Here is a 72,089-nt window from a genome sequence, read left to right as displayed (position 1 = left end):
CCAGGAGGTTGAAGGGCAGGCAGGGACTCTGGTGGCAAAGCTGGTGGAAAAAGCCTCTGTCTGGGCACTAGGACACTGTTTCTACCAGAAAATTCTTCCCACGGAAGCATATGGCTAGAACTGAAGTGAATGGCTTTACTTTTTAATATAAACTTATTTATTTTATGTATTTATTTGGCTGTGTTGGGTCTTCGTTGATGCATGCGGGCTTTCTTTAGTTGCGGCGAGCAGGGGCTACTCTTCTTTGCGGTTCGTGGGCTTCTCATTAGGGGGCTTCTCTTGTTGCAGAGCACAGGCTCTAGGCGAGTGGGCTCAGTAGTTGTGGCTCACGGGCTCTAGAGCACAGGCTCAGTAGTTGTGGCGCACAGGCTTAGTTGCTCTGCAGCATGTGGGATCTTCCCAGACCAGGGCTAAAACCCGTGTCTCCCGCATTGGCAGGCGGATTCTTAACCACTGCGCCACCAGGGAAGCCCTGAAGTGAATCGCTTTTTATTCCAATGACTTTCCTCTATTTCTTAGCCACAGGATTTTTTATATGGAATTTTATATGTGACCCCAATGTGCGTTGGAGCAGATGGAAGTACAGGTGTTCTAGTTGCATAGGACGAGGTGCACGGAAGGGGGTCCCAGAGCCTCCTGCAGGACCCTGTGGGCTCTTAATGGACCCCCAGTTTCCATGCACAGTTCTCAAACTATCACGTTATCATAATCCCACCCCAACTGCTAGAATTATTCTTTAGTGCTTACCTAACATGTGGCATTTTAAGTATGTGGAAGTTCAAATGACCAGCCTTCCGTTTATCTCCTATTTTTAAAAGAAACATCTGCTTTTGATCTATGTGATCATCACACATTTTAGGCAAAAACACCATCAGAAGTGGAGACTCACTGCCAGTCAACCTATTCCTTTCTATATTTAGATCAGGTTCTAACTGTGTGACCTTGAGGAACTTACTTCCCTTTTCTGAATCTTAATTGTTTATCTGCAAAATAATAACAATACTGACCTCATTGGGTTACTGAGAGAACTGAGTAACTTAAAGTCCTTATATCATTGGGTGCATGATGAAATCTCAATAAAATTAGATGCTATTATTATTAGCGGAAGCTGTTGTATTATTGAGATGCTCTTATTGTTGAACTGAGATCTGCACGGCGGAGTGTTCCCCAGTCTTAGCTGTGTCCTTGGGAGCCACCGGAATGAACCAATGGGATCCTTCAACTTCACAGAGACAGCAGCAGCCTTCGGCTAAGACTTCCTTCACCCTCTGACCACCAGACTAAAGACCCGCCCGATCTCCTTGCTTCTTCTGTCTCTCCCTCTAGCTCCATGTGCCTTTCCCCCTGCGCTGGTGCCGGGTCCTGGCCTCCCCCGGACGCCCCTCTGTCCCTGCCTGCACCAGCTTCCTCCGGCCCCTCTCCACCCACCAGCTCCAGTTGTCTCAACAGGCACAAAACCCTCCCCACCGCACATTCACTCCTGTCGGCCGTCCTGCCTTATTCTTGTCCTCACCACACCTCCTCAAGAAATGTGACCTCCCACGGTTTCTGTGTGTCCCCTGTCCCATTAACTCTTCATAGCTAGTCCTCTGGAAATTCTCTCACGAGAACGATGGCCCCCTTATAGCTAAACTGAATGGAAGATTTTCAGTTCTTATTTTGCTGAATCTTTTAGAAGTGTGACAATACTGATTACTCTCTTGTTTATTAAAAATATCTGTGCCCCAGTTTCCTTGACCCCAAACGCCCGGGTTTTCACCTTGGCCAGTGTATTTATTAGTCTGCGCTGGCCGCTGTAACAAAATACCACAGATCCGGCAGCTTCAAGAACAAAAATGTATTCTCTCGCGGTCCTGACGGCTGGAAGTCCGAGATCAAGGTGAACACAGGGTGGGTTTCTCCTGAGCCTCTCTCCTCAGCTTATATGTCCTGTGTCCTCACGTGGTCATTGTGGTGTGTGTGCATCCCTGGTGTTTTTCCATGTGTCCAAATTTCCTTTTCTTACAGAATACCCAATATTATTCATTTAGGGCCCCCCTGACAGCTGCATTTTAACTAATCGCTTCTTGAAAGGTCCTGTCTCTAGATACAGTCACATTCTGAAGTTCTAGGGCTTAAGGCTTTGACATAGGAAGTTGGGGACACAATTCAGTCCATAACATTGAGTTTTCTTTATGAGCTTCTGCCCCCTTCCTGCTGACTCCCAGGGTCTCCCACAGGACTGGAGCCCTGGGTGGCCCCATCCCCTCCTGGCTGCCATGGCTGGACATCCAAGCACACACTGGATGCAGGGTGTGGCTGCCACACAGGCCTCTTCAGCTCAACACCATCAACACTCAGGGAACATCTTCCCTCTGAAGTTTGTCTATTCTTTGTTCTGAATTCCACATCTCAATGAATTCATTTAGGTATTAACCTACCACCCATCTATCCTTCCAAAAATATTTATTGAGCACTATGTTTGAGCTGTCTTTACACTCACAGGGCTTACACTAGAATGAGAATGTTAGCTATGTCCCAAACCAATGGAGGCTGTGAGCAGTAATGGTGAGGAAAATGCAGAGACGGGAATAAGTTTGGGAGATCCAAAGCGAAGTAAAACTACACAACTTGGTGATAGATTGAGTCTGAGAAGTAAGCAAAAGTAAGGTGTCAAAGTGGTCCTCTGGTTTCTGGCTCGCACCATGGGTTGGAGAGTGATCCCTGCGGTGAGCAAAGAGGTTCTGGGCAGGAGTTGGCCATGCCCTGGGGAAGACTAGAGACGTCGAGGGAGATGAAATCTGGGCTTGGGGACCAGCTGGGTTTGAGAGAGCAGTTAGTGAGGAAAAGCAGTGCAGGAGTGATTTTAGTAGTGGTGCAGACACGGTCCAGGAAGAGAGCACAGGGTGAGGCCAGGCAAGGGTGCAGATCTGAGTCCCAGAACCTCGGACATCTACAGGTTCCTCGGGGAGGCTGGGCACCCCAGCGGATCGTGAAGGCACAGCCGTGTCACGTGCGCGGAGCAGGTCTGGTCCTGGAAGACCAGCCAAGGTGATCAACTTTGCTGAGGATGGAGCGCTCCCTGGGGGCCATCACCTTTCTTGGCACAGCAGCGACTGAGTCGTGATGGAAGCAGAAGCCAGACTGGAACACCCTTCAGAAGAAGCAGATGCAGCAAGTAACTCTTTCAAGAAAACTGCCTTGGAAGGGGGGCAGGGACAGCGAGGGAGCTGGAGGTGGATGTGGGGTCAGGGGAGGATGGCTCGGCCATTTTATTTACCTGCTTTTAAGAAGGTGTTTTTGGATGGAAGAGGTGAGAGAGCTGCCCAGCTCCTCCCCACTCCCCACTAAAGAGTTAGCTCCCTGTTTCTTCTCCTGCTGGGGTTGTTGGTGGCTAACAGCTCATACCTGAGTCCTTCTCAGGTTCTGCTTTTGATGAGGGGGGTTGTCTTGTCCAAACTCAGCCCCTTTCATGGGAGCATCCTCATCAATACTGTCCTCAGTAGGGCTATGAAGACCTAGTTCCCATCCCTCAATGAGGGAAACTCGGAAGGGCCATCCCAGCTCCAGAGCTTCCCAAGGAGTGGGCTGGGGGTGCTCCATCGCAGCTGCACAGCAGCCCGACTTTTCCCCACAGGTGTTGATTCCGAGATCGCTCCTACAAAATCCTTTTCCCAGGAAACCCACTTGTGATGCTCCATGGGGCCACCTCCTCCATCAGGTGCACTCTGCTCCTCTGTTTCCTTGGGGTCCCAGCACAGCCTCAAGGAAGCCAACACAGAGGAGAACTGTGTTTGGTGTCCCCGCAGCTCAGTCCCTCAGCCCTTGTGTGTCCCCTGTCATAGCAATCACCCCTCAGTACATACGCAGAGCTCCATTTACAGCCACCGCGCTGCACTGACTCATTAAAACACAGAGTGTTGCTGAAGTGTGTGCCATTCCAGGGCATACACGCATTTTCCCCACACTCTCAATGACATCATAAATTGAGTGTGTCCTGCAGCCACACTCTGTCCCCATCCTGCCATTTATTTTGTGTCAGGACAAGCAGTTTTAATCCATGACAGCTGAAAAAAAAAGCTATGCAAATAATTTTTTTGAATGTGCCAACATGAAATGAAGAAAAGATTAACCTACATGATAAAATTCAAGCTCTACAACGTAAGATGCCTTCACATAAACGATCTAAGAGTGAAGAGCAATCAGTATGCAACTAGGCATTGGCACAATCGCTTTAACCATGTGAAGGGCATCATATAAACGATCTAAGAGTGAAGAGCAATCAGTGCGCAACTAGGCATTGGTACAATTGCTTTAATCATGTGAAGGGCATCATAAACATCACTCAGCCTGGTCGTATTGACCAGCAATTATAGAATTAATGCTAGCTGAATACAGCTACAGACTCAGAAATTCTTATATCAGTGGAAATCTGAAGGAAAGGAAAAGTTACCGCCAATATTAGGGTGGATTAGTACAACGGCTATTTCCAGGAAGGGTACTTCCTTGATGAACAGAGTCTATGTGTATTATTATTGTCTTTTGACATTGTCTGTCTATCAACTACAAAGTGAATTTTGGAAGTGCAGGATCATTCCTACCTTTTTCATGTTGTATCCTCCAATACCTACTGTACAGTAGGTTCCCAAAAAAACATTGGATGGATGGATGGTGGGTGGATGGATGGATGGAAGGATGGTGAATGGGTGGATGGATGGATGGATGGTGAATGGATGGATGGGTGGATGGGTGGAGTGGTGGAAGGGTGGAAAGATGTATAGGTAGATGGATAGAAGAATATGTGTACACATATGTGACCCTTAAATTTTGAAGGGTGACTAGTGAGATAAGTTGTCAATATCAGGCACATGCATTCAAATTAATTATGACCATTCTAGGGATTTTTGTTGACAACAAACTTCTATGAAGATAGGCAATATATGATCACTGTTATATGCAAATACCTTAACTAAGGCAAAGTCTCACCTAGAATAGTCCCCCATCCAAAACTAACCCAGTTGCCAGAAATTTTAATTTATTTCTTCATTCATCCATTCAACAAAACATTTTTATATGCTTACAATGAGTTTGATATTAGAATAAATAAGGTATGATCTCTGTGCACATAAAACTTTGACCACTGCTAAGAGATTATCTTATGGATTTGTTCGACAATTTGATTGCTTCCTTTTGTCACATCTTTAATTTGTTTATATTTTAGGGGTAGTGTCACTCACCTTCAGATAATGATAGTGTGGTCTGTTGGCATTAGTTTTCCTCCACATCTAATATTGTAATGCTTATTATTACTAATACTCTTATATTTATCTGCCCTTTACACAGAGCTTATTTTGTGCTAAACATTTTGGTAGATGCATTAATAGATGGACACATCCTCATAACTAGGGGAGGATATCATCACCATGTATTAGTTGTGAATGCTGAGACTTGAATGGATTAAAGATTCATTGAAAGACTCAGATATACAGGTGGAGAATTTGAATCCACATCAGTCTGATGCCAGATCTGGGGATTTATAGGTTTTATTTTATTTACCATTGTCCAGGTGAATCAGACATAAACTTGTTGGGAAGTTGGTGAGGGATTATTTGTCTAAATACAACGATAGAAATTGTAGGGGCTATAGAAGAAGATAGATATGGTCCCTGACTCCAAGAAGTTTACAAGGTGGAAGAGGAAGAAACAAGGTCTGGACATGCAGTCAATATGAGAACATTTCTGTGAATTGACCATTTCCTGAAAGTCATTACTTTAAGACGTTCTTAAATCCAGCTTCCAGAGCATGGGTTGTAAGTGATGTATAGAAGCTACTACAGTGATTTTGCTCAACAGTATTCTGCTCAACAGTCCTGTCATTAATAGCAAAACAATTTCTAGACAAAGAAATGCAATAGGCATTATATTCAGGACAAAACCTAGGGAAGGTAAAACACCTGTGAATGGAAGGGATTTCTCCTGGAGAGGTAAACTGCTCTAAATAGATGTAGAAATGAACCTGGGCATGGTCAGAGGCCAGAAGTGAAGTTCTACCCTTTCTTAACACCCAATCTCTCCAAGTTTGAGTCTAACACAGGTTCTTCCCAGAGGTCTGCCCAATTTCTCCCAAGTTTCGTTCACTCTTTGGGACACACTTGCCTTTGTCCAACGGTACAATAGTCCTTGGTTTCCCAGATCCTGATTAGAATGGCCTCCATGACACAAAGAGCAGCTGCGTCTACCAGACAGAATTTCCCTTCTGCTGCCGCTATCACCCACAGGATTTAGGACTTCCCTGAGGACCCTGGCCTCTCACGTGTCACAGGGCTGGAGAGGACACAGGGTCTATGATCAAGAGTAGGTGTTCATGTGGTTCAGGCCGCTGCTAGCAGTTTGGGAAAACTGCATAACCTCACACTAGAGGAAGATGGTGGTGTCCACTGCAGAGCTTCTTGTGACCATGACATGGAATCATATGGACGAAGTTGCTTTACGAATTCTAGAATTTTTTTTTAAAGGTATATAGCTGTTGTCTGTGCTTTGCAGCACTGTCTACACTATGTCTTCAGTGGGTCACTGTCTTCAGTGGGTCATACTTACTCCAGGTAGAGGATTGGGTAGATATAAATAAATGCAGTTTGTCCCAGAGCTGCACAGCCTAACAGTCTAATGTCTTGTTCCAATCAGTCCAAACTAAACCGTCATGGCCTGGACAGCCTCACTCCAGGGTGAGCACAGGCACGCCTGTCTCTCAGGAGCTGCTGCTTCTCAGCCCCAGCCTGTGTTGGAGGCTCCCACTGGGTCTGCAGCCCAAATCCCTTGATTAGATCTTTTTCTTGGGTCTTCCCTAGTCGAAGTCCTCCCCAAATCAGCCTCTCTCCTCAGCTCTGAGACTCAAGCCCATTTAATCAAGGACTGCCCTCACCCCGCGGCCTGACTCCCTGGCCTCCCTTCTGTGAAGCATCTTCCCTCAACAGGTCATCAACAGGGCAAGGCTTGTGCTGGTTTGTACTCCTTGCCTGGAGCACTGTCTCTCTCACCTCAAGACATTGTCTTCATTATTCTGCTTCTGCCCAACAGCTCTTGGTCCTTAAAATGAGCATTATCCAGACACATTAACCGATCACATTTAAAATAAGTTTCATCCAGGGGACTTCCCTGGCGGTCCAGTGGTTAAGACTCCGCGCTTCCAATGCGGGGGACACGGGTTTGATCCTTGGTCGGGGAACTAAGATCCCACATGCTTCACGGCACAGACAAAACAAATGAAAATAAAATAGAATAACTTTCATCTGAGCCAAATGGGGACACAAATACAACATCCACACAACAGAAGATTATTTATCGCCATCCCAGAAGACGATGTGGTTTTGTAGCATGATAAGGTAAACCTTTGCTTCTGGCCTCTGACCACGCACAGTTTGTTTCCCACGTCTGCTTTAAAGCAGCTTATTCTCCATGGGCCCTCACTCTATTCCCTGCATTTCTGTCCTGAATAGAGCGCCTACAGCCAGGTGTTTGTTTAAAAATCATCATTGCTATTAATGACAGGATCTTGTTCGCTACAAAAAAGGCTGCCCCGGGGTGGGTGTGTGTGGGGGGGGGTGGGGGGTGGGGTTGGCCAGGAAGGCAGCAGGGCCCTGGAGGGCGCAGTGTCACGGGTGGGGCTCCGCTCAGGGAAGAGCCTGCAGAGCAAGGCAGGTGCAGCCTCCGCCCCTGTGCGGGGGCCCCGGACCAGCCTCTCCTGCCTCCGGTCTCTGTTTCCTCATCTGCAAGATGAAGGTGTTGCGCTGAATTATTTCTAGTGACCCTTAACCCCGACGTCACTGCCAGCCCCCTGAAGAGCATCCTTGCTGGGCTGTCTTCCCCGACCCAGAAATCCTGGCTGCGGTCTTCCTGCGGTGCTGATGGAGGACAAACACATCAAGTGGAGAATAGCACTTTATGTTGATCCATGATTCTTTCATCCTCGTGTCCCTTGATCTTAATAGTTATTATCCCCATTCTCTGGATGAGGAAACTGAGGCACAGGGAAATTGCATGGTTTTCCCCAGGTTCCCATGTGGAGCCGCATCATAACCCAGGCCCACTGGCCACAGCTCACTCTGACAACCATTTTCCAAAGGACATTTACACACTTAGAGGCGTATTCATCCTCTCCCTGAACTTGGAGGGGACAAGGGGGTCCAGGAGGAGAGTGCTGAGTGAAAGCCCCAGTTCTGTGATGGCAGAGGCCCAAGGCCCAGAGAGCAGATGTGGGTTAGGTCTGTGTGGGAAAGGGAGTGAGTGGCCCAGGAGGGTCAGCGGGGCAGCCCGGGCCGAGGCCACTCCTGTCTTGGCTGACTCGGGGCAGTCGCTCCTCTCCCTGTCCCCCACAGCCACCTGCAGCCTCATGTGGCTGGGAGCTGTCGGCATCCCGAGGGGAGAAGAAGCTGATTGTCAAATCGAAGGCATTCGATTGTTCTGGGACTTTAATTAAAATCTTTCACCTCGCCTCGCTCATTGCTCCAGAGGCTCCTCAAGTGACGGGCCTTCACCAAGGCTTCCAAGTGTTGGCATTCCCCCGTGATCAACACCTGGATAGAGCGGAGAGAGGCTCACAGTTCCACCAAGGCCAGCACCTCAGGGCTGATGCCAGCCCCCAAAGAGTGTCCCGTGTAGTCTTCTGCCTCCTTGTGGGAGGGGACATGGCTTCCCATTGTGACCGCTGTCCGGAGCCCCTTCTGAGCAGCGCGGGACACAGAGCCAAGCAACGGTTAGGAGCAGGGTGGCCGCCGGCAGCAAAGCCTTGACCACAGAGGTGTGCGTGTTTCTTTGATCATTTAGGTTTTTGTGTTTACTTTGCGCGATGAGAAACCCACAGCTTGGTGGTGGCAGCTTGGTCCCAAGGCTCTTAGATGATCCACTAAGATGGCCACGGGGATGGCCGTGGGGCTCTCTGTGCCACGGGGATGGCCGTGGGGCTCTGGCCAAGAAGGAGGGAGGGCAGGGTGGAGAAGGTCGACCTGGGCCAGATTCAGGACAGGTCCCTGCTTCTCATCAGCAGCCTCTCCTGGGAGAGAGGCCAGGGTGTCTGTTTCCAGCTGCTCACACGGAGCCCCCTCCTAATAACACAGACTCCTTTAACGGGGAGGCAGGGCAGATCTCACGAAGAGGCAAAGACTGCCTGACTGGTTCTGTGACGACCTAGCAGGTAAATTATGTGCTAATCACTTATCCACTAATTGTGCACCTTAATTTTTCTATGTGGAAAGGACAATGTAAGCCTCACTTCAGCCTGTAGACGTTAAAATGGAGCCACGCGCATCATTTTGACTTTCAAAGACCCACACTCAACGCAGGGCAGGCACATACTCAGCGGTTACTAATTTTCTGAGTTGAGTTAACGCCATTTTCAGCTGCAGGCCTTTGTTGAATGCCCAGTGGGTGCGAGGCTGGACACCAGAGGCTCCCTGGAGGAGACCCTCCAGAGCCAAGGGCACAGACAAGGTCAGTCAGAGCAAGTTGCTCAACTCTGAGCATGGCTTTGCTTCTGCAATCTCATCGGGGCCCCCCACCCAATGTGAGCCATTTCTAGAACAGGATCCAAGGAGAGACTTCACACTGCAGGTGTGTGGTGTCCCCATTTACCTCTCTGAGGATGATTCACATTTTAAATGGACACTTGAATCAAGGATGTTTAAACCGCAAGAATGAGCTCATGGGGTAGTCAGTGCCAACAGAGGCTTTGTTCTTATCCAAGACACCTCAGAGAAAACTCACGATTTGAAATCAATCAAGAAACCAGAAATCAAGACCATCTTTGCTCCTTGCTGGTCTGGAAGAGAGTGTGGGAGCCTGTGAGACTATCCTGCATGTCCCCAGGTGAGACTGGACGTGTCCTGTCCCAGAGAGAGAATTACCGCACAGAGCCTCTGGTGCGAGTCCCAGCTTAGCTGCTGCCCTGTAATTGGCTCTTGGGGAAATCACTGGAACTGTCCAGCTTCATAAAGTTCATATGGAAAATAGCAATAATAGCCCCTCTCTTTGCTGTAAAGCTGTTGTGAGAGTTTAAGATGGTGACGCATGTAATAGCCCTTGGCCAGCACTGCGTCCCCAGGCAACTGCAGGCTGAGGGCACCCTGCGGACCACTGGCCATGCTTATTGGGCTGCGGACTCTTCCTAATCTTGTGCACAAATGTGCGCCTTGAACCTGCCTCTCCAACCTGGAGCTCAGAGGAGGGACAGCACACAGGTCAGGAGACTCCAGACCTTCCAATTTTCATGCTTCTGAAGATGTGGCGTTTGGCTGGGAACTATTTTCTTTCTATCATCTTCCTTCAGGATGCTGGAACAGAAATATTTCAAAGAGGAAATAAAATGCAGCAGAACGTTTCCTTTGGTGATGAAATGCAGTGCCCGTGGGATTTTCTGGGGCTCACACCCAGTCATTCATTATGGCAGCTTTTATCAAGCTGACTTGGTATAGAATCTCCCTGAACATTATTTGAAAAATACTTAGAAATTCTGTGTCTGGGTTGGAAGGCCAGGGTCCAGCAGTGTTCTCATGCCTAGGACATCACAGAGCGGCATGGCTTTGGGGCTGTGGACAGGAATGACTCAGGAGTCCCCCCACCAGCACCACCCAAGAGCTGTCATTAAGCTCCGTGGAGATGTGGATTCTTTCGGATGAGACAGAACTGCTGATTCTGGATGGTTTGCTTAGGAAACCAGCTGTGTCCAAGGCCTGCCTTCTGCAGAGGTCAAACTCCCTGTGACAGTCCCTGTGGTATTTGGAGCAGAAGTGGCCCATGCTGTGGCCGTCAGGAGGATCCTCTTCCGGGGAGGTTGAGGGCAGCTCAGCGGTCAGGCCGACATGAGACTTTCGCTGGAGGCCAGGGGGCCCCACAAGGTCCAGAGTCTGCCCATGGAAGGGCCTCTTTCCTGGAAGAAACACGTGAGTCCAGTCTGTCAGTAACCAGTGCCTAGCTGGCAACTGACCAGCAGGGTGGTCACTTGGGGACACAGAGGCTCCCCTCGACCACAGGGCATTGTCCTTACCAGCCTCCCCAGATGCTGGAGCCTGCAGAATGGCTGCCTGCAGCTGTGCAGAGAAGAAGAGCCCGGAGAGAAGTTAACCTCCCCATCACTGGACATTTGTTAGAAATGTAGAGTCCCAGACCCCAGCCCAGAAGTATCGCATGAGGACCTGCCTTCAGACCACATCCCAGGAGATCACACCAAAGCCTGGGCTGTGCTGGCCTGGACGTGCTGCTTGCCCTTTCTCTGCAAAGGCCTGGGTGGATTAGGGATTTGATTTGCCTTTTGCTTTCTCTAGTTCTCTGTCCAGGTTTTAAACAAATTAGTGCCATTTTCCTATTTTAAACCAGTGTCACCTCAATGGAAAGTTCACCCCGCACTGCCCTGGATTCTGAGGGTGTGTGGGAGGAGGTGGGGAAGTATCTCTATTTCCCCTTCTGCTCGGATATTACATGCACCTCGGAGGTCTGAAATACCTCGACCACCCCTGTGAAAATGGCAGGGACTGAGCTACAGCACCTGGCGCTAGACTGGCATTTCATTCTGCAGACGCTCAGCCCGAGAGCTGGGGGGCTTCCAGACGGAAGGGGCGGCTGCTCCTCATGCCGAGGAGAAGGGTGGGTCTGGGCTGCTGCCCCCTGGCAGCAGGGTGCTCTTGCCTGATCCCTGGACCAGGAGCTGGGCACTCAGAGCACCGAGAACAGCAGACTTGTGCAGAAAGAGGGCTGTGCCCAGGCAGGTGGCCATAACCTTTCTACTTAGAAGAAGGTGAGAGGCTGGTATTGAGCCAACTTCAGAGGCTTCTCTCTTCCAAACCCCACACACAGGGACAGACACCATTTCAAAGCTGCAACCCTGAGGGCATCCCCACCTCCCCAGTACAACCTGCTCTTTCCCCAAAAAGCCAACCCCATCTTCCTCCCAAGACTGGCTTCTGAGGGCCGAGCCCTTGACAGAGCCAGCATGTCACCTTGGAGACTCTCCATCCCGGGTGTGAATCCCAGTTTGGAAACTGACCTGTTGTGTGTGCTCATAGGAGTAGTTCAACTTCTCCGAGCTATCATCTTCCCTCTCCTATTTCATTTGTCAAAAAAACCCCATAAGCTATCACCTGTAAGGCAGTGCGGAGGGCTCACTGAGACGGCACCAGGATCTATAGCAGAGGCCTTTCACGTATGTGTCTGAGAGAGTCTTGTGTTCACCGCCTCCCTTCTCATCCCTTCTCCAGAATATTAGTCATCTCGGTGCAAAACAAATGTCAGAGACAGACAGCTTAAACAAGAGCCAACTGTGGTCTCAGGTTCTGGGAACTGGGTGTCTGCAGGGTTGGTTTCTTGGAGGCCTTTCTCCTTGGCTTGCAGACGGCTGCCTTCTTGCTGTGTCCTCACCTGGCCTTTTCTCTGCATGTGCATCCCTGGTATCTGTGTGTCCAAATTTCCTTTTCTTATAAGGACTCCAGTCAAATTGGATTAGTGCCCACCTTAATGACCTTATTATAACTAATCACTGCTGTCAAAATTCTATCTCCAAATACAGTCTCATACATCCTCAGGTACTGGGAGTTAGGACTTCAACACATGAATTTTGGGGGATGCACAATGCAGCCCATGACATCCAACTCTCCAGGCTCTCCCTTGTCCTGGTCCCTCTTGAATTCCTGCTCGTTTGCAGATAATCTTTGGACATCATATTAACCTCCCCTACAAAAATTGCCTATAAATCTTGTCTGGATTTCCTCTTTAGAAACCTTTTACCAAACTGCAGCCAGAATAACATTCTCCATTATTTTTTCACCGTAATAAATCAAAGTTAAAGCACCTGTACACCCATCTGCCCATTCATTGGCTCATTCTCTGGCAGTCTTGCTCTGAGAACCATCCAAGAGCCCAGCCTTGCACCAGCCATTAGGGAGACCTCAAGGTGAACAGGACAAATCACGGAACCTCTTCAACGTGTAAGAGAATGCGTCTTCCCATGGAAAAAGAAAAGCTTTGATTAGTGAGCTCTCATGCCCCTTCCAGCTTGAAAGCTCTATAACACTTTCATTATCCTCATCAAAAAGCATCAGAAGAGCATCCTCATCAAAAGGACCCCTAACACCGGGATCTGTGCTCTGCCCGGTAAAGAATGCTGCATGTCTCCTTTCTGCCTGCAGGGAGCTTAAAACTGGAGACGGGTGGTTAGTCCCCACAGGCAGGTAACTTTAAGGTAACACACGAATGATAGAATTGTAAGGTTTCACACTAGCCGGAGTCCTACTGTTACACTCTGGCAGCAGTAATGGACCCCTGGTAGTGTGGCCCTGCTCTAACCTGTTTCGTTTACCACCTTGTTTCTTACTTGCAACCACGCTGTCTGAAAGGTACTTTGACAGCCACGATTTAAGATGAGGAAACTGAGAAATGCACCCAAAAGATTTACGCAGCCAGAGAGTGTCGGCCAGGATTCAGCACCAGACGCTGGACAGCTCCCCAGGAGCCCTGCTTTGGGGCAGAGGGACATCTGCAGAAAGGCCAGTCTAAACCAGATGCTCTGGGAGCTCCGCCATGGGGACATCCCTTTGCAGGCAGAGTGCTTTGTTTCCCTGAATCAATTACAATGAAGGTAGCACTCTAACCCTTGTTGCACTGAGAATTTGAAAGCTGAAGTGCTGTTCTTTGGTCAATTCACTTGAATCTCCAATGAGTGAATGAATGAATTTAATAAGCGTTCATCAGAAACACGAACAGATGGGTGTCCCCTGAGGATCACAGGCCCTGTGAACCCAGAGATGTGTTCTATTTCCATGCCCCACCCCCCCCAGGAAGATAAAGCTACATGATCCTCCAAGCTCCACATAAACTCCCTTCCTCCTGTACCTCTAATGTAAACTTTTGATATGATTATTCTATTCCAACTAAATTACAGTCACTTGGGCACACATCCTGTCCTAACCCCAGCCCCAGCTCCTCCCTCACCCCGTGAGATGGAGAGACACTTGAGCAACAGGCTTGCAAACCCACTACTGTTTCTTAGCCACCCCCCAACCCTGAACACACATACACACGGCACCCAACCCGCAGACGAACACATAACAGCTCTGTAATGCATGTCTGTGGCATGGAAGATAGATTTTGACTCTTAAAGAAGCAAACTGTCACATGAAAAATTATTAACAGCAGGAGTAGTAGAGAAGGGAGGCTGCTGGACATGATCCATGAGCTAAAAAGAGTGTGAAAGGGGATAGGGAGATGGAGAAGAGGGAGAGACAGGCTGAGGTGGGGGGAGATGGAGAGAGAGAGAGAGAGGAAGGGGGGGGAGGAACAGAAGAAAAAGGGAAGGAAGGAAGGAGAGAGGGAGAGAGAGATGGAGAAAGAGATTTGCTCAAGGTTGCAGTCATGGAGAAAAAAAACACACCATGTTGAGGAATCTTGATTTATAAAATTGAGTTTTTATGAATGAATTTCTTTGCTTTTAATCTCACACAGTTTAAAATACAATATGAACTCAGGTATAGCAATTTTTAAAGATAAAAGTAGAGCTGAAATCAGGAAGTGGAGCTGCCATTTCAGGCTACATCAGAGAGAATTGAGCACTTTCATTCCCCATCAGATCAGTCTGTACCCACCTCACTTGGCCTGCAGGAGTGCCCCTCTCTCTGTCTCTGTCTCTCTTTCTCCCTCTCTCTCTCTCTCTCATACACACACACACACACACACCGAGGCACACTCCCTATCCCCAGCTCAGCGCCCCCATCTCTCTGCTGTTTGCATCCCTCGCGGCCCGGCTCCGCAGTGGGTGCAGGAGGAAGATTTATAGGGGCTGCAGCTTTGCTCCTGCCTCTCAGACACAGGCTCGTCCCACACAAAGCTCCTTTATATGGGGTTGTTAGCTCTGCTCCACTGCCTTGGGAGGCTACATATTTCTAATCTTTGTTGTTTTTAATGCTATGCTTCATCCCTGGGCTTCTGGCTCCAACCATATTCTGACCCCAGAACACCAACAGCAGTAAAGCCACTGCCATTTGTCACCCCCATGCTGAGCGCCTGGGGTTCTTAAATTAAACAGCGTGGGAGGGAGCAGACCTCAGAGCTCTCTCAGCCCGAGAACAGTCTGCAAACGCAGGACGCTGGTACACTCTGGCCTCTGACCGAGCACCATGCCTGGTGCACAGCGTCCCCAGGTTTTAACAGAAGAAATGTACCTGTACCTGTGCTGGATGCTGCCCAGGTGGGCAAGATCAGAATGTGCTTACAAGGCTTCTCTTCTCTAAGGGAAGCCATACACACGCAGGAGAGGAAAGTGCCTGATGACGGAGCAGCAGGGAACCCAGCACCGCCCTGAAATCCAGATCCCTTCCCGCCTGCATGCCCTGTGCTGTGCAGCCCCCAGGCCACGTGACAGCAGCCAGGGAAGGGGTCCGACGGCGACGGATGCCCCATCTCTGCAAACAGTGCTCCCCGCAGGCCACCAGGACCTTGGCGATCACACTTCTGCTGAGTCTTATTTCCCCTCCCCTCTAAGTCTTCTGAGTGAGGGCGTGAGGAGACACAGTGAGCGGGTCTTCAGAAGCGCTGAGCTTGTGAAGGACAGGCTTTTGCATGGGGACCGATACCAACATGGCCGTGCCGTCGAACACGCCCCAAGCAGTCCCACAGCACGTTCACAGGCGCTGGCCCCCCGAGCCCCGCTGCCACTCTGCAAAACAGATTTCCAAACACACATTTTGCCCTGTTTTGCAGATGAGAAAAGGGCCCAGAGAAGATGGACGGTTTCCCACCCCTCTGTAGCCAATGTGTGATGGAGCCATCAGCCCAGAGCTTACAACTCATGGTCCTACATTCACCCTTGTGGGCAGGTTTCTCTCCTGCATAAGGACTGAGGCATATTTCAGCTTGACACCCTGAGGCAATCAAGTCGAACAGCCCTTGTAACAGCGGATATTCCCCTTCCTGGCCTGGGTATATAGGTCAGGGCCAAGTTCCGGGTGCAGCAGAAGGCCCCCACTTGGACTGATTCCGTGAACCCAGACAGAGCTCCATTCCTCCACCAAAGCCTCTCCCACCAGCTCCACTGATTGCGGTCATGTATCATTCATCCTTTAGGGTTAAGGTTTTCAAGTGCAGAGACCCCTGGGAAGGTGTGCATCCTGGGAACAGGTTTCCATCAGGCAGGGAGACCGTGTCTGCAGAGGACATCCAGAAACACAGGGCGACGCCCACCTGGCCATCGTGCTGAGGTTGAAGTGATTTCTTGTGTCATAGCCCAAATGCAACACACGCTGTTCTGGACATTGTGCTCTTGCTTCCTAGCTTCAGTTGACAAGGAAAGACGGTTCTTCCGTTTAATGACTTTTGCATGTCAACCTGCTTGTCCCTCCAGGACAGCATCTATTAGATATTTTTAGAAGGTACAGCCTCACTATGGGGCTGTGTCTGCTGAGTGACTATTAAATCCTGTCTGGTAACAAAACACTGCAGGTGGATTACAAACCACTATTTTCTAAACCATCGCAATAGCCTTTTCAAATAGCTTTACTGGCAAATTCTATCAAAGATTTAAAGAAAAATTAATACCAATCCTTCTCAAACTCTTCCAAAACTACAAGAGGAGGAAACACTTCCAAACTCATGTTACTAGCATTACCCTGACACCAAACCCTGGCCAATATCTCTCATGAACAATGATGCAAAAACCCTCAACAGAATATTAGCAAACTGAATTCAACAATATATTAACAGAATCATACACCATCATCAGTGGGATTTATTCCAAGAGTGCAAGGATGGTTCAACACTGCAAATCAATCCATATGACTCATCACATTAACAAAATGAAGGATAAAAATCAGATTGCATGAAGTTTCAAGTAACTGAAAAACCTGACTCTATGGCTTCATATTCTAAATTTCCTTGTGGGAGCTTGTTAGCACTACTTTGTTTTTAAATTTTTTAGGCCAGCAATACACTCAGGTGAAGTAAAGAATGAAGTGACAATTGAAAAAAAAAACAAGACATTCACCTAATATTTAATGAATAGATGAACCTTTTGTGAACATGTCTTATGGGCAAATCTTGGGGTACAGAAAGGCCTGTATCTCTCACAGCTCTCTCTCCTGTGGCTTCCAAAAGCACACCCAGCTGCCCTCTGGAAAGCCACTGCCTCCTTCTTGCTAAATCAGAGGGTCTTGCTTTGGGGCCTCATTCCCCACATCCCTTCCAGAAAAAAAAACCCTTTCTTTGGCCTCCAAGGTATTCTATGATGTTAACTGTCCTCTGGCGTTTTCAGCAGTGGTTTCTTCAACGGCAGGTTTTCTCATTTGTCTCCGATTTGCTAAGCACAGGCACTGGCTGAGGGGCGGCCCTGGGCTCCGTGTGGGGCTCCATAAACACAGTCCTCTCAAGTGCTCCTTTTTCTCATGCCTCTGCAGAACGAGAGAAAGACTCTGAAGTCTCATCTGACCTTCATCTGACCTTGTATTCCTCCCTGCACCATCCTACCACCTGACATGGAGCATGTCCTCAGCTAAACACAGTCTCTCCTCACAGTGAGCCCTCTTCCTAGATCCCCCTGTCCCTCAATCTAAATATGGGCTGAGCACCCATAATTCAAAAATAAATAATCATTGCATTTAATTATATCCATATTGCATTCATCAAAATATCATTTACAGTATACAAGATGTTCTCATACGTATCCCCCTGTTTGATTTTTATGAAAACTCTTCAAGAAAGAGATGACTGATATTGTTTCAGTTTTACAAATGAGAACATCAACACCCAGGTACAAGGACATGGATTTAATTAGCGCTAGTTCTCCTCCCAGCTTGGTGTCTCATGCAGTCCTCTCAGCAATATCAGTGGAAGAGCTCAATCAAAGATTCCCTCTGGTCAAACGAGCCCTCTTCCCCAGCTCAGATTCTAAATACATTGTGTCTCAAGAAAGACCCAACGTGATGGATTGTGGTACGTGGTCCGCTGCCTCATGGTGACTCAGGTGTGTAGTACATCACATCAGCAAGAGTAGTGAGGGAAAGAGTATTTCTTGCCACATCACCTGAGACACTCATCGCTTAATGAGAGGGTCTCGAGATGGAACACCCACCTTCTCAGAGTGCATCACACTTTACCATGCATCACGTTTGCACGTCTCTTGGCTACTTGGCTGGGGTCATTGTCTCCTGATTCCTTTTACTGAAATAGAAATTCTTCTGAATTTTTGTCCACTGATGTTCACAACCTCTCCGAATTTATCTTCAAAGAGTGGCTGAGCCTCTGACTTGCATAGTTCTATGCTGAACTTGATGCCCCTGCTGTGAAACCAGATGAAGATGCAAGAGTTATTTATTTCAATCCTCTGCACCTTTCCTGTTCGCTGTCATTTTCTTGCTTTGTCATTTTACTTTCTTTCTCTTTTTTTGACTGGGAGTCAATGTAAAAGGAAAAGTGCATGGAGGGGGTTGAGAGTTTTTCACTGTCTCGGGGATCCCAGGCACCTCACTTAACTTATGGGACCTCAGTTTCTTTAACTCTGTAGTGAAATCAGAGATAATAGATGCATTTCACATAATGCAGATTCCAAACAAGCGGTGGCATTATTGTTAGCGATTACTGTCATTATTCTCACCAATGAGGTGGAGATAACAGAACTTTGGGCTCCCCAACATCTATGATCCAGGACTTGCCTGCTTTCATTTGGTGCTTATTTGAAACTTCAGGAACAATATTATAAATGAGTTTAAAAAAAGAAAAAACGTAGAAAAGTGGCTGCTTCTCCATGATGAATACAAGGAATTATATTACATTGAGCATTACCATTTCTAAGTGATTTTCCATATTAAATCATGTAATCTTCCCCACAACTCTGTGAGAAGATATTGATCTGATACTGTGTAGGAGATGGAGGGTTATTAGAGAGTTTGGTACTTGGTCAGGGTCAGGTAAACACTCTTCCAAGTTCATAACTAATATGTCAGTAAAGAGTCTGAAGTTGCAAGTCACAGAAACTGACTTTGGCTTAACTGAGAAAAAAAAGAATGAATGAATGAAAGAACAGTGAATGAATAAATGAAGACTTTGGGGAGAATTCTGGGCTAACTCACAGAACTGAAGGGCGGTATTTCCAGTCCCAGGAGTCTGCAACGCAGGACCCTCTCACGAGAAGGTTTCACAACTCCTTCCATCTCTGGGTGGGTCTGTCCTGTTTTGAATTCTCAGGAGAGTCATTCTCTCATCTGTGTCCAGAGGACCCGTGAGAGTGGGCAGCCAGCTCTGTGTGTGCACCATGGCTGGGAAGAAGTGAGCTCAGGATGGGTGCCAGGACCCTGGTGTTAAAGTGCTATGTCTCTACAGCCCTAAGGTGAGAATGTATATTTCAATTTACTCTATTTGGATAGCTACTCTCCTTTAGATTTGCCCTTTCTTAACCAGAATTCAAAGTCTTTTAACCATAAAGAGGTGATAGGCATGAAGGGTTTAGAGCTAGCTCTCAGGGGAACCATCCACAAGAGAAGCATGGTGCATCTGTGGCCTCCGTTCCACGAGTGGGAAAGGAGTAACACTGCGCTGAGGCCTGGGACCAGCAGCTAAGCGCTCAGGGCTGCCTGCTGCCCTGGAGTGGGGGGGCTCATGTACAGAGTATCCCATAAGGACTCCCCAGATGTTGGCTCCTCCTGGCCCACTGCGTTGTCTGAAATTCCACCCGCAATACTTCCTTGTTTAGGACAAGGCCCAATCCCTTGCTGATAAATATGATCTCCCTGGAGGACTCTCAGCTATTAGTCCTGATTAGGAAGCACGGTCCCCTCCCCGTGACAGTGAGCAGAGGTGGGCTGGGCTGACGAGGGGCGTAGGACTGGCCGCCATGGCCCGAAGTCAGTGGAGGAAAAACATGGACCACACAGCAAAGACTTCATGAAGCAAAACACATTTCACTTGAACGAGTGTCTTCATTTTGATGCGATTCCATCCTGTGTTCTGCTGTGTCTAGGACCTTCTTTTTATGAAATAATAATGATCAGATGTGATAATGTGTTTAAAGCTACCAACTCAATGTCAGCCTTCCTCCCAGTGTATTTTTATGTGATTTTATTAGTTCCTTTAATATTAAAGTTTAGCAATGTCTGGCCTACGACATAGCCAAGGATGGAGAAGATGTAAATGACCATGAGTGCCTGGGTGGCCAGCAGGGTTAGAGAGAGGGTCCTTCAGGGGGGAGAATACACAGCGGAAGAGGTAGGACCGTGGAGAGAGAGACCTTCCCAGTTGACAGTTTGTTTGAAACTCGTTCAGGATAAGAGAATAAGGCCCAGGTTCATTTTGCCCCATCCACCAACCCAAACTTCACACAGTTATTCTTGCAAAGGGATCTTTGAATTCTTTTCCACTGAACATCTTGGAAAGTTCATTTCCCTCACCACGCTGTCACTGAAGATGGGCCGTGGCAGAAATGGTGCACTCTGTGCTCGCCTCTGCCCTGGGCTGCTAATGATACCAGCTGCAGAGCTTCTTGAAATCTTCTCCAAAAGGAGAAATGCCTACCCATTGCCTGGCTTCTTCCGGATGAGGTCAGGCTGGCTCCTGGCCCAGCCCGCTCAGGCCAGGATCAAGGAGTGGGCCGCCCTGATCAGCATTGTGGCCCGGTGTCCAGCCAGAGCACAAGGTGGGTGGAAGTTACAGAAAGGCACCTCAGTCCCTGCTGCAGAGTAAGGCCTCCTTTCCTGACACCTGGTCACAGAGCTCTCCTCTCCCTCGGGGGCACAGGTGCTGTACCTCAGAGCCCCTGTGAGCCTGGAATACAGGACGTGTGCACGTGTGGCCAGGTTAATGCCTGTCTGTGTGCATGTGCACACTTGCACTCGCCTGCTGGTGTCGTGCAGGAGCAGCTCGCTGTGGAAGGAGCATCAAGGTCACTCTGTAAGGATGTGTCCTTCCAACCGCATTTAGCCAGGGCCCACTTTGCAGCCTCCTCCAGCCTGGCAAGGACACAGACGGCCACATGGCCGCCACAGCTGGTGGAGGATGGAGCTGCGGGCCTGCTGGTGGGAGCTGGCCGCCCACTCCCGTCTCAGGAATGCTTGGCCATCTCCTCGGGCTGTCAGTGCAGCCTGGGAGGGACCTCGGAGTCTTAGGGGCTGACTAACCGCCTAATTCATTTTTCATATGCTCTTTTTGGCTGGCACAGCAACTGACCGGTCCCAGCTTTGACCTGGTTAGAAGAGGAGGTCAGATGCCCCAAGGTTGCTTACACACATAAGCGGTTTTTACAGCTCGGACTAATATGACAGTCAATTCGGTTTCAAAGCCAGATAAATTTGTTGAAATCTGTGTACACTGGTTCCTGGCACTACCAGCTAGCTGGGTCTTCAGACTGACTCTTTATTTTGACTTCTTTCTCTTTACGCTAACTTAGTTTGTCATATAGTAAGGTAGACACTCAGTAAAAGTTACAATAGTTGTCAGTGACACCCAGAGCAAACTAACTTTTCTAGCCCTTGGTTTATTTTTTTTTAATTAGGGGATAATATTTTAGTAATTTTATCAATAAGAAAACAACAGCCAGCTTTTTAAAAATGATAAAAGGACAGTTGCTATCCGGCAATGGACAGAAATCCAAGTTCCACTGGCTCAAGCAGGGAGAAAGACATTGGCTTATGTCACTGGCAGGACGAGTGGGCAGCAGGTGGGACTCAGCAGTCGTCACAGCTCAGCAGCTTTCTCTCCATCCCGAGCACTGGTGGGCTCTGACAGCCTTTCCGATTTGGCCCTACCCTCTCTCCCTCCTTGAAATGTGACCACTGCAGCTCAGAAGCAAAGCCCTAGTGGCACCCGAGGCACACCGCAGTGCTGCCACTTCCTGACGACAAGTCTCTCCCTTTTTAGAAAAGTTTAAACGACCTCATTATGGAACAATTGGCATAGAATGAGCCACACGATCGAGTCAAGTCCAGCACGTGCGTATACTTGTGAAGCCATGACCACAATCAGGGTACCCCACGGCCTCCCCCCCCCCGCTGTGCCCCCCTCGGCCCCTCGCCACTCCCTCCATCCCCGTCACCCATTCATCGGTCTTCTGTTAGTTTAGGGAAACTTGCATCTTTTGAGTTTCCTATAAATGGAATCTTCTGTCTGGCTTCTTCCATTCAGCATAATTACTTGGAGATAAAACCATGTGGTGTGTGTGTCAGTGGTTCGCACCTTTTCGTAGATGAGTAGTCCTCTGCTCCAGGCGTGTACACATTTCTGTCCATCTGCTGATTGATCGATGTTTGGATTGTTTCCAGGGTTGGGCCATCACAGGTAAAGTTGCTATGAACATTCAGATGCAAATATATGTGGCGTGATACATATTCCCTTATCTCTTGGGAAAATACCAAGGAATAGAAGGTCTGGGTCATATATGTGGTGGGTGTGTGCTTGACTTTTTAAGAAACTGACAAGCTCTTTCCTAAAGTGGAGGCAACTTTTCCCATCCCCCAGCAGTGCCGAGAGCCCCAGGCCCTCCAGCCCCTCACCGACACTCGGCCAGGACAGTTTTTCTTTTAATTTTACACATTCTAATAGGTATATAGTGGTATCTCATCGCGGTTTATTTTATGGGAAGCTCATTTTTAATGGACATTCATAGTTAGTGAGTGTGGATTATTTCTAAAAATGCAGTATATCGAACATTAGTGAAATCTTCCAAACATCTACCGTATTCCCCTCTATCACAGAATTTGGCGATCCTGTTGGAAAGAATTGTAAAGTTAGTGGGAGGTGTGTTTTCCATAATTTTCTTTGTTCATTTTATTTTAGATAATGCTTTAAATGCATGCCATGTCCCCCATTGTTCCTTGGGTAGAATTCTGTCTCAATAAAATTGATAAGAAATAAATATTGCAACATTTCTATCTAAACTTTATTAAAATGTGCAACATTTCTATTTAAACTTTATTAAAATCCGCAAAGATGATATCCTGTAACACTGAATGTCATATTTCAGGGGATTTGCCCTGGATCGAAAGCACATTTGGAGAGAACACCAGATATTTTGAGTTCTAGACTGGAGGCCTCCAGAAACTCAAAATTATCGCCCTGTCGGTTGCAGCTTCCCCCCAAGTGAGTCACGCTGTGCACCCTTCGTGACTCTCCCCTCTCCTCCTTTCCTCTGAACAGAGAATGTATCTCATTGCTTTGTCCCCAGGTGACTCCTAACTGTACAGAAACCTTAAACCTACGAACTCTTCGAGCCTCTACCTTCGTGTTCCATGGCTTCGCTCTCGCTTCCTCTGTCCAACTGAAGCACATTTTCCTCTGGTGTATTCGCAGGAGTCCCTGCAGGTTCCTTCTGTCCCATTTTCTTTGAACATGCGCTGCTGTTGGCCAAGGTATGGGGAAGTGTTTGAGCCAGGGGAGGGGGAGAGGCGCTTGCTGCAGAGTCGGTGGAGGCAAGCTGGGCTCCCTGCTGTCCTGTCATCCTGTCACCTGCCCCACATCCCTCTCTTCCCACCATCACCAGCCTGGCCCCTTTCCCATCACCCTCTGCTGTGTCAGCCAACAGGGAGCTGGAATCCTCTGAGGGTTATTTGCCTTTAGGACAACAAGGACATCACCCCCACTGAGGGTGAGTCAGGCACTAAAAACGCGCTCTGGGGAGAGAGGATTACGCAGTTTAATCTGGGTCTTGAACAACCCAATAACCCGAAGAGGCATGAGTTGTGCAGACCATTCGACAGATGAGATAACTGAGGCTTGAAGATTTCAAGTTATTTTTAAAAAGGTCATTCAGCCGGTGATGGTCACCCCGAGGCTCCAGTGCAGCCGAAACTCCTTCCCCGAAACCCATGGCCTTGACCAAGCTCCCCAGTGTCTGCAAAAGGAACGAGAGGCTGTAGAGCTGAATCCGGCACCTACTGCTCGTCAGGCACGCTGCCGTCACAGGCGCTTCAGGGCTGAGGGTGTGCGGCAGTGTTTCCCAAAGTGTGAACTGTCCCAGCCCCACACAATGTCCCCTGTGTTTATGTAGATGCAGATTCCCCTAAATTGCTCAGACCTTGAATCAACATCTCTGTTGATGGGCCCAGAAATCTGCATTTTTGATGAAAACACCAGACAACCTTTATCTGTACTAGAATTTTAAAACTCCTAATGTAACTGATGGCCTCAGAAGCCGAGTCCCCCCAGCCCCGGCTCACTTGCAGGGGTGGCACTGAGGACCGAACGGCGCGGAACTAACTTCTCCCAGATGAGCGAGCGTTGACTGAAGAGCTGGCTTGGGCGATGTGGTTGGGAACCTCCTTCACCATCCACACTGGCAGGAATCACACCCTGGTCCTGCCCTCACAGCCCAGGTCCAGAGGCGGCGCTTTCTTTCAAAGAGTGTGCTTTCCAGGCGGCACAGCTGGTCCTCAAGCCCCATAAACAGGGTGACCAGAGAATCCTTGCGCTGGGATGAGGTACTTTGAGGGTATGTTGGGAAATTAGTAATCACTGCAGGGGACCCCAGGCATTACTTGGGGTTGTCTCAGCAAACTAGGATCCACGGTCTGTTCTGCTATAACCTTTGTTTCAAAAATGCAGATTTGTTCCCGCACGATTGATAAATCAGGGAACGATCTGAGCCGTAAGGTGGATTTCATGTTCGCTTATGCATGATTTCGTCCACAGGAAATGCAAGGCAAACCCAAGCTGTGCTCCTGGACCGAGCCAGGTGGGGACACACAGCCATGTGCACCCCACTGCCTGGCCGTCCCCACCCCGCCAGGTGTCACAGATGTCCCATTGCATTCCAGGAGCCCTCCTCCCTCTGTAACCCCCAGTTGTCAAACCTCTGACAGCCTCTCCACAGGGCACTGCAGGTCTCTTTCAGGGAATAGTATCTATTGCAGGATTCTGTTTCCTACCCTCCACCAGGTGTGAAGCTATGCCCCTATTTTGATTAGGTTCCTTGTTATTTTTTCTTAGTGTGTCACTGATAAGGACTTTGCGCGTCATGTGTCTGATCTCATAAGCTCGGGGGATTTTACTGCAAGATTTTGCACATCGTGGTGACTTTTGGAATGAATACATTGCTCTACACACAACTCTGTCTGAGCAGAGCTTCCACACCCCATCTCCCTTCTGCTAGGCCCGGAGCAGAGACAAAGGAAAGAAGGCTGACAGGGAGCATGTCGTGGTGTCTGCAAACCTGCACTTGAAGAGCCTAGAGTTCACTTGGTGCCCGAATGACCCTGTACTGTAATAGCACGACGGCACAATGATTTATATCCTTCTTCTTTCCAGAGAACATTCATGGTAGGAGTCATCTAGGCCATGTGGAGAACAGGGTTGGGGCCAGTGGGTCTGACATGAAGTTAGCACACTCTGGGTTTGGGGCAGACTGGTCGTGCCCTGCCAGCCCTCCTGGAAACACTGTCAGGTTCCACCTCACCAGGGAGGCCTGGCGCCAGGTCTGTCGGGGTGCAGGAGCTGTGCACCTCACGTGGGTGGTGAATATGTGTGGAGTCTGCGATTCCTCAGACCCACCGGCTACAGCAGGTCACAGGCACAGCCCCGTCCTGAGCAAGCCCTCCCTCCTGCGCCTGTAGAGGATGCGATTGAGGCTCCAGCAAGGTCACTGAGTTGCAGATGGATAGCGTCTGTGGGTCATCACGAGGAAGCCGTCCACCGTGGAGGAGAGCGGCTAGAGCATCCGCAGTTGTGCGGTGAGGTTGCCCCTGGGAGCACTGTAGCGGGGTGGGTCCCCGAGCCCAATCACATCAGCTCCCCTCTCTCTCTCCCTCTTTCTCTCTCATGAGCTCTGGCTACATCTCTAAGATCTTTTATAGTATCCTCAAGTGTCGCCCCATTTACCTACTGGAATTCCCGGTGAATGTCTCATGAATCCCTTGGTGAGGAATGCCCAGCACTGGTTGGAGGAGTGAGGAAGGTTCAGAGCAGAGAAGGAAAAGGGGATTGGAGGGGTCCCAGAGTCCCCCGCGAGTGGGAGGAGACACAGCTGCTGTGCTCACCCCGGGCAGACAGGAGCTGTGCTCGGCACCTGCGACCGTCACCTCCTTCCATTTTTAGAGGGACCTGTCAAGCAGGGATGATTATCTGCGATCTACAGTTGAGGAGACTCAAGTCTGTGAAATTTAAATAATTAATTTGCCCAGGATCATGAATATTGAGCAGGGAGCTTGTCTGCTTAGCTCCAGAGCCCTCCTGGCTCTCCTTCCCTCTGTCGCCTTGGAGGGAGGGCCTGGGAAGGAGGAGGGTGGCAGAGGTCGGCTCACAAAGCTTGGCTCAGGGATGCAGCCAGCTGCGTGAGCACCTTGTAGACGGCGTGACCTGGTGGGGATGTGTCAGAGGAAGCCTGAGGCTGGCAGTGCTGGAAGCCCTGGCTTCCTGGGACCAGCTCCTGGGACCAGCTCCTGGGCTCACCCTGTCTGCCTTCCACCTGCCTGGGAGGATGCCTCTGCGGATGCTCACCTCTACCAGGTAGAGGGCCACCCCAGCAATCGGAGTGACCCGATTTAATGTCTTAGATTTAGTTCTAACTGTGGACAGAAGACAGGACCAGGCAATTGCATTTCATGGTGCCAGGAACGCCAACACCAAATGTCTTCCTCTCCGCAGCCAGCCCTCCTGCCTGACATCCTAGTATTATACATTGATGCCTTGGTGTTGAGGGATCGTCTACTGCAAACATCCTTCACCTGCTGCTACTGTTAACACAAACTGATTCAGCCAGACGTGTTCTGAGATCTTGTCCAAAATAGCTACGTGCTGAGATGCAGCGCACACCCCTGTGGACGTCGGAAGAGACGCCGAGGACAGGGAATTCTCAAGACCACTTGGGGCTCAGGGGCAGGCTGGTGCCACCGTAGGGAAAATGAAAGGGCTTTGGGCAAAGGTGGGGAGGAAAGGAGAGGGTCACCGGACTGGGAGAGATGCGCAGAGAACGAACGGTGTCGTTTATAGATCAGTGAGTATTTGCCAAGACCAAGGAGGAGGAGGAAGCGGCAGCAGAGAACAGTTAGCAGGCCTTCCAAACTGTCACCACAACCTCCCCACGGGAGCCCCGTCGGGAAGGAGGTCTTCCTTGGGGCTGGAGGACTAGATGACCTCTGGGCTCCCTTTCAGGATCTATGGGGCTCACTCCTCAGGGTCCAGAGGGGGACCCAACCCACGCGTCTGAGATACCATCCTTTAGTCCACTGTCATAAGGGGATATGTTGACTATTTCCATTGTGTTTGACAGAAAAGTTGGCGTTCTAAGGACTAAACAACGCACAGGTTTCTCCCCATAAAAGGAGCCAGGGGTCCAGGGCTGGGGATGGGCAGTTGCGAGGGGCAGGTGCATGGCCCTCCCGTCCCTGCGCTGCCATGACGCACGCTTCAGGGCCCAGCGGGCAGCCTGAAAGGTCCTTCACCCATTCTACTCACATTCTAGAAGGCAGGGAAGGGGGGAGGAGAGGGGAGGTCTCCCTCTCTTTGAGGACACTTCCAGGCACCAGGCACAGCCCTCTGCTTACATTTCTAGACCCAAACCTAATCCCTTGGACACACCTGGCTGCACAGACGGTGAGGAAGTCAGGTCCCTCACACTCGGGCACGTGCCCAGGTGGCCCTGGAGCCGAGGCTCTCGCGCCATGAGACCCTGAGCTCTCTGGACCAGAGATGCGGCTGGGCCCCCTTGTGTATTTTTCTTCAAACACAAATTCCAGGGCACCTGCTTGGGACTCAGCTCATAAATGAAAGTTCGATAAGCAAATTCATTGATCACCAGGGGCCTTTTGACTGGCAGGTCACCACGCTGTGATTCTCGTGACCATGTTTCTACTTCGGTTCTCTTTATCCCCCAGCTTTGCTCCTTCCCAAGAAGCAGATTGAAAACTCACCGAATTCCTCCAGCTGTCAGCCCTCGCGCCCAGCCTCTGGATCTCACGGACATGGCTACCACGATCCCACACAGGCCTTCCACTGAAAGCTTGCTGGGAACCCTTCCTTCAGACGCTGCTTTTCCTGAGGGAAGATGGGGCTGCCACACGCGCAGCACAAGTGACGGCCCTGCCACCCGGCCCTGCAGCGCATCCTGGCTCCACCCTGCGCCTGTTGGTCTCCAGCACACCCGCACCACAGGAGGGTGGGGAGGCGGGGAAGCTGGGGCCCGGGGGGATGAGCAGGGCTCTCCGCTGAGCAGTTCGGCAGCCTCCCCCAATGAGCCTCTGTCTCAGGGGGCGGGGCAACTCCGTCCCTTCAGGACAAAGGTGGCGGTGGAGCAACGACTACCCACCCCAAGTTCCCAGAAGACGACCCGGAACTTTGGAGAATCCAGGGTGTCCCTGGGTATGCTGGGCCGAACCTCAAGTGCAGGTGCAACTCCAGGAGGCCGTCCCTCTGCAAGGGTCACTCGCTAGAAGCACTGGGTCCAGAGGGGCCTCCTGTCCCACCTGGGCCGCTCCAGTCATGGCCAGATGCCTGCCCTGGGCCCCTGTCCTGCACTCACCAGCCCCAGTGCCCTCCTGGACACAAACAGCCCAGCTGTGAGCCAGCTCAGGGGCAAGGGGCGCGGGTGTCCTCCCCTCACTCCCTCTTGTTTCCCAGGCCCTCTTGTAATGCCTGGAGCACAAAGCACGGAGCCTCCCCAAGCTGGCAGAAAGTCCCGCTAACACGCCTGATGGGTCCTGGGTACCACATCTGTGTAAGGTTTATCTCTGGGTCACAGACACATGGAAGCGTCTGCTTCCTGTAGTTTGAATACAAGACACAGGTAACACCTCTCATCAGCAGAGAGAGTCCTGTGTCTCCAAGACAACCGGACACCTCACTCCCGGGGAGGAAGCTGCCACGGCCTGCTCAGCCTCTTCTGCGGAGGTGGCCAGGGACCCCACGTCCTCCAGGGCAACCAGCAAAGGAAAGGCACCCATGACACGAGCCCAGAAACACGGGGCCCAGCACGAGGCCCTGCGCAGGGCCAGGGCTCACGGCAGACGCTGTCTCGAATGTGAAGTTAACAAGCAAGGGAAGGCCTCTGTGGATTAACAAGTGGGCCGGGGTGACGGCTAAGAGGAGGCCAGACGCAGGGGTTCGGGATGAATTTCCTGCCACCTTGGAGGGCGTATGTGACCTCCTGGTGCCTCACACACCCATCTGTACAAAGCGGGGAGTATGGCCCCTGTCTAGGATTAAATGAGCGAGTGCCCCTTGGTGGCTCAGAACCGCACTGGGCCTGTGGGATGGGCTGGCTAAGCCCAGTGACAGGTGGTCTATGGAGGCCCAAGGAGGAGATGCAGCCTCTGCCTTTTGGCAGGAGCTGTTCTAAACACCCTTGAGACTGGGTCTGGGTTCCTGCATGTGGCTGTACGGGCCATGCACTGCACAAACTAGACACGGCGACTCCACGTCTAGGCAGATCCAGCCTGGATTCTGGTGCACCTGGATAAGTCTGCTTGGCCAGGCGATGCCCCCCACCTCCAGGACCCTGTGAAGAGGCTTTGGGTGCTGGGTGTGGGGCTGGATGCTGGAGAACAGGGGCTCCCAGGAGCCTGTGATGAGAGCAGGTTTGGAAGCTGGGATTGGGGGAGGGATGACAAATGATGCCTCTGCCTGGGGCCAAGGATGGGAGGGAAGGGGGCTGGGGTGCGGGGTGGGACCCATCAGAGCCTGGAGCTCTCCTTTGAAAATTTCTCCACTTTGCCTTGGCCTGGGCTGAACCTAGAGACAGAGAGAACAGTCGTCTGGGGCATGGCAGGTATCCCATGTCTGGGCCTCTCCAACAGGCTCCCAGCCAGCTCCGAGCCCTGGAGGCCCAGCCCGTGTGGCGCCCAGCCCCATCCAGGCCCCGACTAGTTACCATGCAGGCTCCCTTTGTGCAGGAAGGCGGCGCTGGCCCCATCCAGGCCCTGTCTCTCTCCTCATTGCCTCTCTGCCACCAGCTGCAACCGTAGCCCCCCACCAAAGAGAGGTTCACTGTTTTCTCCCAAAGAAAAGAACAGCATTGCCACCCATAGCAAATTAAAATGAAGTGCAAAGACATTTCCGGGTCAGCCAAGCACAGCGGGTCATCAGTTCTCTGTTGCTCTCAGCACGAGAAGACATTTCTCAGCTGGTACATTCTGGTCCCTGGGAATTGCTCTGAGGATGAAATACCGGGATTTGTGTGCTTGTGTTTTTAGAGCATTTTATAATGTAATTCAGGGTTGTGCAGAGCCCCCGTGTGCAGAGCCCCCTGTGTGCAGAGCCCCTCTGTCCCACCACACCCACGGGGATGTGTGTTCTGGGTCCTCCCCCCTCCTGCCCCCTCCAGTGCACCCTCTCTGGATAGAAACCGCATCCCACCTGGACACATGAGGCTCCACAGCCCAGCAGGACGGTCACTTGTGCACAGACCACCATCCCATTCCCTCGTGAGCAGGATGAGGGGAGGGATGGAGCAGACACAAAGGACGCTGCAACCCCAGCAAAGAGGCTGAGAACCCTGCACCTCCAGGCAGCAGACGGAGATACAGCAGGGTCCCAAATCTCAGGTCCCGGGGGCCCAGCGTGAGGGCAGCGCTGCTTGTGCTGCGCCCTCCTGTCCCCCGGCCAGGGCACAGCCTTTCAGAGCACTTACACTCCTCGTGTGATGCATGCCCTGCCCTGGCGGGTTCCCATGGAAGCCCTAACCCAATGTGACAGCATTTGGACGTGGAGCCTTTGGAGGGGAGGCACCTCAGGTTAGACGAGGCCATGATGAGGGCAGGGTCCTCATGGAGAGATCGGTGCCCCTGTAAGAAGAGGGGACACCAGGGAACTCTCTCGGCCATGTGAGGACACAGGGAGAAGGCCGCCAGGAAGGGCCTCCCCAGGACGGGGTCAGCCGGCACCCTGGCCCCGGGCAGCGGCGTCCAGAGCTGTGAAGAGAAACCTCTCTGCTGAAGCCCTGACCGTGATGCTCCCAGATGGCACCGGAGCCCACTGGGTGCCCACTGGCTGTGGAGGCAGAGGCAGCCCTCCTGGGAGGGCTGCAGGAGGGCTTCCTGGAGGGGGCAGTGAGCAGGCTCTTGGAGAGAAGAGGGAGCCTGTCGGCCAGAGGAAGCCATTCCTCATCACGAAGGCAGCATTTGCAAACGTCCAGACCCAGGGACAGCATTGGGGTAGGAGAGGCCGAGCGAGGCCGGGGCAAGGCTGGACACCCACCTTGCGATCTGTGCCCACCTGTGGTCACTGGGGCTTTGCCAGCACCATCGGGGCACAGGGCCTGATGAAGCCCGCTCTCACTCTGTGGGGGCTGAGGGCTGCAGTCAGCAGCAGGACCTCGAGGGATGCAGTCGCACCTTGGGTGGGTCGAGTCTCTAGCCCCGAGGCTCCCACGCCAGAGGCAGCTCCACAGGAAAGAAGGGGGCTCGCATCACAGCTTTTAAAAGGAGATTTTTTTTAAAGCTTACAATGAGTTAGAAAAAAATGTTCTCACTTAGACATTGAAAAACCAAACAACCCAATTAAAAATTGGGCAGAAGACCTGAGTAGACATTTTTCCAAAGAAGACATACAATGGCCAACAGGAACATAAAAAGATGATCAGCGTCACTAATTGTGGGGAAAATGCAAATCAAAACCACAGTGAGATACCACCTCACACCTGTCAGAATGGCCTTCATCAAAAAGTCTAAAAATAACAAGTGTTAGTAAGGACGCAGAGAAAAGGGAACCTCTGTGCACTGTTAGTGAGATTGTAAATTGGTGCAGCCACTGTGGAAAACAGGCTGGAGATTCCTCGCAAAGTTAAGAGTAGAACTACCGTATGATCCAGCAATTCCACCTCTGGACGTTTATCTGAAGGAAACAAAACCACTAATTCAAAAAGATGTATGCACCCCTATGTTCAGTGCAGTATTATTTACAGCCGCCCAGATATGGGAGAGACCTACCTGCCGATCAACAGATGGATGAATAAAAGAAGATGCGGTACATATATACAATGGAATACTACTCAGCCGTAAAAAAGGATGAACTCTTGACATTTGTGACAACATGGATAGACCTACAGGGTATCGTGCTAAGTGAAGTAAGTCAGACAGAGAAAGACAAATACTGTATGATCTCACTTACATGTGGACTCTAAAAAAAACCAACAAATGAACAAGCAAAACTAAACAGAAACAGAGTCATAGATTCAGAGAACAAACAGGTGTTTGCCAGAGGGGAGGGGGTTTGGGGGATGAAAGAAATAAGTGAGGGAGATTGATAAGTACAAATTTTCAGTCACAAAATAAATGAGTCATGGGTATGAAATGTACAGTGTGGGGAATATAGTCAACAACTATAAAGTATCTTGTGTAGTGACAGATCATAACTAAACTTACGGTAATCATTTTGAAATGTATAGAAATTTTGAATCATTACATTGTGTAACAGAAACTAGCGTGGTGTTGTAGGTTGATTATACCTCAGAAACAAACAGATAGACAAAATAACTCATAGAAAAAGAGGCCAGATTTTTGGTTACCAAAGGAGGGTACAGAGGGCGGGGGAACAAGATGAAGGTGGTTGAAAGGTGCAAACTTCCAGCTATAAGGTAAGTATGAGAGATGTCACGTATGTGATTAGTATAATTAACACAGCTCTACGTTATCTATGAAAGCTGATAGGATAGTAAATCTTAAGAGTTCTCATTACAAGGAAAGAAGTTTCTTCTATTTCTTTAATGTTGTACCTCCATGAGGTGATAGATGTTCACTAAACTTACTGTGGTCGTCATTTCATGATATGGGTAAGTCTAATCATTGTGCTGTGCACCTGACACTAATCCTGAGCTGCAGGCCAATATATATCTCAATAAAACTGGAAGAAAAAAATAAGTTCTCACAAAATGTGATAATAAAACTGCTTCATTTATTAGCCCAATTATATTTCTATTCAAATTAATTTTACTGTTCGGACTCATTATTTCAGCACGAAGGTTCTTGTAAATCACATTTTCTTGACCTCCCTGCTGTCACATCACAGAGCTTCATGGGAGTCGGCTGTTTTGTTCTTGCACAGACATGGTCCGGAGGAAGAACTGGACAGGTCTTTCTGCAGGTGCAATTTACAAATAAATGGGCCTGGTTCTTCTTCGTTTGAGGCTCAGCTAGTGGCATCCATGATACTCTGTAATTAATCCGTGGTGTGCGGGGAGGGACGGGGCTGGGGAACCAGCACCGGGTGGACTGGATGGTGTGGGGCTGAGAGCTGGGAGAAACCAGAGCCACAAAGCCCCCAAGTCCTGGCACCTGGGAGCCTCTGTCTCCGGGGCGTAAAGTGGGGAGGCGTCATGTGTCAGGCTCACCTGGGGGCCCCTGCAAGTTTGTCAGAAATGCAGCCTCTCTGGCTCTCCCAGAGGCAGGGCTGGGCACGTCCAGCGCTCACCGACAGCCGGTGACCAGACAGGAAGGGCCGAGTCCCTCACCAGACACAGATTATTGCTCCGTGCACCGTCCAAACATCACTTAAATGGGCGGAATGAAGTGCTTCACCAGGCGTCACAGTCATCACTGCTCCGTGGGCTGCACTGCTCAGGTGAACCGCTGGAAGAGAGAGAGGCTGCCCCGTGGAGGCCGGCGCTGTCCTCCCAACCCCTCCGCCCTCGGCTCGGAGCCCACGGGCAACAGACACTGGGCCTCGGGCCTTGGTTTCCCAAGGGGTGACCAGGTCCTGACCGGACAGCTGGGGAGACCCCACCGGACACCGGTCTCCAGTGCCTGGGCTGATTCTTCAGGGCCCTCGGAGAGCTCCTTGACCTCGCTTTCCCAGATCGTGCTGAAATATCCATGTTACTTTTCTATTTCTTGACAAAAGCATTGCAGGAAAAACATAATCTGGCTGTTTGGGTTTTCCTATTGTTTCCCTGAAAGATGTGTTTGTTTGTACTCTTGTGAATCTATGGTGAAGCATCGTGGATTCGATGAATATCTGTTGAATGAATTTTGCTTTTCAGCCCTTATGGTGAAAGCTTATTCCAAACGACCACCTTGTAGAAATTAACCAAGTGTTGGTTTTGTACCAGATACGTATTAAATACAGGAATGTGGTCCGGAAGCCCGCTCCTTCTGCCGTGGAAATGCTGTGATGGTCTACTGTGAGCCAGAAGGCGAGCTCATCCTCTCCGTTGATGTCACCACGTGCGAATATCGTTCTGGGTTTAACCCCACGATCACAGGGCTCTGCCTGCCCTTCGGGCTGAACGCCTCTGGGGCCAGTGGAGCTGAGGGGCCCACGCCCTTATTCTCCAGCAAGCGAGCAGATGGTGGAGGAATGTCAGTGAGTCTGAGGACGGAAAAGCAGGCCCGGCTGGGACCAAGTGCCGCATATCAAAGTGTGGGAACAGTCCTGGTCCTCGGGGAGGAAGAAGCAGCAAGGGTCTTGCAGGCGTGGGTCCTGCCTTCCCGTCACAAAGGCTCCAGAACCCCTTTGCCCTTCGAGGTGGGCAGCAGCCCTGCACCCGCCTGCACCTGCCTGCCTGAGGCTCTGCGCCTTCACTGCCAGGCGCCCAGAGGGGAGGCTACTGCTCATCACAGCCTCTGCTCTAAGGCGAGCCTGCAGGGCACCGATTTTGTGCCACCTTCAGACGGTGCTGACGGTGCAGACAGCCCCAGAGACAGGAGGAGGTGCCGCCTCTGGAAGCCCCAGTGTGTGAGGGGAGCCCAGCGGGCCCCCCTGAGGCAGGAGGGGCTGAGTCCAGAGGTTTCCGGAGCGGCAGCGCAAGGCAGGACCAAGGTGGCTCAGGGCCTGAGGGCAAAAGGAAAAGAGTCTGGGAATTGGTGGGTATGTGGTGGACGCCCGGGCCGTGGACACAGCTGCAGTCCGTGGCCAGGTCAAGCCCCGTCTCTGAAGCAGGACCTCGGGCCGGGCTGCACGCAGTCCATGCCCTCCACCTGGGCCCCGTCCCGGGGACCCTCCCCTGCCTGCAGGCCTGGGGGTGAGGGCGGGGAGGGACTCGGGGGCGTCACAAGCTGGGAGGGTCGACAGGACCACCTGCAGGTCAGAGGGGAATCCTGACCGCCTGCCACTATCCTCTTGGCCTCCGGGTCACTTGTGGTCTGCGATGGAAGGTCCCAGTGTGTGCGAGCTTATGAGGCTAGCAGCTGAGAACGCTCTCCAGGAAGCAGGGGCTGCAGTCCACCCTGAACGAGCAGCACACGGCACCCTCGAGGAACCAGCGGCCCTCCCGGGAGGAGGACGGCCGTGGGGCCTGCCGGCTCGGTCCCGGTGCAGAGGCGGGCAGCCGGCTCCCGGCCGGCCTGGGGCAGCTGCTTGGGCCCTGTGACCCCGGACTGCAGGCCAGTCGACAAAGAGGACTCTGAGCTGGGGTCACGTCATGGCCGCAAAATGTTCACGGGACCAGCAGACGGGGAAGCAGCGGCGGTCAAGAGGAATTGTACAGGACGCAGCACGAGCGAGTGGATGCAGCCTCAAGCCCCAGCGCGGCCGCCGCTGCGGAGCCGGGGCCGCGGCGCGAGCGGCCCTCAGCTGGGCTTCCGGGCCAAGCGCAGACGCTGGGGCGCGGGCGGCCAGGCCCTGACCACACTCCAGCGGCGCGGGGAGAATCGCGGGTGCTTGGCGGGAGCGGGCATCAGGGGCCAGGCGCTCCTTCAGCAAGCGAGGCCGGAGGGGCCCAGCGGCCCGACCCCCGAGGGTGCACGCAGCTGCTGCAGGAGGGTTTGTGCGGTGGACGCCCCCAGCCCTTTGCTGTCGGGGTTAGAAGGGAAGGAGGACACGCGAAATGAGCAGAGGGGCAGGGACGGGGACGATGGGGCCGAGTCGGGAGCCGGGATGAGGGCTGCGGCCGAGCCCCCGGAGCTGAGGCCCAGCAGCCGGACGCGGGAGGCCGGGGCGGCCGGAGGGCAGCGTCCGAGAACGCCCAGGGCCAAGGTCGGAGGCCTCGGCCTCCTCCTGGCGGACACTTTGTGTCCAGCAAAGATGCTGTGGCCTCGGGGCCTCCCCCAGCCGCCCAGCGCCCAGTGCCCAGCGTCCAGTGTGCGTGACAGGGGCGGCAGGCGCTGGAGACGCGGGACTCTGGGGGCTCAGGGCCCGTGTCTGACCGGGCGCAGCTGGAACGGACATCGGCCGCCCTGTCCCTTCTGGTGACCAGGCACGCAGCGCTGCAGGACCTGCGAGCGGGAGCCTCCTGACCGCCGAGCTGCTGCTGGGCGATGGCGTGAGGCCGTGTCAGATCAGGGGCGCCTCTCCCCTCCGCAGGAGACGAGACCCACGGGGCTTCCTGCAGCAACAGGCACAGTGGGGCGCCCCGAGATGACAGCGGCGAGGGAGTGGGCGGGGCTTCTGGTCCGGGCGCTGGAGGTTTGCTGGAGGCCTTGCCCCTCCGCCCCTGCCCCGCACCTGCAGGTGGGGAAGCAGAGCCTCCGAGGCAGAGCCATATCTGAGAGGCCCCATGGCCCTGAGGAGGCGAGGAGGGTGGTGTGAGGCCACTCAGCCCCGTGGTGCCGTGGACTCCTTTCCCGGAGCAGCCGTCTGTCCTCTGCTGCCAGAAAGGCCGCTCGGTTCTGTGCCCTCCTCCTGTGTCCCGTCCTCCGCCTGCTGCTTGCTTTCCCTGAGTCCAGTGTCTGCAGTCCGTGCCTGGGGGAGCCCCCCTCACCAGGCGGGCGGCAGCTTCAGGCTCCGTGCCCACACAAGGTGGAAGGCTGGTCCGCGAGCTGGGGCCCGGCCGCCTGCGAACAGGAGCTCCAGCCAGCCTGTCCCTCCGTCTCCAGGTTCTGCTCTTGGGACAGAGGGCAGGGAGGCCAGAGTGCGGACGGCAAATCATATCAACACCGTCTCGACTGCCCTGTAAGAGCCTGTGGTTTCCTTCTGACTCGCCCTGTCCTCCCTCCGAAATGGCAGAAAGATGCAGTAACGGCTTCAGAGATCATTAAATGCCAGATTTCTGTAAGATGGAGGGAGATGGAAGTCGATCTGAAAGTGCTTCTGAGTAATTTGATTGTGAGGCTTTGCCCGTGAATGGAGGAAACACACACATACCCAACACACACACACGCAGACATGAGCACATACACACCCACACACATCCAAACAAAACACACACACACACACACATACACACACACACACACTGCCCAAAGACACACACCAAGCACACAGATACACATACCCACACACCTCTGTATAAAGCTCCTTTAAAAATATATACATTGAAATTTTTTCCAACATTTCTAATATTGAACATTTCTAGACACTGAAACATGCTATTCCACACCAGGAAAACCACTCCTCCACGTGTCCCACAGACGGATAATTTAGAATAACTATACAGGTGAGTTTTTCAGACCCCCCTTTTCTTGGTCCCATGTCTGGTGAGCGTGGCGATTCCGTGGAGAGTAGGTTAAGCTGGAGGGTGAGGACAGCTCTGAGCCAAGGCAGAAACCTGATCTGAAGGGGATTTGAGATGTGGCCTCGTCGCCCTCATGGCCTGAGATGCTGGGGGGTCCCTCCTGGTCACCTGGGCAGCAGGTGCTGGACAGTCCAGGCACAGACGAAGGTGTGTGGTCCTGACTTGAGCCGGGAGGCTGTGCGGAGAGCAGGTGAGCCACCCAGAACATCATCAAGCCCAGGTCGGGACTCAGAGCCCCCGGCTGGGAGCTGAGTCAGCAGGCACCACCCTCGGAATGAGGCCCAGGAAAACCCGACACCCCTGCAAGGAGAATCTGTGCGTTTTGTAAAGGGACGTGGGGACACAGAGCACATCGGTTACTACGACAGAGAATAGGACGGGACGTCCACAGGTGAGCAGCCGGGGTGGAGCTGGGCCGCAGGCCTCCTGGCTTGGGGAGCCGCCTTCCAGCTCAATCTAAGCTGCTGTCACCTAATCCATCCAGGGGTTAGGAGACAACGAAGGGCTTCCCTGGTGAGCCCCTCTGTGCTCCCCACCCCTCAGAGGCCCCACTGCCCACAGAGCTCTGCTGACCCCTCGCCCAGCATCCTCCGGCTTCCCGACCACCAGGTCCTCAGGCCATGACTCCCGGCTGGAGGGCAGTGCGGCAGCTACTGGCCCCGCGCCGGCTCTGGACGCACGCCCCTCGTGCCTGGGCTGCTCCTAGCTCCTCCCGCTGCCTCCCATCATGCCTCGCCTGCCTGCGGGGCCCAGCTCAGGCCCCACCAGCCATCCTCCCTGGGCCCTGCTGTCGGCCGTCCCTGGAGGGGTGCAGGCGTGCTCACTCACCCGGGCCCACAGCCCCGAAGCCAGACCAGCCTGCATGGATTTTGCCCCCAGGACACATGTCGTTTTGAAAAAGGAAACTCTCAACGTGGAAAAACTCTTATAGAGCCAGTGATATGGATTCAAACCTCCATGCAATCAGAGCATCTGTGCCATAGCTCAGAGAATGGGCACTGTAGGGACTCAGAGGGGCTCTCAGTCACTCATAGTAACCAGCGCAACTACTCTTAGCATGCACCCAGCTAAGCCTTCCTGGATATGACGCTGCAACCCTTGCATTTATGGTTTCCCATCTTGGCACACCGGGTGAAGGACGAATAGCAGTGGTTTCCTGGAGTTGCTTGTTTGTGGGAGCAACTTTTTTTTTTTCCAGGAATTTTGTGAGCCGGTTGACATCACGTCGTAGCTTGAAATCAGACATGATGGGAGTATTTACACTGCTGAAATTGGCAAATCCTACAATCCGGGCTTTTTATTTTTCATTTTTGGATAGTTCTGTAGCATATGCCAGTACAGCACTGATTAAACGCATCTATTAGTTGGATTATTTAACAGTGATTGTTTACTGAGTAAGAGTTACGTGCCAGGCAGTGACCGGACACTGAGAATACACCTAAGATAAATAAGACCGACTCCTTTTTCGTAAGTAGTTCCTGTTTAGCTTCAGGACATAAAGAGTAAGCCACCTGCCCTGAAATGCGCTGAGCCCTGGTGTCTGTGTCCACCAGGGCGGCTCTAACAGGACCATGCAGACCGGGGGGGCTGAAGTCGGGGGTGGTGGTGGCGGCTGATAACCACGGACGCTGATTGTTCACAGCGCCAGAGACCGGAAGTCCGAGATCCGGTGCCCGCACAGCTGGGTTGCAGACTTCTCACTGTTCTCACAAGGAAGAGGGGGCGGGGGGATCTCTTCGGCCTCTTTCTTTTCCTTTTCTTCTTCCAGTTTCATTGAGATATGATCGACACACAGCACTGTTTAAGTTTAAGGTGTACAGCATAAGGATTGACTTACATACATCAGGAAGTGATTATCACAGTAAGTTTAGTGAACATCCATCATCTCATATAGTTACATATAAAGAAATAGAAAAATAATTAAAAGGCAAAAATTGTTTCTTCTGATGAGAACTCTAGGGTTTACTCTCTTAACTTTCAAATATAACACACAGCCGTGTTCATTATATGTCTCGTGTTGTATGCTATATACCTAGTATTTATTTATCTCATAACTGGAAGTTTGTACTTTTGGACCACCTTCATCCTATTCCCCCTCCCCTCATCCCCCAGCTCTGGTAACACAAATCTGATCTCTTCCTCTATGAGTCTGTTTGATTGTTTGTTTTTGAAGTATGACTGACCTACAACACTGCGTGAGTTCCTGGTACACAACATAGTGATTCAATATTTCTATACATTACAAAATAATCACCCTAAGTCTACCTACCATACGTCCCCATACAAAGACATTGCTTAGTTATTGACTGTATTCCCCACACTGTGCATCTCGTCCCCATGACTCATTTATTTTGCAACTGGAAGTTTGTCCCTCTTAATCTCCCTCACCTGTTTCTCTCCTCTCCCCACTCCTTTCCCTTCTGGCAAACCCCTGTTTGTTGTCTCTATCTGTGACTGTTTCTGTTTTCTTAGGTTTGTTCATTTGTTTGCTGTTTTCAGATTCCACATATAACTGACACTGCATGATATTTGTCTGATTTATTTCACTTAGCGTGATACCCTCTCAGCCATGCATGTTATCACAAAAGACAAGGTTTTATTCTTTTTTATGGCCGAGTAATATTCCATTGTATATATATGTACCACATCTTTGTTATCCAATCATCAGCTGTTGGACACGGGTTGCTCCCATATCTCGGCTATTGTAAATAATGCTGCAATAAACATAGGGGTGCACGTATCTTTTTGAATTAGTGTTTTTGTTTTCTTTGGACAGATACCCAGGAGTGGAATAGCTGGATCTATGGTAGTTCTATTTTTAATTTTTTGAGGAACCTCTATATTGTTTTCCACAGTGGCTGCACCAAATTACTTCCACACCAACAGTGTAGGAGGTTCCCTTTTCTCCACATCCTCACCAACACTTCTTTTTTGTTGTCTTTGGATAATAGTCATTCTGACAGCTGTGAGGTGTGGTTTTGATGTGTGTTTCCCTGATGCTTAGTGATGCTGAGCATCTCTTTATGTGCCTCTTGGCTATCTACACGTCTTCCTTGGAAAAATGTCTATTCCAATCTTCTGCCCATTTTTAATCAGGTTGTTTTTTTTGTTGTTGATGTTGAGTTGTTTGAGTTCTTTGTATACCTTGGATTTTAGCCCCTTATCACATATGTCATTTGCAAATATCTTCTCTCATTCAGTAGGCAGCCTTTTCATTTTTTTGACAGTTTCCTTCTCTGTGAAAAAGCTTTTTCGTTTGATGTCGCTCCGCTTGTTTATTTTTGCCTTTGTTTTCCTTGCCTGAGGAGACATAGCCCAAAATATATTACTAAGACCAATGTCAACGAGTGCACTGCCTATGTTTTCTTCTAGAGGTTTTATAGTTTCAGGCCTCATTTTGAATTTATTTTTGTGTATGATGTGGGAGAGTAGTCCAGTTTAATTCTTTTGCATGGAGCTGTCCAGTTTTCCCAACACCATTTATTGAAGAGACTGTCTTTTCCCCATTATATATTCTTGCCTCCTTTTTTGTCGATTAATTGCCAATATAAGTGTTTATTTCTGGGCTCTCTGTTCTGTTCCATTAATAGATGTGTCTGTTTTGTGCCAGTACCATACTATTTTGATTACTGTAGCTTTGTAATATGGTGAAATCAGGGAATGCAATATCTCCCAGCTTTGTTCCTCTTTCTCAAGATTGTTTTCAAGGTCTTTTGTGTTTCCATACAAATTTTAGAATTATTTCTTCTAGTTCTGTGAAAAATGCCATTGGTGTTTTGATAGGGAATTGCATTGAATCTGTAGATTGCCTTGGGTAGTATCATCATTTTAACAATATTAATTCTTCCAATCATGAACATGGTATATCTTTCCGTATGTTTGTGTCATCTTCGATTTCTTTCATCAGTGTCTTATAGTTTTCAGAGTACAGGTCTTTAGACTCCTTAGGTAGGTCTATTCCTAAATATTTTATTCTTTTTGATGTGATGGTAAATGGGAATTTTTCCTTAATTTCTCTTTCTGATAGTTCATTCTCAGCACATAGAAATGCAATAGATTTGTATATATTAGTTTTGTATTTTGCAATTTTGTCAAATTCATTGATGAGCTCTTGTAGGTTCTTGGTGGTCCTTTTAGAATTTTCTATGTATAGTACCATGTCATCTACAAACAGTGACAGCTTTACTTCCTTCTTTCAATTTGGATTCCTTTTATTTCTTTTTCTTATCTGATTGCTGTGGCTAGGACTTCCAACACTATGTTGAATAAAAGTGGTGAGAGGGGGCACCCTTGTCCTGTTCCTGACCCTAGAGGAAATGCTTTCAGCTTTTCACCATGAGTATGATATTAGCTGTGGGCTTATCATATATGGCCTTTATTAAGTTGAGGTTCTGTTCCGTCTATACCCACTTTGTTGAAAGTTTTAGCATAAGTGGATGTAGAATTTTGTGAACAGCTTCTTCTGCATCTTTAGGGGTCTCTGGCTGCTTGGCCTTGGGGGTCCCAGATTTGGTGTGTCAGCCAACTGGCAGCCTGGGCTGGGGCCCAGGGAGCCCTGAGGCTGGTCCCTGCTCACTGGTGGGTGAGGCTGCTCCCTGGTCCACTGTTCTGGTCCACTGGTGGGCAAAGCTAAGTCCCAGGGTCTCTGGCTGCAGGGCCCTGTGAGATCTGGTGCCAGTGTCAGCACAGAGGCGTGTGGGACTGGTTTCTGGACCCTCTGGTAGACAGGGCAGGGTTCCGAGGTGACTGTGGGCTCAGGGATGTCTTGAAGGAGCAGGCCTGCTGGTGGGTAGGGCTGTGTCTCCTCCAGGCTATTGGCCTGGGGCATGCCAGGAGTGGTGCCTACAGGTTGTTGGGCAGGGGTGGGGCTGGGGCCTGGGGCTAATAAGATAGAGGACTCCAAAGTGGTGCTTCCCAGTGCCAGTGTCCATGCAGTAGAACAAGCTCCGAAAAAGGTTGTGGCCACCATCTCCATCCCCAGGTGAGCTCCAGCTGCCTCCACCCTCCCTGGAGACTCACCAAGATCAGAAGATGGGTCTGGCCCAGCCTCCTTTCAAATTCCTGTTTCTGCCTGGGCCCTGGAGGTTGTGAGATTTTATGTTCTCCCTTTAAGAGTGGAGTCTCTATTTGCCCCAGCCCGCTGGGACTCCTGAAATTAAGCCCTGCTGGCCTTCAGAGACAAATGTTCTGGGGGCTCATCTTCCCAGTAAAAGACCCGCAGGCTGCGGAGCCCACTGTGAGACTCAGGCCCTTCGCTCCTTGGGGAGAACCTCTGGCATTGTAATTATCCTCCCATTTGTGGGTTGCCCACCCTGAGGGACTTGGTCTTGACTGTACTGTGTCTCCACCCCTCCTACCCATCTCACGGTTCTTTCTTTATGTCTTTAGTCGCAGGAGATCTTCTCTGCGTATTTATCAGTCTTTCCCAGCAATAGGTGGTCTGTAGGTAGCTGCAATTTTGTGTCCACAGGAGGCAGTGAGCTCAGGGCCTTCCTACTCTGCCACCCTGGCACCTCTGGGGCCTTTCATGGGGGCGCTCATCCCATTATAAGGCTCCACCCTCATGACCTCATCACTGCCCAGAGACTCCACCTCCTAATGCCATGGCACTGGGGTAGGGATTTTAACATATGGATTTTGGGGACACAGACGTTCAGACACAGCCCTGGGTGTGTGGAAGTTCTCTACACCTGGGTGACCGTCATCCTCTCCCTGAGGAAGCCTTCTCTACCCCTACAACCACATCCTTACCTACCATCCTGGAAGCCTCTCCTCCCCTGGCACCACGAGAGTGGCTTAGTCAGAGGGTGATGCTGGATCTCAATTGCCTGTTCAGTCCTTAGTGAAGAACAGGCAGATGTGACGTGGGAGTGGCTGGTGGTAGCTCTCATGACGGGACGTGAGCACAGCCCCTGCTCAGGGACGGTGTTTCTCTGCCTCTTCCAAACCCACAGTCCCTGGTCTGGAGGAGCCCCTAGGCAAGTGCATAATATACAAGTGTGCTCAGAGCACCTGCCTCCCTGGGTTGGTGGTATGTTCACCTACCTGATTCCCTAGCAGGTCCATAGACTCATAAGGGTTCATGGTGTGGCTTTCTCCTTTGTCTCCCTGGTACCCAGCAAAGAGTTGTGAACAACATAGGACTCCATAATTTCTTGTTGAATAAATGAATGAATAAAATAAAGATCCAGAGATGAAAGAGATAATCGATAGCTTTGTTTATACCCCAGTGAGCTCCCCTGTAGAAAATACACATCAGATATACCAAGGATGGAAGAAGGAACAAAGGAGGCGAGAGGGGAGGGGTGGGGGGAGAAGGGAAAACAAAGAAATTGTGCATTGCTGCAACAAGAAAGATTTAGGATTGATTAGGAAGAACTTCCTTACTCTAAAGGTTTTTTAAAGAAAATAATTAAAAATAAATTCTTAAACAAAAAGAAGTCACAACTATATTTGAGAAATTTTTTCTGAAAAATTGATTGTTTTTCCCTCTAAGGCCAAAGAGAGTGAAATATTGAGCTCTGTACAGGAAAAAGAAATTGACACACACACACACACAAACACACACACACACACACACACACACGTGCCTGACTTCCCCCCCTATTCATTAATCCCACGGTTAATGCAAATACTTATATCTAACAAAAGCATTCGGATCAGCTCCCAACCATAGTGAAATAAAACAGTTATAAATTAGTGCAAAATTCCCCAAATTGATCTCCAAGGCACCAGAAATGGTGCCCACTCACCACCAACAAGAAGGCAAAAGTGATGGGAATTAGAACTTGGCTTTCTTTTCTACTTTAGGGTGCATTGGAAGGAAGGATGCTTGGAGGTGTGAGGGGCAGTGGACGCCTGCATCACAGCCCATTTTGCTTTTCCCATAAACTGGAAAGGACAGAACAAGAATATGGGAAAGGACGCACACATGGGCAGAACATAATCAGAAAAAGTGCTTGAAGCACCCCTAGCCTAGAATCACGAATACTATTAACTCTAATCGGAAGTTCAGAAAAATGAAAAAAAATGGAGATTTTTAAACATGTGCATTGCAGAAAGTACTGCACTGTTTTAACAAAAGTCACCATCCTCGTGGCGTGGTAAACAGCGCGCCTCCGGCACTACATCACGCACTGCAGGGCGCTGAAATATCACCATTGTTTGCAGGAGGCAGCGCACAGCCACGCTGGGAGGCTTTCAAATCAATGTCGGCAAACAGCCTCGCGACCCTCCAGAGAGGACTTATGCAGCCAGCAATTCAGTGTCCAAAACGTGCCCTTTCAAGTCAGGGCTGAATCTCTGCTTTTGCATTTATATCCATTTCCTCTTCCCTGGAACTTGCCAATGTGTCATGGGTTCTGGGGTGTTTCACTGAGATCATTTGAAAGCTTCTTCATGTCCTTTTCTAGCACCAGATTCAAAGTCTAATTTCTCACCTCCAAAGGCACTATTTTTTTAATGCCCAAGGCAGCAGCCGGAAGTACCGCTGCACACGGTGTCACACCCAACGTGAGCCAGTCTACACCAGGCTTATACAACGTTTCCTCTTACAAAATGTGCTGATAGGTAATCTGGTTTAACAAGAATTAGGAAATAACCATATTCTAAACCACTAGTCCCTAGATTGTGGTACATACATGCATGCATACTAATGAATAATTTGTCTTTTAAAACAGGTTTGGTTTTCAAATTAATCTTCCAAACTCTAAAATATTTCTCTCTAAAGGTTTAAGAAAATCTCAGGAGTTGGGGTTGAAGGGGGTTTCTCTACATGATTATAAAGACGTAAACCAAACACACACACGTACATGTATATGCACAAAAACTCATGCATGTGTGTATGAATGAATCCACAAATGCATGTGTACATATACACATGCACATGCATGCACACATACATGTGATTTTGATCAGGGTCAAAATCTGCCGTGCATCCTGCAATTCCACGTCCCTCACCTTGCCCGCTCCGGCCCTCAGCTCTGTCCCTGCATTACCGGTTCCTCTGGTGCACCAGAGGAGTCCTTCTGAAATGAAAATCAGCACACCCTTCCTTACACAAAAGATACCTGAAAACATATCATAGATTCAAATGTAAAGCCATACAACTTTTAGAAGAAAACATTGGATTAGTTCCTTACCTGGCGTCCAAAGCACAAGTCAGAAGAGAAAAACTGGAGCATTTGAACCTCATAAAAATTACATAGAAGTATTTTTCTGTGAGAAAGCCCCTGCTCAGCAGATGGAAAGACTTGAAGAAAGTGTGTGCAGGTCACCAGCCCAATGAAGGACTGTATCCAGAGCGGTCGAAGGACCTCAGAACCGAGCAGAAGGGAACAAACCATCCACTTAGAAAATGAGCAAAAGACCCGGACAGACATCTTCCCAAAGGATGTACAGACCGCAGATAGACACGAGGACAGACACTCTCAGCACCCTTAGCTGGCAGGGAAATGCAAAGTAAAGCCACCACAGGCCCCACCACACACTTATCAGAAAGATGAAAACAGGAAATGCCAATCGCAGCACGTGCTGGGGAGCACAGGCAGGAATCTGACTGCTCCCATGTCGCTGGTGGGGACGCCAAGTGCTCCCAGTGGGAACAGGGGCAGCTCCTTAAAATGCTCAGCCTTCACTCGCCCTGTGGCCCCAGCCCTGCTCCCGAGGCCGTGAGAGAAATCAGCCCTCACGTCAACACAAAAATCCATAAATGAAGGTTCATAGCAGTGGTGGTCATAACCACCAACACCTGGGAAAGAAAACTGTCCTTCAACAGATGGATGAGTGCTCAACCAGGTGCACCCCTGCAGCGGGATGTCACCCCTCAATGAGGGGGAAGCTGTGGATGCCAGGACCTCCCAGGTGGGTTTCGAGGTTATTTTGCTGGTGAAAATGCCAGTCTCCTAGGGCCACGTGCTGTATGACATCATCCTAGGTTGTTCTCAAGCGACAAAATCTCCCTGACGGAGAGAGGCCTGTGGCCCTCGGGGGCGCAATGTGGTGAGGCTGCGAGTGCAGAAGAGCGTCTGTATGGCTGCGCACAAATGCACACGTGTGATACCATGTCACAGAAGTTCACACTCCCCAGCCCCAGAAAGAAGAAATAAAAAGAGCACAGATGGGAGCTGGTGGGATCTGAGCAGGTCTGCAGTGTGAAGGGCATTGCACCTGCGTCAGCTCCCTGGTTTCACCACTGTCCTCAGGTTGCATGAGATGTTCTCATGGCAGGAGTGGGGCAAGGAGCACACGGTGGGTCTGTGCTTCTCAGCAGCTCTTATGTGACCCTAAAATTATTTGAAATAAAACACTTCTAAAAATCTTGTTGGATCAGCACACTGGTTAAAATGCTTTAAGGGGAGGGGGGATAAATTAGGAGTTGGGGATTCACATATACACACTACTATACATAAAATAGAAAACCAACAAGGACGTACTGTATAGCACAGGGAACTGTACTCAATATTCTGTAATAACCTATATAAGGGAAAAGAATCTGAAAAAAATAGATACCTACGCATCTGTGACTGAATCACTTTGCTGTACACCTGAAGCTAATACAACACAGTAAATCGACTATACTTCAATAAAAAATTTAAAAATAAAATAAAATACTCTAAGAGCATCACATGTCCTCTGTCTAAAGACCAAGGTCCCTCGCCTGTCCCCGGAGGTCCGGCGGGATCCGTCAGCGGCTCTGCAACATCGCCCGGTTGCCGCCTGCCTGGCCAACTCCTACAGACTTTCGCTGACTCTCCTCTGAGGCCTTTGGCGGCCGCCCCACTCAGGCTGAGTCAGGGGCCCTTTCTCTGCACCTTCACGAGCCCCGGCCCATGGCGGGGGCCCACGTGTGTGGCAAGGGCCAGCAAGCCCGCCCCGCTCTTGGTCTGTCCGTGCAGGTGCAGAGACTTCACGTCTGCAGCTGCCTGGCACCGAGTGGATTCTCCACCATGTGCCATGAATGTGTGAGAATGCGCACTGTGAGTATGTGTCGAATGAACAAGTCGGCAGTGAGAACATCTCCATACTGAAGACACACACCGGGGAGGCCGACGGAGGCCCCGTTCCTGGGGGAGGGGAGTCGAGGCCAGGACGGCACAAGTGTGGGCGGGCAGGTCCGGACAAGGACCCTCAGAAGAGCGCGCCTCCGCCCTCCTTCTCTCTTCTGTCCTTTAGTCCTTCCAAGAAATATGCTTTCGTGTCTGCTCCCCGCCAAATAATTAAAAATTATTTGCCAAGCCCCGCCCCTAGCACTGAGACACACACAGGGATTGGACCCGGACCATGTGGAAGAGTCACACACCCCAGGCAATGATACGAGAGGACATAAGTGAGCCCAACTCTGCTCCAGGTGGAGGGGGGAGGCGGGACGCCCGCCCGCCCCCCACCCCTCCCCACCCCACCCCTCCCCCCACCCCACCCCACCGCCCCCCTCCCCACCCCATCTCCCCCCCACCTCCTACCGGGAGGCTCAGCAGGGCTCCCGGAGGCTGCCCATGAGCATCACACTGGCTGTGTCGCAGCTCTTAATATCTGACTGACCAAGTCCCGCATCCCTCTTATTTTATCAAATTTTTAAAATATCCTCAACTATTTTTTTGACAATCACGAAAAACATAAATACCAACACATTGATTAAAACTACATTTCACTATAAAATTATTTATGAAAAACTAATGTACTTATAGTATTATTATATTTAACATATAGTAGACGTGTATAATATTAAATAATACAACATATGTAACATATTGAATATATTCATTTAGTATATATTTAATATATATTCAATACACATACTCCTAAATGATAACAAGATCTCTGGGAAAGCTTACCTTTCAAAGTTCGCACCGACTTAAATAACTAGGAATTTCAAAGCGAAAAGGAAACAGCCACCCACAGGAACACTTCCCGCCAGGGTGGGGTGAGGTGCGGGCGGCCATGGCAGGAATTACCCGGCTCCGGGCCCGGGCCCACCGCGTGCCCCGAATCCTCCCAGCAGCCCTGCAGCTCCCAAACGCAGCTTCCCCTGGGCCCCCCGGGACCTGCATCTGGTGCTGCCGAGGGGGCGCATCTGCCTGGGACTGGAGCGGGGTGTGGCCTGGACTTGGGGCAGGACAACCGGGCATCACTGACTCAGGGGGCACGGGTCTCACTGCACCCACATCACACGTGAGGAAGCTGAATTTCACTAGCCATGGGGAAGTCCCCAGCCCTGAAAGTCAGAAAGTCACGGACACGAGGGTCAGACCAGGATTTCTGATTCCAAACACGAGCCCTTAGCCGTGCTGCTCTGCGACTTCTCCAAGGCTGAGACACGAGATTTTCCTGTCGGGTGAGAGCCGGACAGAGGGAGAAAGGGCTTCAGAGCCACGTCCTCGCATCGGTAAACTGAGAGCAAATGCTGGTGTCTCACCGCCTCAGCTCTGGCTGCGTTCACCAAACCGGATTAGGTTCCTGCTGCGTGAACTGGCCCTTTGCCGTTAAGCCTTGACTATTCGGTTTGATCAAGCTACGAGCATTTTGCCTTCATTTATAATTTCCTGGTGTGTTTTGGAATCCTTTACACCTAAAATCATTTTGCTAGAAAGAGGACAGGAAGAAAGAGGAAGAGGTCGCCAGGGTTTGCAAGGAACGTCAGGTTGAGAAGCACACGGGCAGCCGGGAGGTCAGATCCAGTGAGAGCTCGTACACCACCCACCGCTGGGATATCTCGCAAAAGTGATGGACAGGAGCTCTGCAGGGAGCAGGGAGGGAGGAAGCGGCCATCGTTTGGTTTCTGCACACAGGGCTGTCGCATCTGCAGAAAGGTGACTGTGGAGATGGGGTGAAGGGGCAGGACTGCAGCTTCCTGGGTCTTCCGGACATCCTGGTCTGGGAGCACCTCATCACACACACTGAGAGGCCCTGACCCTCCCTCCAGCTCTCACACGGGGCTGACCTTGTCCTCCACCCCTGAAAGAGGAGGGTGACTTCAAAGAAGATGAACTTCCCAGGAAGGAGGGGGGGAGAAGAAGCACAGCTAGAGGTGCTCAAGATGAACGTGGAAACAAATAGCGTGAAAAGCACACCTGAGATGAGCGGGCTGCTGAGACCTGAGGGGCTCGAAGCCAACGCACCCACCGTCTTCTCTGCGGGACTCAGCTGACCACGGGGGTCGGGCTGAATGCGATATCATTCGAATGCTCTACAAGCCACCGTCTACTGGAGGAGACGCGAGCAGTCATCACAAGGAAGGCAAGCGTGCCGATCTGGGTCTGCACGTGCAGTCGGTGTATGCAGCCTCACTGCCTGACGGCTTAGCGGAGCTGCTCCACCAGCCATCTGCAGACGACTCTGTTGAATTACTCGGCATCTTTATTCTTCATGCTCTCATTTCAACGGAGCAAAACCAGGCACACTGGACTTGAATATCTGATGGTGTTATTACGTATATACAAGGCTGCCTACACGTGCACGCACCCCTGCACTCATGCACGAGGCTCTACCTGCATCAACATGAACCCATGACCTTCTCTCCACCGGGCATCTGGCAACACACTGGTAGTTGTCATAAATTTTGGGGTCTGGGCAGCTGTATATGCCCAGGATCGTGAAGAGTAAACAGTAAGGAGTGAGGTCTGGTTTTCCTTTTTGAAAGTAGCAGTTTATTAATAACCATATGATTAATAACCACAACCAACATTAATCTTGCTACAACCATTTGCACCTTTACTCGTGAGCAAGCTCCGACTCTCCAGCCTCAGGGTCTGGAATTGAATTCTCACATACGAAGCCCTAGTTTCTAGGAGATGACAGAACCTCAGGAGAGGGGGGTTTTCTGCCGGAAGAAGAAGTGGACTCGGGTTGAGGGGCGGAACTGTCCTGAGAGTCCCAGACCAGCCCTTTCCATCAGGGGGCTGTGATAGGACAGTGTTACGTGCCTCCTCCCTTCAGCTCCCTTCCCTCCCCGGACCATCACCCAGTGACCTGACAGTACAGACTTGCACCCAGAGCCACCCACGTGGCAAACCCATTCGATTTGTTTGCATCTTTGTGTCCTCACCTCTATGTGATTCTTCTGTGGGGAAGACCCAGATTAGACCCAGAGAAGTTGGGCTGAAGCACTCCATTTCATGCTGTACTATTTTCTCTTTATGACTCCTAGTATCTGGTGGTACTGGCCCCCGATGCTGAGCTTTGAGGAGTCCCCATCTAAACGATTGTTGGTCTGCGTAGCTAAATCCATCAGACACTTGAGACCCCTGACGAAACGCAGCCTTCATTGGCGTGGTCCTTTCACACACGTGGCCTTGTCGTTCTGATTTCCATTCAGACACAGGCTTTGAGGGCAGCTGCGAAGGACTTACATGCCTCTCCTCCCATTTCTGAGAAGGGAACCCTGTGGCCAGATTGGAGTGTAGCCACTGAGGACGCAGGGGGTGTGAGGCTGGCCTCTTGCAGCTTCGTGCTCCATCCACGTCCTGCCAGAGGTGGTTTCCTGACAAGAGAGAACCAAGGCAGAGCAGGGGGGCAGACCATGCCCAGAAGACATGTCCTGGCCGTGGCATTTGGTCCAAGTCTCAAAATTGCTCTGATTCTCAATTTCTTCAGCTGGAAAACAGGGCGCTTTGTGAGGGCTGGGATACAGTAGGACACGTGGCTGGCGCACACGGAACACTCGGCGTTACAGTGATGATTATTTTCCTGGTCCTGACTCTCTCCTCATCGCTGAGAGCTGTCTACTTACATCCTAATAACCTTAATTTATTTGATGTATTTTCAGAGGGTGAGAAGAGAGCCTGAGAAAACAGGCTGTCAGTGTCACGCTTTCTCTCTTAGCTCAAAGCCGCTCAAGAAGTCCCCGCTTCATCTTTGGACTGTGCGTGACAGAGGCTTAGAGGGCGGTGAGGATAATCCAGTGACCGGAAAGCGAGGAGGAGAGGCCACAGCTGAGAAAGAGCAACAGGGTGAGCGGTTCAAAAAAGAGGAAAGATGCACAGGCTTCTGTTGTCGTGTGTGTGTGTGTGTGTGTGTGTGTGTGTGTGTGTGTGTGTTTGCACAAGAAAGCATTCCTTCAGTTTCCTAAAACTTGAATTCAAACCCTGACCCCACTACTCCCCAGCTGTGTGACACGGAGCAAACGGGCAGCTCCTGGGCTCCAGCTTTGGAGGTGACCCAGGATAACAGACAGGGAACACCGATCACAGACAAAGCCAGCGTCCACTCAATACACGTTCATTTTCCTCCATCTTCCTTCATTTAAGAAAATAGGTGAGGCCATGGGAGATGTCTTCATTGCACATCACCTTTGACCCACAGATTTCACTTTTCTAAGGCCCCCAGGGACATTGCTGTGGAGTCAGCCATCACCCCAGTGGGACAAGTCTCTCTCTGGGCTGCAGCTCCAGGTAGGTTGTGGTCCCCACCTAACTGGGTCCAGGTCAGAAAGAGGCTCATGGGTCTCAGGACCCACCCTGTGGAGTCTTTCATTACTGGAGGCCTCCAGGTCACCACCGCCCTCCCTGGAAGACTAAGGGACCCTCCACTCTTGGAGACTGCTGGACCCCAGCTCCCCCAGAAGAGACCTGCCCTCCCACCCACCAGTGAAAGTTCCCGCAAGGAATTATCCTCCTTGACAATGATAGGACCAGGCTCTTAGCAGCTGTGCGACCTCACGCCTCCCAAAGAGGGCCACTAAGGTCCTTGCACACCAGCAAGGTCTTTAACGAGGAGCTTCCCGAGAGGTGAGGGGCTCCCCCGAGGAAACCAGAGTGTGGGTTGTCATTTTGTGGGTAAAACGTAGTCCTGTGGGTTTTGCCCAAACGGTCACAAGACGAGGCTGCCAGCGTCCTGCTCCGTTCTGTCCTGTGCTCACAGCTCAGCTCAGCTGGTTCCGCACATCTGCCTGGAGGGGAGACACTGCCCTGAGGTTCGCCTGTAGGGCAACTCACTCCCACCCGGGCCTCCCTGCTCCCTCCCCAGTGTGGACGAGGGGGCTCACCTCGGAGGGCTTGGTTTGCCTTCCCGACTTTCCACACACAAATTTCCACCCCTGATGGAGATGTGTGCATTTCGTTGCTCGGATAATTTAGCCCTGAGCTGATTTACGGTTAGCATGTTAATTATGAATACGTACATTACCATTTTTATAGCCTATTTGGATATGGGTCAGCAGAGAAGGAACCGTTACCCCGTCTCCATTTATCACTCGTGTTCAGTCCCGCATACTCGTAAAACAGAAGCCGTGTTCCAAATAGCAAGGATGAACCTGACCATTTCCCCAAGTCCCTGTGATTTCATCAAATGCACAGAATGTCAAGTTTTCATTTAAAAAATGTGTCTGGCCGGCAACCCTTGACAGAGCCTTTCCCAATTCCACCCCCACCAACTGCTGGGAAAACCCAGGAGAAAGGGAAGGGTCACATGCACATCACAGGGGACGCTCTGCACGCGGATGGGTTTCCCACAATCGGCAGACCTGCGGGCTGGGTGAGGAGGTGGGGGGGTGCCTCTTCTCAGCCCGCCTCGCTCCCACCGCCGCTGCTGCCCAGGACCTTTCGGTCCCCAGTTCCTCCTTCAGAGCAGCACTCAGATCACTCTCTTCAGAGAGTTGTCTGGATCGCCCACCCAGCAGAATTCCCGCCTCCCTCTGGGCTCCTGGGTGGCCTGTGCCCTCACCCCCTGCAGCGCCTCACGCCTGCTTTGCAGACATGAACACGATCCGATGTCCCGCCCTGGGCGCCATGGTCTGGTCACAGCCTCTGATGCAGCAAAGGTGGTTTAAGTCCAGGCTCCACCATGTCCCCAGTGCTACAGCCCTGAGCCCATGGTTCGTCCTCAGTTTCACCATCTGATTACTGGGAATAAGGCAGGACGATCACAGGATTAGAGGTAAATATCTGAATGACTAGTACGACCTCTGAACAGTTGCAGGTACCTGTGAAATATCTGTGGAAAGAAGCTGTGATGAAAAGGAAACAGAAACCTGGGTCTGCGCAGCCTCCTCTGCTCTCCCTGGGGCTCTGGGGTCTTTCTGTGTTGTTTGGATACGGGGAAAGCAGCTGGAACGCGGAGCCGTGGGCCGCATAGGTCGGGGGCGTGGAGGCCAGGCGGGGTGGGGCGCTGGGCCAGTGCTTTGGGAGGAGAGTCTGGGGGTTTTGAGAGAGTCAGAGCCTGACAGGTCCCCAAGATGGGTCTCCTTCTCGACGTCTAGTTCTTCTCGTGGGGCATCACCATAGGACTTTGTCCGAAACCAGAGCACCTGCTCCAACACTATGCAAGTTATCCAAGAGGAATGAAAAGTAAACCTGGGCCCGAGCTCATCTGGAGGAGCTCGGGGACAGTCCAGGACCCTGCACTGAGAAGAGCGAGGACAGCAGCCCCAGGGGCCAGAGGCAGGGACCGTGAAGCCCGGCCTGACCTGTCACCCGCACGGAGCCAGGACGCGCACTCTGCTGTCCTCGCATAGCTTGCCTCCGTCTGGCTTATCTGAGACTTTCTGGGAAAACATTAGGGCGTTTCAGTCTAGTGCTCAGCAGCCCATAGGACACACAGTGTTCTGTTTGAAATCTGTGTCCCTTTCCCAGGGCCTTACTTCCAGGCAGAGCAAGGAGGCCTCTGAGTATTTGGGGTTCTCGGTGGAGTCAGGCCACGTGCTTTGCGGGAACGTGGCCCGGCCATGGTCTACGTTCCCATATACCCAGTGGGCTGAAGTTTGGAAGGCCAAACCGAAGAAATAACAGCAGCAAGGACGAAAATCGTGGACTTTTAACTCAATCCTACACCTTTAAGGCGCTGGCTTATCTGCCCCCGCCTCCACTTCAGGAGGCCAGAATCTAAGAGAAAAAAGGTAAATCAACCCTACAAACAACCTTCCTCATCTTTGAGTCACAAAAGGTTGCCTCCGGACTGGCCACAAGCTGTGCGCCCGGCCCTGCCCCGCCCACTATGGTTCCCATGTACGCTTCAGACCGAGGCTGGGCCCTGCCGGCCGGAGCTGACTCCCACCCTCCCTGTCCTGGTGGATGTTCCCGCCCCGACCCTGCCCTGGGCTCAGGAACACACGTTCCCGCAGGTTCCTAGACGCTGTGATCGTGGTGGTCCCCTGCAAAGCCACAGTGACTGGAGCGGGCTGGACACACAGTGCTCTGCTGTAAGTGACCGAGATTTTGCTGTTCTTTGCAAAGATGCGGCATCCGGCCTGAAGCCGGGTTCATGGCTATGCCACCATCAGTGGTCAGCCCTGGGCTCTGAGTATTTACTTATGTCTGCGAGACTGAGTCACAGCATTTGTAAACGGAGACAATGCCACCGGCCTCTGAGAGTGGCCATTAGGATCCCACGTGTGTGTGCACTACAGCGCCTGCAGAGCGCCTGGCATGTCGTAGGCGATCGGTAAACACTCAGCAGATCGACAGGAGATATTTCTCCTCTCGTCCACATATCCTTATGCTATAATTACGATAGTAACACGGAATCATGCATCTCAAAACTCCTTGACTTGACAGCCCACAGTTTTGAGTGACGGTCACTGGCGTTCCTGAGTTACCGGTTTCATGGGGTCCGTTTCCCTTGATGAACGTGGCCAGAGTGCACCTGACCCTCCTGGCCACAGCAGCTGCCCCGACGGTCAGCGCTAACTGGTCTCCTGGGCATTTTCTTCATGCTGTGGGCCTGCAGAGTCCCTACAGCTCCATACACCAAACACAGCAAGCAGAAAGGTGTAAGCTGGGAAAAATCATTGCCCCACAACAAAAACAGCAGCTCAAACCCACACTCTGTGCTTTGGAGGGAGGACAGACAGCACAGTGGGAAAAGCCCAGAGCTGACCATTCGGAAGGTCGCAGTTGATCTTCCAAACAGCAAAGTATGTGGTTTCAGACACGCAGCGTCCTCACTGGACCTTCCCTTTCTCACCTGAAAAAGGAGAAGGAAGTGATCTGATCTGGTTGCTCAGGGAGCTGCCTTCACTTTAAGAAGATCACATACAAACCGGAAGATGTTTAGACCAGAGCAGGCAGGATGCGGGGACAAAACAATCATTCAGATGAGAAAGTGTTGAAGGAGCTAGACTCAGAAGGGACGCATCACCTTTCCCTGAATTTCTGAAGGGCTGCTCTGCAGAGCAGAAGCCAGACGTGCCCTGTGTGTCCTCAGAGGCTAAGGATCTAAGGATCTAAGCTATGTAACAAGATGCTACAACTCTGAAATAATATATGTGAAAAGACATATCAGTGAATAATATGAAAGTAAAAATGCCTTAGCGATCCCAGTTTTTGGAAAGCAAAATGGTCTCTGAAGGGAGCAGAGTCACCTGTTCCAGGGAGCCTTTGCACACACAGCGTGAGTATTCGGAGGGGATTTGAACTTTCAGCAGGGACTGGGCCTCCAGGATCCTTTGCCGGGGGGCAGAGGTGGTCACACAGGCCGCGCAGTCAGAGCACAGGGGCAGGGGTGCTCCTCGCGGGTTTGCCATGTGACAGCGCCCCCTGAAGTTGTGCTGCGTGGCTGCCTGAACCAGTTAGCTCTCTCCCAGCCTTGAGATGCTCTAATTTCATTACTGTATCATCGAAGATCTCTAAGCTGCTTTACAGTCTCTAATTCCATGAATCCATGAAAAGGCTATTGCTGCCAGAAAATTCTGCCGGTTCCCGTTAGTGTTCAGTAAAGTAGTGCTTATTGATGGGTCTGTCTTTATACTTCGACCTATAAAATCTGACTTAATAAAATCTTACTGATTCTAAAAGGAGTCAAAATGTTATTTTTTCTAATAAAAGCAAATAGCTTCCACTTACCAAGACTCTGTCATTTGGCACGCATGTGTATGTGAGTTTGTGTGTCTTGAACAAGCGTAACTCAAATTTACTTCCGAGCTCTATCTTTGCCCCTTGGAGGGCTTTTCAAGGACAATAGCCTTCATTTCTCGTAGAGGAAGCCTCTAGAAGTCCGCGGCTATTTTGCTTACTTTGAAGTGTCATTGTGAGGGTCACTTAAGTCACAAAGCATCTCAATTCAGAGGGTAGAATGTCGAGACCAGATACTAATCAACTGCAAATTTGGTGTAACATCACCCTCTCTCTCCTGCAGCCTGGGCTGCAGGGGGATGGGACTGTACTGGCTTCTCTGATTCTCTGTCTGGGCGTCTCCCTGCTGCATCAGGGAGAAACAAGGGTGTTACGAACAGAAACCCTTTTTATTGAACTTGTACTGTCATACACTGGCTTCCCACCCTCTATCTGACAGATGTTTGAAACTGATTCTTTCTCCCGTGGACATTTTTGAGCATATTTTTGGAATTTCGTCTTACTGGGATTCTCTCCTGCTGTTCCTTCCACTTCATAGATGAATCTCTATTCTGGAAGGCTGCCTCTGGCTCCCCCATTGTCCTAGGAAGCTGGAGTACCTCTGTCCTCTTCGCAGACCTTCTGCCGCCCTCCACGCACCACCCCATCTCAGCCTCCTCCCCACGCCATGCTGCGTACTAAGCTCAGTTCTTACCGGGATGAACTCCGGGCGTGTAAGCCCAACTCAGCACAGCTGCAGAAGGCTGCTGGGCTCCTTGGGCCTGAGACAGGCACCAACAGAGCCTCTTCTCAACTGCAGGGGACAAGCTTCCCAGGAAGTCCCCTCTCACTAGGACAGGAAATGCACAGCCTAGCAACGTTTCCCCACACCTGTTCCTCTCCCCCAGCCTGGCAATTCTGTGTTCAGTTAAGGAGGAAGTTCAAGAATGGGGGAGTGGTTTGGAATGACTTCCTTTGTCATGTCTACTGTGTGGCGTGTGGTGCCCCGAGCCTGGTGTCGGTGGCGTGCGGTGCCCCGAGCCTGGTGTCGGTGGCGTGCGGTGCCCTGAGCCTGGTGTCGGATAAGCAATCACGTGGATGCTTCCGTCGACGCACAGGCGGGAAGATTTCCCTTTTAACCCCTTATTCGTACACGAGGCACCATCTCCCAGGAAACGTATCTAACATAATATACAACGTATTTAATAGCAGCCTGCCAAGGCGGTTTAATGATCCTCATTTACATGTAAAGGACCTCAGACTGGAGAAGTTAGGTAACTTGCTCCTGGTCACACAGGTAAAAGGTGGCGGAGCTGAGATTCACTCCCAAGACCACTTACTCCAGAAGCTCCCTGGTGCTTGAGACCCATGACCCTCAAGTTTGAGGGAGCATATCACAACCAGCGGAAAGGGCGGATGAGATGCACATCACTGCCCGCCCCGCACTCCTAGAGCTTCCAATCAGCAGCTCTCGGAGGCGGGGCGGAGGACTTGCCTTTCTAACACGTTTCCAGGTGATCCTGCTGCCCCTTGGTCAGAGGACCTTGGGAAGCACCGCGTTACACTAGCCTGACTTCCCTGGATGAATGATTTCCTCTCTCTCTTCCCCTTCCAGGGACATCTTCACCTGTCAGTGCCAGCCTGGGTGTGCCTTTCCCAGAGGCCGGGCTGGGCAGACCTCCACCACCAGCATCGCTGGGGTCCCAGGTACATTTGGTGGCAGAGCTGCCTGAGGACATCTAATTGGTCCCTGTGATCATGAGAAACTCGCTAAGGTTTTCTCAAGGGAGAAGGGACGCTTAGACTTGTGGTTTAAAAGGTCATGGTGGAAACAGGATTCCCAGCTCGTGCAGACAAGTGTTTATCTGAGGAAGACACACCCGGAGCCAAACATTTCACTGGGTTTGTTGGTGACAACGTAATGCCGTTTCATTGGATGTAACTCTCGACCTTAACAGACCTTAGAATGTGCACACGTGCAGGGGACTCCAATGTTCCGCTTTCGCCCACCGGCTGATACGCTTAAGGGTCATGTAAGAAGGTCAGAGGAGAAAAAAATTAAATAAATGAAAAAGCAAGGTAATTTAATTTTGAACACTGTGAGTATTCATTTGGAATAAACCAATTTATAAAGCTGGAAGTGACAAGCTCAAATTAAATGTACTTCCTTTTATTACTGTTTTTCTACACCCTCGTCAGCCAATTACACTCTCAAATCATTTAGCAGAAGGATCATCTTTACTCTCTTCTAAAGTAGATAAATTCTTCTTAAAAATCCATTTTAATGTCTGCTTGACATCGCATTTACATTTGTATTTATCACGTTTCCTGAGTTTTCTCCGTAAGAGGATTTCCATTCGGGATCTGTGTATCTGGACACGGGGTTAAGTGCCCTTATACAAGGACACCTGAATATCATAAAGAATTCAGAGCCCCAGACGATTTCTAAACCCCGGGCCCAGCACAGCCTTCACACTCGGTAATACCGCTACGTTTACAAAGACCGTGAGCGGCGTCCTGCCTTCGAGGGCACACAAGCCACGAAACTGAAGGTCACATCAAACGCCACACCGGCCGACTGGCTACTCCTGGCTACTCAGGCAAGGTTCGCTTTACAGGGTGGTTCAGACAGCGTTCATGTCCTGTTTTCATCAAAGCTATCCCAATTTTAGAAGTGGATTAAGTGTACATTATGCTTCTATTGTGGCATTTTATTCATTCTGTAATCCTGCTCGAAGGCAGCAAACCAGGAGCATCATTTTGGCACCACGAATATGAATTCCATGTACGGATAGATGAAGGTGGGGAGGGGTGGGGTGGGGGAGGGAGGGAGGCACTCAGGGATCGTTGCTCACTTACCTGGGCATGCTTCTCGTCACTTCTTTATTTGCCAACACTCTGCCTTCAATTTCGTCTTCAATCTTGAGAGGCTCCTTTGGGTGGATGCTGCCCCTCTCCAGCCCCGGGCAGCTCTCAGGGAGGTCCCTAACCACTAGAGCCCACGAGGGCAGCTTCAGAAGCACTGCTGTGCCTTACAGAGGAGAGGGCACACACAGCTGGGGGGGCAGCATGGAGAAGGGGAGCCTGGGGCCCTGTCAGAGGCCCTTCCCAGCACCCCCACCACCCTCAGCCATGCGGGGCGTCACCTCTGCCATCACCTTGTGGGCAACCAGCCAATTTATTTACCCCTCTGGGTCTTCGTTTCCTAATCTCCAAATGGGGGTGATGAAACCCCTCATAATGAGAGAGGGCGTAGTGAGAATTACGTACAGCAAGGGGCCATCCACCTAAAGCAGCATCACTTACTTACGATAAACGCTACTCCTCACATCCACCTCGCCTTCCTGCCCTGTGCCCCTACCTCCTGCGGTCCTAGGAGGGAGGGCCTACCCTCTGATTCCACGCTGCCAGCTAGTCCTCCGCTTAGGTTAATCAGGAAGGAAAGGGCTGTGCCTCCGAAGTGTACCTGCCTTTGACCAGCAGTCCCTGGGAGACCTGGAGACGGGGTCCCCTAAGTCAGGAATGAGGCCCTGACAGCAGGGCTCTGGCCACAGCGGTCCACCAGCTGCAGACCTAGTTTGAAGAATTCCAAACCTACTCCAGGCTGTTGGTCTGGTTTGGTGGCAAAACATAATATAGAAAAATTAATAGAAAAATCCCTGCTTTACACAACCCATAGAATGTTCTAGAGCAGCGTGGGCGGTCGGGGTGCCAGACCCCGGCTGCTGAGCCCCCCACAAGCTAAACGCTTGCGCTGCCGGTTGCAGAAAGGGCGCCCAGGAGGTGCTACTGACCGAGGAGGGATTCAAACAGGTAACATGCCTGCCATCACAGCTCTGGCTGCCCCACACTTTTATGGGATTAAGAACAAAAAGTCTGGTGTGAGCAATTATGCATTTATTTCAGACGAGGGGGATATCACCGGAGTGGAGACTGGACTTGAGGCATCTGAGTTTGCACGGGCAGGATGTATGGGTAAAAAAATTAGTAATAACCGGAGGTCTCCAGCTGGAGGCAAAGAGTGGAAAAGGAAAAAGGGAAAGCTACTTGGGGACGGTGAGGAGAGGCATTCGGCTGGAGTGGGGCTTCTGACCGGCGAGCTGTGAGGTGCGCCGGGACAGCAGACATCCTCTACATGAATTGAATTCGGTTGAGGTGGGACTGCCTGCTCTTGGACTTGCTCCTGTATGCTTCTTGATCGTGCATTTTAATGGCCGTCTTCTGACCACGGCATCTTTAAGGTAACTGAGTTCTAAAAACGCAAGGACCACGCTCATCCCCGAGGCTCGCCTCTGAGTCTGGGGCTTATCTCCGAACGGTGCTTCCAGAAGTCACGCCGCCTCCCTGGGGGACGGGGTCCAGACGCACCTCCTGGGAGTTGCACAGAGCTTCACAGGAAAAGCCACAGGGACAAACACCCAGAAACAGAAACCGCACACAGAGGTACCCCTGTGCTCCCCTGGGGTGGCGTTGAGGGTCTGCAGGACGGACGGGTCCTGCCGGTGTCTGCTCTGCTTGACGCTGGCGCGGGAGGACCGCGACCTGCCCCCAACCCTTCGGCCCTGAGCTGCACCCCAGCCCTGCTCTCTCTTCTCTGATGACTTTCCCGCTCCTTCTGTGCCACTAGCAGGGTGGGTGCTGCCTCCTCCTAACCCGGTCCTCCTGCCTCTGCCCGTCTGTCCTCACAGCCTCGCTCCTCTCACAGCCCTGACACACAAAGCCACCCCTAGAAAGTTCTCCCACTCCCAGGCCCCACCGGGAGCAGGACCCAGCCAAGCGGGGAGCTGTCCTGTTCATGGCTGGAGGCTGCTGTGTCCTCCCCCTGAACTGCTTCAGCCGCTGCTTCTCAAGAGAGGCTGACTCTGCCCTCCCACGTGCATGACGCAGATGCTACGCGTGTCCAGGGTGTGTGATGAGGCTCTGCCGTCACTGTTCTTCCGAGACTTGTGTCAAGCAGCCGCCTCTGGGCTGGAGACCCGAAATCCTCTCCTTGGAACACTTTGAAAGCCATGGCCCGCCTCGCAGGACACAGGCATGTGAGGCAGAGCCGGACAGCGACCATGGCAAGTGGTCAGAAGCGCCTTCCGTAGAAGCACAGCCCAGCCACTCGCCTTTCCTAGAGGAGAACGTGCTGCTCTGTTAGAACCTGCAGGCCAGCTCAGGACCCTGCCACCAGGGCCGCCACCCGCTAGCCTCCGCCGAGGTCCTGTGATGTGTCAGACGCCCGCCAGGCGCTTCACTTGCCCCGGTAGACCCTCACAGCGACCGCATAGGCAGACACAGATATTACTCCCTTTGACGCATGAACAACGGCTTAGACAAATCCAGCGCTCCCCTAGGATCTCACAGACAGCGAGTGGGGATCCAGGGTCCAAACACAGAGCTGCGTGACCCCAGAGCCAGCGCAGGTTCTCAGAGGACATAGTCCCATCAAGAATCAATCAGTGGGTCCAGCTCTGAAATGGACATGTGACACAGGTCCCCAGGTTCTCCGTAGGAATGAGTGAATTCTGGGTGGGCAACTTAAACAACAATCAGAATGACAGGCAGGGCGTGGATGAGGCTATTACGTGTACGGACCCCAGGCTGGAATTTCTCCCAGAAGGGCCTCAGGGAAGGTTGTCTCAGACAAGGAACAGCCCATCACATTTGTACAGCTCTCATCATGCTAGGGGAGAGGCCGTTGTATAAGAGGGACTGGGTGTCAGCCATGAGCCCAGTTCCAAGAGAGGGCCCAAAGTTCTCCCTGTCACTAGCAAACCCCAGGTGCTAGGGCCAAACGCAAACCATTACACCCCCTCTGCTTCAGGCCCTGCCTCTCCCTGTGGGCCTGCTCTTGAAGACACCTCGAGGACAGACCCCTGCATCTTTCCAGACCCTGCTGTACCTTCAGTTCTGTGAACAGTGCTGACCCTGCCCACTGCCCATCCTGGGAACCTCCCCAGCCCACCCTGCACCCACTTTCCCGGCCCGGGCCCCGCTGCTCCTGTCTTCATCTCGGGACAGCATCCCACCATCCGGAGTCTCAGCTCCACAGCCTTGCCCACCCCAACAAGCCGGGGTATTTCTGTGGGCGCAAAGGCATCTGACGGAGTCAGAAATGAGAAGCAAAGTGGGGAACAGAGCCACTCGTCACCCGCACTGGGCCCTGACAAGGACGAGAGCAGAGGCCTGGGCCTCTGAGGGCCCAGGAGAAGGCGGAGGGGAGGTCAAGGAGCTGATACCAGCACTTCTGTTCAACTTTCCAGAAACCAGTGGTCTTTTAGAGGGCTTTCATTTATTTTTAAGAGAAACACATACCCCACAAGATGTTTTAAAAAAAATTAAAATGTCATTCACAGCCTCATACCAAAGAGATTATTAATTTAATATTTTGGCATATTTCTCCTCTAGGAGATTTCCAAGGACAGATACTTTTCAATGATATTTACCTGGACTTCTGAAACTGATGGTAAGTTCTATTTTCTGGAAAGGTTTTCCCAGAAGGATTTCTTGTGTCCACTTAAAAAAATTTGTCCTCAGTTTCTTATGAAATTATGTAATTCATCATGTCAAATGAAAAAAAAATGTACCTCCTAAAAGTTGAGAATTCTGTTTTACTGGACAGACTTGCTGAGGACTTAAGCCCAGGACACAACCTCTCAGAGAGCTCTGAGGGACCGCTCACAAGAGGTCAGGGAGGAGCCAGGATCTACAGGGGTTTTTGCAACAAAGACCAGGCAGCCGGAACATCAAAAGATTACTGTTCATTAAAGAAAACCAGACATCTCAGGTTAATGGATTTAGTGCTTTTCTATGTATAGGAAGATGCAAGAGTCCAGGCTCATTGAGATCGCTCCTTTGATCCACACCTCAGCTACCTGAGGCCAGTGTCCTGTGCTTTCCCATCCTGAGTCCCCTCAGGGGGCACCGTGGAGGGGTGGCTGCAGTGGCTGAGGGCTTGGTGGCCGCGACATCCTTCATTTACTGATATGGGAGGTGACATTCTTTGCTTTTTCTCCCCGCCATCTTCAATGCAGGTTTTAATTCGGCTATTTAAATTTGTGTCTCCTTGTAGCCTTTCCCCGCTCTAACCAGCTCTAACCTGATCTTTGCTTTATTGAGTTTTCACCCACCTAGCCTGGTGCCAGGTGTGCAGGTCCAGAAAATGGCCTGGATTCAAATCCGTGCTTCCCATTAGCCGTGAAGCCTCGGGAGCCACACTTCTCCTCTCTGTTCTTTGGCTTCGTCACCTACACCTCGGGGGAATCAACAGGACCTGGCTCACAAGGTGCCTGTGAGTTTTGTGAGTTAATGCAAGTCTAGTACTTGGGCTGATGCCTGCCGTAAACACTCAGTGCATGTGCTCGGTATCGTCACTATTAACATAATCAGGAGGGAATTCTGCCCCGCTTCTCTCAGGTAACTTTTATTGCAGATGGCACTGCAGTTTCCTAAACGTCTTTATCTCTGCTAAGAAGTGAGTCCTCTTCAGAGGCTGGCTGTCCTCCCGTGCCCAGCCTGAGGAGCGTCTGCCTCCTCCCCGCACGCAGCATCCCCTTAGGTCCCGTGGGGTTCTTTTACTCCTCTCATTATGTCTCATTTTGGGTTCATTCTTCCCCTGAAGAACCCGGCCTCCCGGGCTGGTGTCTGCACCCCCACGGCTCATCCAATCACCTCCCAGGTCTGCAGCTACAGAGCAGTGAATTGAAACCGTCGGGCTCAAGTGTGGCCTTGGCAGCTCTGCGGGACGGGTGAGCAGCTCCCCGGCCCCACACTTTCCTGGGGCTCATTGAACACGCGTCCCGCGGCGGACCACAGTCCCCAGCATGCACTGCGCTAGGGCCGCGCCCGCCCGCGCAGAGGAGCATGGAACTACAATCCCCAGCATGCCCTGCGCCCGCGGAGTGGCGAGGAACTACACTTCCCAGCATGCAGCGAGCCACCGGCGCCTCGTTCCTGTTTTCCGGTGGTGTTCTGTGCGGGGACAGGGACCCCCTGATGATGCAGTGAGGCTGTGATGGCTACCGGCAGAGCAGCGTGGCTGCAACCGGCAGGCCGCCTGCTTCTCTGCGGTCGATACCGGCTTCCGTGCTCTGGAGCAGGGAGCAGGCCATGCAATTCCTGCAGCCACGCAAGGTCCTTGGACCATTTTAAAGAGCATAGCACACATTTTAAAATATGGTTCCATCAGCTCTGTATAATATGGCAGTCAGGCGTTGTTTGAGGGGGAGTTACGGATTGTGTTCATTTTGCATCAAGGACAGCTAGCTGGGTACCTTTTCACACTGGGCACCTTTACTGTGGGACTTGAGCACAGGCACCTGTAATTCTGTGCATCTAAATGCAGTGCGTGAGCCTGAGCGCTCAAGATTGTGTGTGCTTGTGTGCCCCTCCCCCCGCAGAGAATGCCTCGGGCTGGTGACATTTCTTACAAGAGAATATTCTCAGGCTGCAGGCTGCAGAGGCTGCGGCTGCCTCCCCCACAGGCCTGACTGGCAAGATGGACGGGCCCTGAGCCGGCTGCCCTGTCCTGCACCTGCCTGCTGGCAAGGCTCCCTGCCCACCGACAGAAGCTCTCTTGGCTAAGGCTCAGCGCCGCCCGTGGCTGTCAGCTCCCTCCCAGGCCAGCAGGAGACCCAGGGGTCTCCAGGAGACCCAGGCCAGCAGGAGACCCAGGGGCACACGGAGCCTGCCCTTGTCAAGAAGGCATGAGCCTTCAGGGACCCGCTGTAACCCGAACGGAGACAGCCTCCAGCTGCTTCTCCAGGACGGGCTGGGGCTCTGCACAGGCTGCGGGTTCCCCCAAGGAGCTGCGCACCTCACATGGTGCTGACAGCGGGGCAAGGTCAGCGTGTCCTTCCTCTGCTTTCTTGCATCCAGCAGGACGCCTGACCTGCTTGCTAAACTGGGCTCCCGGGGGCTCTTCCTCTAGGGGTTATCCTTGATCTAGTTTGTGTGCAAGGACAGGAGACTGAAAACAGACAGATCCTCCTCCTGGAGGCCTCAGTGTCTTCTCTGTAAGATGGTGTCTTAGCTGGTTGGGCTGTCGTAACAAGACACCGTGGACAGAGGGGCTTGAACAACAGATACTTATTTTTTCACAGTTCTGGAGGCTGGGCAGTCCAAGATCAAGGCACCTGCATGGGGGAGCTCTCTTCCTGGTGTGCAGACAGACGCCTAATTGCCATGGCCCCACATGGCAGAGAGATTGAGTTGGGGGAGCCCTCTGGGGCCTCTTCTGCTTCACATAAGGACATCAACCCCATTGTAGGGGCCCCACCCTTGTGACCTCGTTTGCACCTGATTGTCTCCCCAAGGCTCCCCTCTAAGTACCATCCTACCGGGGGGTGGGGCTTCAGTATATGAATGGGGGGCGGGGGGAGGCACGGTTGAGTCCATAGCCGATGGGAAGATTGGACTAAGACATTTTCAAGGGCATTTTAGCTACAAAGCCCCTTTGTCAAAAGAAATTCTATGTAGAACTTGATGTGTCCCATGTGAGAGACTGATTTTTCTAATCTTTTCTTTTTTCTTTTGTTTCTTTTTCTTGACTTTTCTTGACCTTTCTGCAGAGTGTGTTCTGGCTCTATGGAGGTTGGTGGGGTGGCCTGAGGACCCTCACCCTCATCATGGGTAGCAGCTGTTTTGTTGCCCTGTAGCTCGAAAGGAAGGTGATCTATCCATGGTGGGGAGTGGTTCCCTCGTCTCCCCCACGCCTCCCTCATCTGTAAAATAGAGATGACAGTAGCACCAACGTGGTAGGGTGGTTATTAATGAGGTAATTAATGGAAAGCACTAAAATAGCATCTGGCGAAGAGTGAGCGCTTAGAACGGGTTGGCTGTGTGTGTTTCCATGCATATGGTCAGTACTGATACGTCTCAGCTGAATCCACCTTGAAGCAGCTACTCTCAGCCTGTAGACAGAGAGCAGAGTCACAAACACACACACGCCTGGTGTTCTGCCCGGCAACACGTTCTAGGCTGTGGTCCCAGTAACGGCAGTGTTCCTGCTGAGCTGAGGACACAGAGCCTGACAGTCAGGAATGTGGAGACGGCTGGGCACAGTCCTTGGAGAGAGGATGACTGAGGGAGAGTGAGCTCCAGACGTCTGCCTGGGCCCTGTGAGTCTCTGCTCAGCGCATGTCTGCACACGTTTAGGGCAGAACTCCACGGGACAAGGCAGAGACAGCGCCAAGGGACCTCGGGTGAGCAGGTGCCAAACCTCACACTGGGAGAGGAGACGGGAATGGAGTCCAGTCCCGGGGCAGAGACCTCCTGGAACTGTGCGGACCGTCAGTGTCAGTCTGCTCCAGCTACTGTAACAAGTACCACAGATGGGGCCAGGGAAGGAGGCGAACTTATAAACAACAGAAACTTACTCCTCGCAGCTCTGGGTCTGGAAGCCCGCGATGGGCGCCAGCAGGTGAGGCATCTGATGAGGGCCCTCTCACGGGCTACAGAGTGCAGACACCCCGGTGAGTCCTCACATGGCAGAAGGGGTAAGGGAGCTCCCTGGGGTCTCCTCCACGAGAGCACAAACCTCCTTCATGGGCGCTCCACCCTGGACCAAAGCATCTCCCAGGGGGCCCCACCTCCTGATACCATTGCCTTGGTGTTTGTTAGGATTTCAGCATATGAATCTGGGGGGAGACAAACATTCAGACCATAGCAATCAGTAAAAACACTGGACTGGCCAAATCTTTCCTCCAGTTTGGTGAAATTAGGCCCAGAGTAAAGGCTTCTCTGCCCACCACTATAAAAGCTACAAACAAGCCCGTGAGAGGATTGAACTGATCTAAGGGGAACCTGACCGCCTGCCAAGCCAAACTTCAAGCTTCTTTAAAGGAAGAAAAGCAAAGCCACACTCTCGGCAAAGCTCTGCTCACCATCAGATGTAGACAGGTACAGCCACTACACATCCGTAAGCAGATCCAGGAGGAAAGCAAGTCAATATAAACCGAGTAAGAAATAACAGATGTGATGAAATTAGCAGACACAGACGTTGAAACAGCTATTATAAACACTATAAATAGGCTCCACTATTTAAATGAAATCATGAACATAATGAGTAGGAAATGTAAGCCACTAAAATGATGTAATCTGTATATCAAAAGACACCATCAACAGAGTGGAAAAGCAACTCATGGGATGGGAGAAAATACTTGCAAATCATGCATCTGATAAGGGATTAATATTGAGAATATATAAAGAAAGTTAGAACTCAACAATAACGAAAAAGAAACAGCTCGTTTTAAAAATGGGCAAAGGATCTGAAGATATACCGATATCCAACAAGCACATGAAAAGTTGCTCAGCGTCACTAATCATTGGAGAGACGTAACTCAAAATCTGACACAGGCTACAGCATGGCTGAGTGATGGACATGATTCTGAATGGAATACGTCAGACAAAAGTGGACAAACGCTGCATGAGTCTGCTTACGTGGGGTCCCTAGAGTAGTCAAATTCATGGAGACAGGAAGTAGGATGCTGAGTGCCAGGGGCTGGGGGGCAACTGCAGAAGAAAAGAGTAGTTAATTTAGGACATCAGAACAGAATCCATAGAAAAAAGCTGGGGAAAAAAAAGGAGACGGGTAAAAAGAGGGACAGATAAATTAAAGAGATTATGACCAGAAATTGTGAAAATCTGATGAAAAGTATAAACCCACACATGCCAGAAGCTCAGGGACCCACCAAGCAGAATAAACAGCAAAAGAACCACACAAAGAACATCACAATCAGATTTCTGAAAACCAGTAACAGTCAGAAAATCTTAAAAGCAGACAGAAAGACAAAACCACGTTATTTACAGAGGAACAATTGTAATAAGACGAGAGCCTTTCGAGTGACTCCAAGAAAGTCAAGAACAGCATCTTTAAAGTTACTGGACAAAAATGCTGCCAACCTACAAGTTGGCAAGCATACAAGTAAAAGTATCCTTTTCAAAATGAACATGAGAAGAAGACTTTTCCACATTAAAAAAAGGTGAAAGAACTCATTGCTAGCAGAGCCATAGGAGAAGAAATTATAAAAGAGGTGTTTCAAGTGGAGAAGTGGTATTAGATGGAAAATTGAAGTGCCAGATATGAAATACACGAGAATGAAATTACCAAGAAGAGCAGTTTCTACACGAAGTAAACCACCTAAACTTAACCGAGGAAGATAAATGAACACGTGACCAACTGGAGTAACATGTGATGCTCTATAACAGGAATATAAGGTACTGTAAAAGTGCTATTTCCCTCCAAATTAATTATAAATGTTAATATTTTTAGTGAAAAATTCCACTGGACCCAAAAAAATTCCACCTGGTTCAAAAAATTCAAAATATTTCTAAAGTTCATTAGAAAATAATTTAAATGAAAACATAATAGGGAATATTGTTTCTAATTGTTCTAAGAACAACATGGACCTACAGTAATCAAAAGTGTGTAACCAGAGCTAGAAAAAGCTGTCAGATGATGGAAAAGAATCAAAAGTAAAAGAATGCACCCAGTTGACGTAACAGTTTTGTGCATTTTAAGAGTGATCCTAACCTCGAAAATAAGTAGGGGAAAATGGCAAAATGTTTCCGCTAATGAACGGCCACATTTAGAAGCAAAATCTCAAAACTCTCAGAGACCAGTTACGCAACAGGTATCAAAAGTCTTAAAATGTGTTTGTGCTTTGGCTCATGAATTCTACTTCTAGAAATTTACCCACATACAAATATCAAGCAAGAGACTCAATATGCTCGTACAAAAATGCCATAAAATTGACGTTCACAATCGTGAAAAATTAGAGATCTCTTAAATGCTTTACACTGGGGAACTGAGTGAATAATTATAATTTTGTACTTAATATGTCATGAGCACAACTGCACATAATCAAATATGCAGCTACACTATTTCTTCAAAAATCTGTTTATTATTTGATTTGTTGGAGAAGTAATCCGTGCCACGCATTAGGCCGGAAGCCAGAAATCCGCATGAATAAGGGAAGTAATTTATCCTTGAGAAGCTCATTCTGGTGGAAAGACAGACACGAGGAGACAAGGTGTGTGCCCCCGGTGAGTAAATCCGTAACCACGTAGCTCATCCCTGGCGACACAGTTTTGTTACTGAACGTCGACTGTTTCCCAGGCTCTCTAAGTACCTTGTCTTCACGAAAGTCTACAGCTCCAGCAGGATAACAAGCGAGTTCACCGCATAAACGAGGTGACGGGACGTGTCCGGTGTCCGGGGAGGAACCCTGAAGCCGCGTCTTCTTTCCAGGGTAGCCCTCTGCCGGCACTCCTACTTGGGAAGCCTGTAACCTTCAGCTGCTCGGAAGGCAGAACACTGCCTGGGAACTTAGGACGTCATCTCGCTTATTTTGTTCTGTTTTGGTTTTGGGTCTGTTATCCCTTTTGATGGAAATGAAGGACCCTAAACCCTAAGCAGCTGAGTCTCACGGCGGGTCACTTGGGTCACAGTGACGTAGGCATCCCTTCTCCTGCCTGGACCTCTGGCTTCCGCGAGGAGGAGACTCTGGCCGTTGTCCTGACCCACTGGACCAAAGGCTCTGTGGCTCCCAAGTGCTCATGGGGAAGCTGACAAACTGAAGGTAAGTGAGGAGGACAGACGGTGTCCAGTGTGGAGTGGACATCCCCCAGAGCAGCTGTTGGAGCTCTCCCTTGCTACACATGCAGACTCAGCCACAGACACATCACACACGCACCTTTTCCTTGTTCACGTGCGTGTGTGCGTGCTTTCTTTGTTACCTCAATTATACACTGAGGTAGAAGAGGAAGTGAAACACATTGAAGTTAGATGTTTGAAATGATGTTTCATAGAGCAAAAGTGCCATAACTTCGTACCTCTGAACAAACAGATAAGCGATGCCCTTCTCTTAGTAATGACCGTACTCACACAAAGTTTTTGCGTGTATTGCTGGAGTTGTGAACATCTGTGGGCCAACACTTAGAATCCCCATCTTTTCCTATGTCTGTAAAATAGTGTTAAAGAAAGCAGAAGTGGACAAGGTTTCAGGAAGCTGCCACTGACTAAACGCTGTGTGATGTTTGGGAAATCTCTCTCCGGCTACGAGCCCTGGTTCATCCATAACGTGAGGGTAAGAAAAGACGCCTCAGTGGGTTGTGGGGAAGGAGATCTTGACCAAGATGTCTGACAGCAGTGTCTGTGGTGCTGGAGGTGGTTTAGGCCAGCGCAGGAAAACTGACTTTTAACTTGTCACGAATTTCCTGAGCCCGTTGTTAAATACAGCCATTATTAAAAATTAAATTATAGACTTACAATCAAATGGATTATATTTAAAACAAAATAATAAAAAATAATAATTTCTCCAAACTCATTGCTTCCTAATTACATTATTATATTTTACTATTACCCTCGAGGTTATTTACATCTGCCATGTCTGTATGTGGAGGTGTATGTATCCTGACATGTTACTGCATACCTCTTCCCAACTTCACATGTAGTGGCATCATGTTGGGCACTTGAAATTGACCCAAGTGAGACTGATTTCACCATGGAAACTGGAACACCCCTGAATTACAGCTCGATGTATTGTTTTGATGATTGTCTAGACTTAAGATGGTGATAAATACTAGTAACACAGATTAAATTTAAATGGAAATGATATCTGCGACCATTGCATTGTGAAAAGTGCGAATCATTGAGGAATTATTATTTTAGTATCTAGAAACTATCGTCTGATTCAGCAAAGAAGTCACACACATCATTGACAAAGGAGGGAAGTTCTAACATACAGACACGTTGTTTCACTTCCGCCTCACTCGGTCTGTGTTAGGTAAACAAAAATATCGACCAATGTATGCGCTGTAATTATGCTCACCTGTAAATGGCAAATCATAGTTTGGCTCTGGTTCTGGAGTTTTGAAAAAAATGAACAAAAACATTGTTTGAGAATCGATTTTTCCATGCACAATTTATGAGTGTTATGTGTTTATTACTGTTTGTAAATATTGGGTGACATACCCTTTACATCATTACAAGTTTGACAAAGTATTGCGTGTATATATGCACACATTAATTCTTGTTAAACAGTCACCCGCACACCACTGTAACCACTGGTACCTCGAACATGGTAGAGCAGCGGGTCCTGAGCTCTGTCCCTGGGTCAGTCCTCCAGTCCTGGCAGGGTTGTCAAAACAGATGCAAAATAATTGATCTCATGGGAAAGCTGAGGCCAATGGGAGTTTTCGCAAACTGGTGGGATGCTTTAAATCATCCTCGGAGCCCCGGGGAGACACGTTTTTGCTGGCTTTGTTGCTGGGTGGTTGGTTTTAGCAAAGCTGTGGCACAAGCCACCATCACTTGCCCAGAAAGTCCACCCAGACATCAGTCTGCTTCACGCCAACGCTATCTTAGCTCTTGGATTTCTCTCTGTCCAGAGTGCTCTGTCACCTACTCTTTCCCTGTGTAACATTTCCTCATTCTGTAAGACTCAGCCCAATCGTCGCATCCTCGGGGAAGTCATCACCAGCTGGGTGCCTCTTCTCTTTCCTCTCATAGTTCCTTATTGTAACTCTTATCATGTATTTCGTCTGTCAGTGTCCGAAATTGACTATAATATCCTCAGGGACAGGAAAAGAGAATTACTTATCTCTGCTAGCAGTTAACAACAATTTCTTATTGAATTGAATAGCGGTGATGAACAGAAGGAAAGCTGGAGGATGTGCCCTTCCATAGTGATTCTGGGCTGTTGTCACGGCATCACTGAATAAAGGAGTCTCGTGGGGAGACCGTCCGCGTGCCTCGTACACAAGTGGGGACTAGGGGAGTCATGTCTAAGGTGGGGTTCTCATAGTTGGGGCTGTAATTGGATGGGTTGGGGTTTGTCCGTGGGCTATAGAACCCAGAATCAAGATTTATCTGAAAGTCAGCGTTCAGAGATGTTTTAGGAATTGAGAAGCAAAATAAATAGCAAAAAACCCCACAAAGTAAACCAGTCCAGGCTTAAAGTTTAAAATGAAGTCCAGCACAAAAAGCACAGCAGTGTGGAGCACATGAAAACACAAGATCTGGTTTACAAAGATCT

This window comes from Lagenorhynchus albirostris, chromosome 13 (genome assembly GCF_949774975.1).
Source record: "Lagenorhynchus albirostris chromosome 13, mLagAlb1.1, whole genome shotgun sequence".
Taxonomy (NCBI): Eukaryota; Metazoa; Chordata; class Mammalia; order Artiodactyla; family Delphinidae; genus Lagenorhynchus; species Lagenorhynchus albirostris.
The sequence above is the reverse complement of the archived record's forward strand: the minus strand, read 5'-3'. Positions refer to the sequence as shown.